General features: G+C 40.6%; 1 protein-coding gene across 1 annotated transcript; it reads right to left on the bottom strand.

Moving 5' to 3' along the window:
• Positions 1 to 24,177: 24,177 nt before the first annotated feature.
• RBP1 (retinol binding protein 1) lies at positions 24,178 to 69,295 on the bottom strand. Its single transcript, XM_036745392.1, has 4 exons — positions 68,924 to 69,295; positions 68,125 to 68,303; positions 25,104 to 25,205; positions 24,178 to 24,451 (listed from the first exon to the last, which is right to left on the bottom strand). Exons 1-4 carry the CDS (start codon positions 68,994 to 68,996, stop codon positions 24,398 to 24,400), a joined length of 408 nt encoding a protein of 135 aa, XP_036601287.1. The 5' UTR covers positions 68,997 to 69,295; the 3' UTR covers positions 24,178 to 24,397.
• Positions 69,296 to 72,089: the final 2,794 nt, after the last annotated feature.

Below are 72,089 nucleotides of genomic sequence, written 5' to 3'. Positions count from 1 at the left end.
TTTAAACAAGCTGTTTAACAAACAAACAAGGGAGATTGCCTACTCTAGTAAAATTCCCAGCCCTCTTTGCAAATAAACCTTATGGACAAATCACTAAGACATAATAATGGTTGCACCTGTAAACACACATGAACTGGCTAAGGAAGAAGGCCAGGTTTTTCTGCATCCTAGCTCCCAGCTACTTTGACAACAACCATCTAATGAAGGAGTAGAATGGTATTTTTGAATTGAAAGGGCCTTTATAGATCATTTAATCTAATGCCCTTTCATCTTACAGATCAGGAAATTGAAGCTCATAGAGAGAGAAAAAGTGATTTACTTAAAGGCGCATAATTAAGTGGCAGAGGCAGGATAGGACCCCAGGAATCCTGGGTCTGAGGCCAGTCTTTCCACCTCACCAGTCTAGCACTCAGCAAGGTTGGGAAGTTTATCTTCAGTGCCTTCCAACCTTCCTTTCTGCACCCCTCTCCCATCTTGGGTTACCTCCATACCACCTCCCTCTGGATATCTAGTGCCTTCATCATTGCCTCTGTCTCTGCCAAACCAAGGACTCTCATCCTCTAGGAAATTCTCCTTTGCTCTGGAACTCTCACTTCCTTCTTAAAATTTGCTTTGTGAGAGAAAGGAAGATGCAAATGAATCACATCAAGGTACTGATGGGGGCAGGTAGGTGGTGCAGTGTATAGAGTGCAAGGTCTTGGACTGGGTTCAAATTTGACCTCAGACACTTACTAGCTGTGTGACCCTGGGCAAGTCACTTAACCCTGTTTGCCTCAGTTTTCTCACCTGGAAAATGAGCTGGAGAAGGAAATGGCAAGTGTCTTTGCCAAGAATACTCCAAAAAAGGTGGGGTGGTGAGTCCCAAAGAGTTGGCCACAACTGAAAACAATGAAACAACAGCCTCCATCCCAAAGGGTTGTTATGAGGATCAAACAAGATAATGTATGTAAGTCACTTTGCAAAACTGTAGAACATTATATGTGTTGAGCTATTATTCTCCCGATTTCCCAATTTTTGTCACTAGCAGCATCACCAAGAGATGAATGAAAGGGGCTATGGAATAGCAGCGACCTCCACCCAAGGTCAAACTTTCTGTCACCTTTGATTCATCCCTCTCCTTCATCTCTTACTTTCATTTGCCAGGTCCCCAGCCTGGTCAGCGATCCCTCAACTGTTCTTCCTTTCCATGCCCACTGCTACCATCCGGTGTCAGATTCTTATCTCCTCTCCTGTGCCCCCCATGGAACCTAGCACAGGGTTGAGGCTACGGTAGTCACTTAGCAGATACTAGTTGACTTGCATGAAGAGGCTGAGGAAAAAAGATCAAAGATCTTTTTTAAAAGATCAAAGAAAGAATTGGATGACAACCAGGAAGATGCTAGTGCCTTTCTTCTGAGGTGATCTCCAATTTATCCTGTATATATCTTGTTTATATATAGTGGTTTGCATATTGTCTCCCCCATTAGACTGTGAGTTCCTTAAGAGCAGAGACTGGCTTTGATGTATTCCCAATGCTTGATATGATAGGTCCTTAATTTATGCATGGTGACTTGACTTGAATTTGAGATAATAGGAAATGGTATCAGATGTCCTATAATTTTTTTTTTCATGATACATGAGTATAGACTGGTCCTTAGATCAGGTGTGTGCAGGGGCCAGCTTGGATGCTTAAAGCTAATTGTTAAATTTTCAGTGTGAGCCTTTACACCTTAGGATCTGACAAACACCACAAATCACAGCCTGATACATTATTTTGTCTATTGTCTAAACCAGTGGCATGGAAATTGCAGGCCACCAGACCATACATTAGGATTACTGTAGGCTGTGTGTTGACTTAGGAAGCCACACATTAATATTATTGTTTTATTATTTTAAAATTTATTTTGCTAAAAAATGAGTGTTTGCAGTGGCTTCATTGATGATTACATTTTAATCTTGTTTAGACTATGCTTGCAAGTATTGTAGACTGCATGCAGCCTTCTGTCTGGGTGTTTGGCATCTCAGGTCTAGACTTTAGAAAGAGATGCAGAAAAAGTTAATGATGCAGATTAAACTTAATAGTGTGTCAACTGTACCTCCCCACCCCCTTAGACAGCTGGTCATTAAACATTTGCCCAGCACACCTCTGGCTATATCCCAGACTGAAAGCTCCCTTATATTTTGTTCATTGTCCCACAAATTTAGCTGTTTCCAATCCAGAAAGTGCTTGCCTCAATGAGGAACTGTCCTTACTTGAATCTCTCTTATAAAATTAAGGAGTATGGGGCTAACTCCAGGACTCAAAGGGGCATAGACTCAGTTTTTGTGCCAATTTAGTCAATATGGGAAATATACCATTTGTACAAACTCAAACACATTTGGATACCCAGTTACTTGAACTCTTGCCACACCTTCTTAGACCGTGCTTGTCACTTTTGCCCCTTCGGACTCCAGTATTCAAACATTTCTGACCTACCCTTCTGGAACTCAGACACAGCTTCTGCTGCTGGCGCCCTGCGTGCTTTCGAGCTGGTAATAACTGACTGTGTGATATTGGCTCACATAGCATTATTTTGTCTGCAATCTGGCCATAACTAAGGTGAGTGGTTTCATTGCTTGTTTTACATATAGGAAGAATATGTCTATTTTTCTTGGGAGAAGGAACTCAAGCTGTCACCATCTTATTAGACATCAAGGGACCATACCCTCCATTGGACACAAGGGTAGCACATCCTTTACCTGTTTGGAGGATGAACCTCCCTGAAATATCTATTGGTTGAAAGATTATGGGGTCAGAAGACAGGGATTTTACTTAAGCTAGATTCCCAGAAGATTGACTTTGTCATAGGAAGGGGAAGAAGAAACAGGGAGCTTTTCAGTCTTGTCTATGGCTTTCTCAGTACTTTATCACAGTCTGTAGCTATTTCAGGCCACTCACTTTATATGGCCTTTGCTTTCCTCTGAGGCCCATTTTGGTCTATTTAGCTTACCTATGGCCCCAAAAGATTGTCAGGTCTGCTTCTTTCAAAGTGCTCAAATTTCCCTGGAACACAGTGCCCAGTCTCAGACTGTCTTTTCCTCTGGAGGAAGTTTGACATCCTCAGAACCAAACACAGTGCCCGGCACACATAGGAGATTAAGTACGGATTGACAGATTTTTACCTATCACTTTTCCATCTCTTTTCTGGGTCCCATCTATCAACTCAATTTCCTTTACAGGCACATTTCCAGTTGTCTCTCTGTCCTAGAAACCATAGGCCCATCTATATAATTTTCTCCATGGAAAAGAGCCTAGATGTGGCAGCACAGCCAATAGGGCAGAAAGAGAGTGGAGAAGAATTTTGGTAACCGAGTAACTGGCTTAAACCTACTTCAAAGTCCCCAGAGGCACGAATGCCCTGGGGATGAGTCAATGGGCAGTGTGCATTATCAAGTTCCAACCAAAATTTTGCAGGCTCCAAGTCCAAACAACACCATCCTCATTGGAGGTAGAAACAAAGCTTTGCTTTGCTCTGCTCCTATGGTTCTAAACCAAAAATAGCCTGGGTGATTATGCATGCCAGCTCTATTACAAATTCCAAAGGAAGCAATGGAGAGGTTCCATTTTCCACAGGTCTAATTGTAATTGCTTCAGGAAACAGTGGGCAGAAATTCTATTGATGGGTTATTTAGATGAGTTTAAGAAGTTTGCTACTTACTGTATTATTTCTGTTTTAGGACTGTGGTATAAAGCTGTAAGTAAGCATTCCTTCTCTCACCAATGAGAAGGATATTGTTTAGATATAGCAGTACCAAAGTCAAAGATTCTCGATCCCAGGGCCTACCTGTGAAGGCCTTCTAAAAATGCTTGCTGGATTTAGTTCGAATGTATCAGATGTATTCTAGAGCTGGAAGAGACTTCAGAAGCCATCCAGTCCCACCCCCTAATTTTACAGATGAGGGAACTGAGGCCCAGAGAAGTTAAGTGACTTGCTCAAGGTCACACAGGTAGTAACAGGATTTGAACTTGGTCCTTTTACTATAGGCCCAGGCTTATTTCCACTGCAGCAGACTGCCCTGCACCTATCAAGTCAGATATGCATCAGGTCACTTTCTCCCTCTCTTTCAATCAATCAATGTGGCAGTCAAGAGACCTAGGGTTTTATCTAGGCTCTCTCACCAATTAGCTGTGTAACTTGAAGGAATCACACAGCCTCTCTGGGCCTCTCTTTCTTCATTTATAAATGAAATGTTTGGTTAGATACATTTGAAGGTCCTCACCAGTGCTAAGAGCCTATGGTTTTATGTCCTTGGAGGGGAAAAGTCATTTTTGACACTACAAAGCCATTTTTCTCTTCCAACAGGAAATCCTATAATTTGGTTCACTGGTGGCTCCAGTTGGTTTCTAGCATACCTGCCACCTCTTACTGGACCCTATTGCCTTGTAGCGGAGGTGAGAAGTCTTTTCTCTTCCCTTATTCTCCAATGTTGTCCAGTGGTTGTTCAGTCATGTCCAACTCTTGGTGACCCCAGCTGAGGTTTTCTTGCAAAGATACTGGAATAGTTTGCCACTTCCTTCTCCAGCTCATTTGACAGATGAGGAAACTGAGGCAAACAGGGTTAAGTGACTTGCCCAGCATCACACAACTAGTAGGTGTCTGAGAACAGATTTGAACTCAGGAAGATGAGTCTTCCTGACTCTAGGCCTGATACTCTATCCATTGCACAACCGAGATGCCCTGATTCCCCAATAACACACAACTGTAAGGTTTTTAAAGGTTTTTACCACAAGTATTACCAAGAAGGTTTCGATTGGACTTAAAATAACAAATCAAAGGGGAAAGTTACAGTGGTACAAAGGTTATACGGGCAAATCCTGGTCCTTCGCCCATACAAGGACCTCAGCCTTGCTCTTAGTTCCTCTTCCTCCATATGGCTGATGCCTTCTTTTAGGTCTTATTCTTTCTTAGATCCTCATTTTCCCCTAGCTGCCCTGCTGCTTCTAGGATGATAAAGACCATGGATTTAGAGCTAAGAGGGAACTTGGAGTTCTTCTAGTCTCCCCCTATGATTTTATGGAGGGAGAATCTGAGGCCCACAGAAATTAAATGACTTGCTCGAGATTGCACCAGGATTTGAGCTAAAGTCTTTTGGTTCTGGAGTCAGTCCTCTGAAGAAGGTGCAGGTCAGTACCTGTGCATAATTTACAGTCTTAGAGAGTTGTCTGGGGGCACTGAGAGTTTGAGTAACTTGACCATGGTTATGTTGTGACTATAGTATTAGAGGCAGGACTGGAATCCTGTGCCTCCTGGTTCTAAGGCCAGCTCTCTAGCTGCTCTTCCATGCTGCCTCCCAGAAATTAAATTAATTCTCAAATTCTTGTTGTCGTCCAATTGTTTCAGTTATGCCCAACTCATTTCATTTCTTCTTTTTTTTTTTTTGGAGGGGGGACGACAGGGCAATTGGGGTTAAGTAACTTCCCCATGGTCACACAGCTAGTAAGCATGTCAAGTGTCTGGGGCTGGATTTGAACTCAGGTCTTCCTGACTCCAGGGTCAGTGCTCTGCTCTCTGCGCCACCTAGCTGCCCCATGCCATGTCTGACTCTTTATGACCCCATTTGGGGTTTTCCTGGCAAAGGCACTGGAGTATTTTGCCTTTTCCTTCTCCAGCCTATTTTGCAGATGAGGAAATTGAGGTAAACAGGGTTAAAGAACTTGGCCAGTGTCACACAGCTAGTAAGTGTCTAGGGCTAGATCTGAACTCAGGTCTGCCTGCCTCCAGGTGTGGCTCTAAATCCACCGTGCCACCTAGCTGCCACAAATTCTAGCCAATGAACTTAGGCTGGCAAAATCACATGTATCTCCATGCTTTTCAAACCCACTTTCTCACCCTTTCCTTTAGCCTGCAGTGGAAGCAGTCCTGGATTTGAGGAAATGGAAAAAAAAAGGAAAGCATTGGATTCCAATCCTGCCTCTAATCCAATTCTGACCCTGCCACTTGCCACTGCAGCCTTCAGCAGATCACTTCCCCTCTCTGGGCTTTAGTTTCTTTAAGCATTAATTCTGTAAAATGATAGAGTTGGACTAGACAACCTCTGAGGTCCCTTCCAATTCTCGATATATGTCCCTATAATCTTTGACATCTCAGCCTTGGAAGCTGACTCTTACCTCTGATTGTCCTGGTTGACTGAAGTAATTCCTTTAACTTCCTCCAGTGGTTAGCATCGTCCATGTTCGTAGTTGATTTCTCTATTCTATGGCCCTAGACTGGTATCCATTGTGGACCTAGAATGGTGTCCACTAGATGCCATGTGGGAGCCTAAGACAGGTATTAGCTACTATGATCCTCTCCCAGAAGCATCGCTCCTCCACTGTTTCTAATCCATTTCCCTCATGCACACTGGGCTTCTACGTCCTATTGGAAACCTATACCCTACCCACTAAATCCTATTTCAGGACCTTCTGTGCTTCTAGCTCATTAGTATGTTAAAGAAAACAGACACACCTTGGGCCTGGCAAAAACTGCGGGCATTTTTTCCTGGTTCTACCTCTTATTCTACTTACCTCTGAGCCTCTGGGAGATGAGTCATGACTCACATAACCTCCACCTCTCTCTGTCTCTCTCTTTCATACACACATACACACACACACACACACTCACATGCACACATGATTTAATAAATTGTAACCAATTTTCACCTACTAACAATCGGTGGTCACAGCCCTACACTATTCTTCTGGTTATAATAATAGTGAGTCTCTAAAACATGATTTATATTTAGCTCTCTGTTAATGTGTCCAGTGAACTTCAAGGTGAGAAAGAGCTACAGAGAAAAGTATAGGATTTTAGCCAGAAGCTAAAAGGAAAGAAGACAATTGGTGAATAAAGGGTTATGAACCACCAACCTCTGAAAAAGAAAAACAATTTGTTCCTTTTTCTTCTTCTTCAGTTAATGTCTGAGGGGATGTGAGACTTACAAGAATTATACAAAGTTTAATTGCAGTGCAAGTCCCGTCAACCATTTTGTGGCTTAGATTTGCATCTGAGAGGAATAACAACGGTGTCCTATTGACTTGAAATTTGGGTTATAAATAGAAGATTGGCCCTTTTGTTCATCATGCTATATTTCCTAGGGGAGAGATTTTGGAGACTTCAGTTATAAGATATCTAGTGACACTGGGCAAGAGGGAATAGGTCAGCAATATATCTACTATAGGGAACATCTGTCAAGAAAAAGAAATATAGGATTGTGGGATATTATGGCCCCACATCTCCCCAATCCCTCAGGCAAAGATAGAAAAAGAGGTATTTGGTAATTAGCAAGATCTGGGTTCAAATCTTAACTCTGACACAGTTATATGACCCTGAAAAAAGTAATTCATTTCTTTGGACCTCAGCTTCCTCATTTGTAAAATGGAGGTGGGAGAGTTGGACTCATTCATCTCTAATCTTCCTCTCATCACTAAATCTATGATCCTAGGATGGTATGATTTCATGAGCATGTTGTATCCTGCCTGGTTGTTTGTTCTATTGCCAAATACAGATGAGTCTTAAGAACACGTCTAGACACATTGCTATAGGCTAAGCTCAGATCATTTCTTATCTGCTTGATCAATTCCATATCCCCCTCCCACAGAATTACACATGTACAAGCATAGAATACTCCACTTGCCCTGGGACATAGGGAGAAGGGAGGGAAGGGAAGAATGTGTACATACATATATCTCATATATTATCTATATATTTATTATGTTGATTATATAATGTTCTATGCATTATATGGAGATATTATATTGATATAAGATGAGATATTTATAGAGTACTGTGTAGATGTATATATATAGTATGCATATGTATATATATATACACATACACATATCTATATCTATATCTATATCTATATCTATATCTATATCTATATCTATATCTAAATACATACATATACCTAACTTGCCTTCCCTGGGCCTGAATCTAAGGCACCAGCAAAGAAAGACTTAATCGCACACAAAATTGAGGGGTAAAGAGGAAAGACACTAGATGCTATAGAGTCAAATTCCATGGAAGAATCAATCTACACATGTACTACTGTTGACTTTTAGAATTTAGAAATTGCCTTCCAAAATAAGACCAGGTTCTTCATGAGGAAGACATGGGGCATCAAACTGGTTCTTATAAATGTAATTAGGATATTGTTTCTGGATGTGAAAGGCTATTTTCTTTTTGTATAGCTGAAGGTATGGAATGTAGACTGCTATTCCCAGATTTAGCAGTTGTTCTCAGTTAATGTAGTCTCCTTTTTTGCGATCTAGAGACTGTCCTCAAATGTTAAAGCTCCAACTGGTTGTCAATATTTTTACTAAGGGTAGACAGAGTAGGGTGAGTGAGATAACCTAGTAGAGAGAGTCCTGGATTAGGAGTCTTGGGGTCTACTTTTGTCTCTACTCCTAATCAGCTACGTGACCTTGAATAAGTCTCTACCTTTCCCTTACCTCCAGGGTCTTCATGTGTAAAAACAAGGGGTTGGACTAAATGATCTCATGATCCCTTGTAGCTCCAACATGCTATTTCACAGAATCTCCAATATAGAAAAGAGATTCCAGAATCTACTTAATCTAATCCACACCTGAACAAGAATTCCCTCTACAACTAATGGTCTTTGAGTCTTTGAAGGAAGACCTCCAGTAAAGGGGAACTACCCAAGGAAACTCATTCTACTTTTAGATGTCTCTATTTGAAATTTTTCCTCACTTCAAACTTAAATCTATCTCTTGCCATTTCCACCCACTGCTCCTATTGCTACCTTCTCAGACCTTCTCAGTAATAGAACAACTAATACCTCTTTCACATGGTAGGTCTTCAAATGCTTAAGAACACCTACCAAGTGCTTCTCCCAACCCTTACTTCAGTTTTCTCAAAAGTTCCCTAGTTCCTTCAACTTATCTTCACATGGCATAAACTTGAAGTTCTTCACCACAGAAAACCCCAGCCTGACCAGGACAGTTTTTAGAGTCTTACTCTCTCCTCCCAAGTACTTGCTTATCTTAAGACCCATGCTTTTATTGGTATAAGGAGCTCCGATCAGGGGACACTCCCTCTGTCACTGTAGATTGGCAGCTACTCTGCAATTTTTAATCTTAGGGAATTGCCTGGAGCGTTGAGGGATTAAGGGACTTGCCCAAGATGACGTGGATAGAATTGTGTAAGAGGCAGGATTTGAAACTGAGTCTTGTTGGTTTGTATGCTAGCTTTATATTATGCCACACTGTCTGCCATATGTCTTTTAATATAGCCCAATAGTGGCCCCACACATATCATTAGCCTATACTGCGTTTGCAGCCCACTAAAATCACAAGGTGGTTTTCTAAGTAATTGCTCTCTAGCCATGCCTTCTCTGTATTCTCCTTGCAAAGGTGATTTTTTGAATCCACGTGTAAGAACTTACATTTGCCCCTACTAAATTTCATCTTATTATATTAGGGCTATTGTTCTAGCCAGCCAAGATATTTTTAGATTCTGACTTTGTCAACAAACATCTTAATGATGCCTCCTAGCTTGGTTTCATCTGGAAATTTGAGAAGGAAGCCATCTATGCTTTGATAAAAAGTCACTGATAACAACATTAAACTACCCAAGGCCAAGCTCTTTAGGACTCTTCATTAGAGACCAAAGTCCAAGTTTATATCAAGTCTTTAATGGCTATTTTGTCAGCCAGTTCCTAACCCACCTCCATCACTTAGCTTACACTTTTCATCTTTTCCATAAGAACCACATGAGAGACTTTGTCAGATGATCTAGCAACTCTGTCAAAAATGGAAATGAAGTGAGTCAGCAATAAGCATTTTAAAAATTGTTCCTATTTTGGCAGTCATTATACTAAGTGCAACGATTCAAAGTCTTTCTGAAGGAACTCACTGTCCAATGGGAGAGATAACATGTAAATAGGAACGTACAAGATACAGGCAGAGAAGATAGAAAGTAACCTTAGAGAGGAAGACATTAGCTACTGGAGGTACTATGAAAGTCTTCCTATAGAAGAAGGTGGGATTGGAGTTGAGTCTGAAGATAAACCAGGGAAGCTAAGAAGTGGAGGCAAAGAGGAGGAGGGTATTCTAGGAATGGGGGACAGCCAGTATGAATAAACAGAGTTGGGAGATGGGGTGTCATGTTTGAGGAATAGCAAATAAGCCTGTGGAGGTAGATCATAGAGTATGTAGAATGGAGGAAAGTATAAGAAGACTAGAAGGTAGGAAAGGGCAAGATTGTCAATCAATCAGTGAAGGCCTTTTAAGTGCCAAACAGGAGTTTATATTTGACCCAGGAGATAATTGGAAGACACTGGAGTTTATTGAGGTGGGGAGTGGAAAATGACCTACACTTGAGAAAAATCGTTTTGGTAATTGAATAAAGAATGGATCGGAATGAGGATAGACTTGAGGCAGGGCAATCAATTAGAAGACTATTGTAATAATTCAGATGATAAGTGATAAGAGCCTGAACCAGTATGTGACTGTGTGAGAGGAGAGTAGGGGATAAATCTGAAAGATGTGAATCTAGAAACAACATGATTTAGCAACAGATTGTATACGTGGGATTAATGAGAATGAAGAGTTAAGGATGACACCAAGGTTGCAAGCCTGGGTGACTGGGAAGATGATGGTATCCTTAACAGTAATAGAAAGTTGGAAAGAAGGAAAACAAGTTCTCTTTCAGACATGCTGAGTTTGGATACCTGCATGACATGCTGGTGGACATGTCTAGAGTACAGTTCATAGCATGGTACTAAAGCTCAGGAGAAAGACTAGGGCAATATCTATCTATCTATCTATCTATCTATCTATCTATCTATCTATCTATCATCTCTCTGTCTGTCTGTCCATCTCTCTGTCTATTTAGGAATCATCTGCATAGAGATAATTGGGACCTGATGAGTTGACCAAATGGGATAGTATAGAGTCAAAAGAGATGAGGTACCAAGACAGAGTCTTGACAGATACCCACAGTAGTGAGCATGACATGGATAAAGAACCAGAAAAGGAAACTGAAAATTGTATGAAAAGAACAAGGAGAGACCAATCTCATGAAAATCCAGAGAGAGAAAATATCCAGGAGGAGAAAGTGGCCAGCAGTGGCAAATGATAGAGAGGTCAAGAAGGATAAGGACTGAGCAAAGGTCATCATTATTTGTTTCAAGGGTTTTCACATTGTAATGGAGATTGGAAGAAAATAGATTCTTGTTAATTGAGAAAATAATTTTTTAAAAAGAAAGAACAAGCCAACAGATTTGGCAATTAAGATATTATTGATAACTTTGGAAAGAGCTATTTCAGTTAAATAATGAAATCAGAAGACACATTCCAGAGAGTTTAAAATTGAACAAAAAGGAGAGGAAGTTGAGACAAGTGCATATGGCTTTCTCAAAGAATCTTGCCACAAAGGAGAGGAGAAATATAGGTCTATGGCAAGAGCAGATGGTAGAGTTGTTTTCAAGTATAGGAGAGACAACCACCCATGTTTCCAAAGGATTCATGATGAAACATACTATCCACCTCCAGATAGAGAGCTGATGGATTCAGAGTACAGATTGATGTATATTTACTTTCCTTTCTTTTTCTTTTGGACATAGCTAATGTGGGAATTTGTTTTGCATGACTATACATATTTGTAATGGGTGTTATTTTTTTTCTTACCTTCTCAAAGGGTGAAGAAAAGGGAAGAGGGAGGGAGAGAATTCAAATCTAAATAAATTCATTAAAATTGTTTGAATTATAAAAAATAAGATAAGATAAAATTGCTGAATATTTTCCCTCCCCACTTTTTCTCCCAAAAAAGGATGAGAGTGACACGGGCATGTTTGTAGGCACAGGGAAGGAGCCAGTAGTTAAGGAGAGATTAAAGATAAGAGAAAGGGTGGGGATGATAGTGGGGACAATCTGCTGGAGAAATGGAAGATGGAATCAAGAGCATGTGTAGACAGGTGTATTGCTTCTGTGACGACTAACTTTGATAGATGTGGCTCTTCTCAGCAATACTAGGTTCAAAGACAACTCCAAAGGACTCATGATGGAAAGAGCTATCTACATCCCAGAAAAAGAACTACAGAGTCTGAATGCAGATTGAGGCAAACTATTTGCTCTCTCTTTTTTTTCCTTCTTTTTTGGTTTTGTTTCTTCTTTCTCATGATTCATTCCATTGGTCATAATTCTTCTTTACAACTTGACTATTGTGTAAATAAGTTTAATGCGAAGGTATATGTAGAACATTTATTGGATCCCATACTGTCTTGGGTGGGGAGGCGGGGGGAGAAGGGGAGAGAGGGGAAGAAAATTTGGAACTCAAAAACTTGTGGAACTGAGTGTTGTAAACTAAAGATAAAAAATACTTGGAAAAAAATAAAAATAAAGAGCATGTGTAGAGGCATTTGCCTTGGCGAGAAGAGCTACCTCTTTATCTGAGACCAGATTGAGAGAGAAGATGGTGGGGTGAGATGTTTGAGTGATGTAAAATGAGAAAGTGGGAGCAGTAGTGAGCTCTAAGAGAATAGCCTTAATGTTTTTGGTGAAGTATCAGAAGAGACCCTGAGTGTTACAGGATTCTGTGGGAAGCCTGAGGAGAGACAAGATCTTCTGGAGTAACTGCTACAGAGTGTGTGATAGCAAACTGATTATGAAATTGATTGATTGCCTTGCAATAGTGAGGGCCCAGTTGAGACTAGGTAACATAAATTTGTAATCAGCACTATTTCCCTTGCACCAATCAAAACTCTAAAATTTCATGGTCCCTCTTGCCTGAGGTTTCCGTAATTTCTATTCCAGCAACAAGTTCTTCCATATTGGTAAAAATCAGATTCAGAATTTAAGGTCCTTTTCTTGGTTCCTCCATCTTTTTAAGATTGAAACTATTATTAAGGCAAGTAAAAAATAATTTAACTGCTTTGTTTGGGCAGAAAGAAGGATGGAATCTATGTCCAGATAACTGAAGTTATCACACATCAAGTTATAATATAAACACATCATGATTATGTTACACCGATGTTCCAAACCTATGATCTGTAGGCCACACTCTGCGTCCATATCCTCTCTCTTTCCAGGTTGTCTGTGATGTTTTGATGATAATGTTGCCTTTGTTTCTCCTTCTGTTGGTTTTCAACTAAATGCTTTCCACAATGCTTTCCTCCTTTGGTTCTTGAATTTCTTCATATTAGTATATATTCTTCATATGTAATGCTATTTGACTTCACATGTATAATTGATATCATACTGCTTGCATTCCCAAGGAGTAAGGGAGGGGCAGAAGGGAGGGAGAGAATTTGGAACTCAAATTTTAAAAAATTAATGCCAAAAATATTAACATGTAATATAAATAAAATGTATTTAAATATATTTAAAAAACAAATGATAGGGATACATGTATGTGTGGATAGATAGTCATATGTATATCTATAGTCATACGTATATGTATAGTCAGTCATATGTGTGTGTGTGGAAAGAGACAGGGGGATAAGGGGCGGGGGAGGGAGAGCCTTCTTTTACCTTTCTATCCTGGTTCTTTTGAATAAAGTATACCCTTCCAGAGGCCTATTCCAGTCATGGGGCTTATCCCACACCAACTCTCACTGGTACACATGAAGTAAAATTTGCCTTCTCATATTAGATTTTTAGTTCAACTTGCTTGTTACCTGTACTTTGTGCATTTTCATATGGACATTTACATATGCTCATGACTTTTATTGCTGAGTCCTTCCTTGGCCTGTGTCTCCTATGAATTTCTGGACATCTCAACTGTTCTCTGTGATAACTGGCATGATGGACATACAAAGGAAGCTTTCTCCCTCTTTCTTTTCATCTTAAAGTACTTCTGATGCATTTTTTCAAGATAACATGCAAGCGCATTCCTATTATTTCTTATTAGGTAAAATCCATCCCTGGGAAGGAGTCTGCCATTTCTCTTGCCTTCAAAGGCAAGATGAGGAAAACACCACCTGTGCCCCCAAGATCCTCGGTTTTTTATCCAAGTCTTCATAATCTTTAGAAATATTTTCTAGATTCCATCTGGTAGTATGATTTGGGTCCATGTTAATGACTAAAAGTGGTATTAGACATCTCATTTGACTCTCTATCACATCCTGGATATACCTCAAGAGGACAGCAAAATATTGTTATCAGGTCAAAAAATGGCAGCCTTACTAGCCTTAGCAGAAAGTCACCGATAAGCACTCCTCAATGCAATTCATTTCTCTAAGTATGTAGTAAGTACTAGGTATTAACTAGGCTCAGGGGATTCGGAAACATAAATTAGGCCTTTCCTTCAAGAACATTATTCTTGTCTTTTCCTTCTTATTCTTACCAGATGGTCTCTCATTTGACAGCACTTCTAATTACACAGCACCAATCCTTGGAAGACCCATATTTTTCTTCTCAGCAGGTTCAGTTCTCTCCTCTTCAGGAAAAGCCTCCTAATTGTTGCTTATTCCAAAGGTGTGCTGGTACTTGTTTTGTAATTAGCGCTCTGGGAAAAGAAATGCACTTTGGTGCACTTTTAAGTGTAATCTTCATTATTAACATTTTCTCCATCACTTCTTAAGTCTTATTATTGTTTAGTTGTTTTTCAGTCATGTCCAGTTCTTTGTGACCCCATTTGGGGTTTTCTTGGCAGAGATATTAGAGTGGTTTGCCATTTACTTTTCCAGCTCATTTTAAAGATGAGGAAACTGAGGTAAACAGGGTTAAGTGACTTACCCAGGGTCACACAGATAGTAAGTGTCCGAGCTCCAGAAGATGATGAGTCTTGCAACTCCATGCCTGGCTCAACTGCGCCACCTAGCTACTCTTCCCAAATCTAGGCAATCTATAAAACAATTAACCAAGCCCTGACATATCATTTGCCTATTTCTGAGCTATAAATGTTCACGCTGGAAACTTAACAATCAGTTCTAGTGAGTAGTCGGTGTCAGCTCTCATGTGACCGTTTATCTCTCAGTTCTTCTTTTCTTCTCTCTGTCAAATTCTTCAACATTCCATTCTCCTGGCACAGGTTTAGTTTCCACTCAGCCTCTTTATATCCTTTTTCTTCTTTGCTTTCACATAAAAACTCATCTTCCATTCCCTTAATAGCCTAGAGAGTGGAAAGGCTTTCTTTGAGCCCTTTAGCTTTCTCTTGTAGGAAGAAGACCTGCTTGTGCTTTGAGTGTAACCAGCAGTCACTGGGTTCACACATAGAGCCGACCCTCTTTTTCACACTTGCTGGAAGTGAGATTCTCAGTCACTTGAAGGATGTTTTCTTTTACATTTTTTGCAAGCCACTGAAATCCTTTGACAAGTGGCAAGCAGCCACTGTAAGTAAGTGTAAGGCTGTAAGTGGCTTGGATGCAGATTGTGCAGGCCCTATTCTAGCAGCTTCAGGGGGAAAATTGCTCTGAAAAAATGCTTCAGCTCTGAGGCCGTTTATTCTCTTTATCATTGCAGCTACACCCCACTTCCTTTTATTTATCTTACCAGCTTCTTACTCTGTCTCATCAACTGGTTTTCTTACTTTGTTATTTTTTGCAAACTCCCTTCTCATTCCTTCTGCTTGAGCCCTGCTCAGGCTTAGATCTATGATTTTATGATCCTGTTTCAGTTTGCGCCCTTCTCTTCCTCCTCCCCTTCATTCCTTCCGTTTGAGTCCCATTTCTCAAACCCTTCTCTTTGTCCTTCAGCATGATTCTTATGCCTTCAATCCTAGTCCCTTGTCTCCTTGAAAATGAGTCTCATTCCACACTCCCTGTTCTAGTTAATCACATGACTCGTCTCCAATACAACCCCATTCTACCACTTCCCCCTTTGTGGGGCAGGGAATCCTTCCCATGCTCCTCCTTAAGAGTCATAGAACATCGTAGATTTAGAGCTGGAGACCTTACAGATCATTTACTTTGCCCTCATTTGATTGTTGTTGTTGAATCCTTTTCAGTCGTATCCTACTCTTCGTGACCCCATTTGGAGTTTTCTTGGCTAAGATACTGGAGTCCTTGGCCACGTCCTTCTCCAGTTCATTTTACAGATGAGGAAACTGAGGAAAACAGGGTTAAGTGACTTGCCCAGGATCACATAACCACCTAAGTATCTGAGGCCAATTTAACACAGGTCTTCCTGACTCCAGGCCTTCTATCCTCTGTGCCCCCTAGTTGTCGGTCACGTCTGACTCTCTATGACCCCATTTGGGATTTTCTTGACAAAACACTGGAGAGGTTTGCCATTTCCTTCTCCAGCTCATTTTGCAGATGAGGAACTGAGGCAAACAGGGTTAAGTGACTTGGCCAGGGTCACACAGCTAATAAGTATCTGAGGCTGGATTTGAACTCAGAAAGAAGAGTCTTACTGACTCCAGGCCCAGTGCTCTCTCTACTTTGCCACCTGGCTGCCCCTGTCCTCATTTTACAGCTAAGAAAATTGAGGCCTAGAGAGTATATAATTATGTAATTTTACCAAGAATTTAGAATTTACTCTTACCACAACTACTTAGAAGTGGGTTTTTTTTTTAATTCTTGCAAATATTACAGCTCTTTTGAGTGATTCATGTTATTATCCTTTTCAAAGAACTATAAAAATTTCTAAAAGAAAATTGTGTTGGAAATTTCTTTAGTAGCATCATAGTTCAAGGTCACAAAGTGGCAGAGTCTTCATATGAACTAGGGTCCTCTGACTCGGTGTCCAGCATTCTTTGCAACGTCATGCAAGTCTTTCCAAATTTGTCCTTCTTTAAATCACTCCCCGGCTTTCACAATTCCCAAATCTTCCTTCTTTCACAATCCCTTTTCCTTCTCCTCCTCTGCTTTGTCCTTCAGCCTGTTTTTCATCTGTCCCTTTCTCCACTTACCCAGAAAGTAGATCAAGTATTTAAGATTACAGAAATAAGTTGGCTTCATTTTAGAGCAGCAGATGGAAGTTAGATCCAAGGAAGAATTTCATGAGGAAGTGTTCTTGAACTACACCTTCACCTGGAGATACCTCACCCATTTGGTCTCCACCCTAATAACTTCCCACCTGAATGCCTTTCAACCTACTTTTCCCCCAAAGCTTCCTGCACTCAGAAACAATGATCCATTGTCTTCCTCAAACACTATTTTGATTTTTGTTGATTACTGTTTCAGAAAGCTATTTTGACTGACTCCATGAGATATAAAATCCCCATGAGAGAAGGGATTGAATCTTCTTCCAGGCATTTATTGCTCAATCATGGGAGTGAGAAGGGGGGAAGTGCATTGGATTTAAAATCAGATAATGTGGGTTCAAATCCCAAATAAGCAAGTCACTTTTTTACCTTGGGAAAGTCACTCAACCTCTCTGAGCCTCAGTTTACTCATGTGTAAAATAATGAATTTGAACTAGATAACTTTTAAACTCCCCTCAAGGTCTAAATCTATGGTTCTATGGATTGTACCACTTTGTGGTTTCTTTTGAATTAATTAACTTTCCATGTGTTTATACCAAACCTCTTTCTACTCCTATCGGATCCAATCATTCTATGGAGTTAGGCTACGATTCTGTCTCCTCTCTAGTGAGAAGAATGTCCTGTTAATTTTTTTTCTTAACAAATCTGTTATTTCAATATTTTGAGAACTCCTGGTGAGGAGATTCCTACCAACATATTGGTGCCTTAGAGTCTTAGCCTGGCCGCCAAGGATCATACAGCTATTATATGTTAGAAAGGGACTTGAACCCAGGCCATCTTACTTCAAGGAGTGTTCTCTATTGACTACCTCCTGCTGTCTCTCTGTTGTTTTGATTTTCTATATACTTAAGGGGGTGTGTGTGTGCGTGAATGCATGCATGCATGTGTGTGTGTGTGTGTGTGTGTGTGTGTGTGTATGGGACAGAATTTTTAAAATAATAGGAGAGACATCTTTAAGAGAAACAAAGTAAATTTATTATACAAACCTTGCAAGACTTGGGCACACCTCCATAAGGGAGGAGGCAAGGTAAAAGGCAACCTGCCTTAATTTATACTCTTAATGAAGAAGATTCCCACCCACCTCTATCCCTTCTCACCGTTGGCTGAGAGGCGGGCTTACAATCTAGGCGGGAAAACAACACAGAGGACAAAGATTGATCCGGTTCGTTCAGGTTTTTCCCTATCAGAACTCAACTGCCAAGGTGGCGTCTGAAAGTCTAGGAGGAGAAATGGGATGGGGGAAGGAGAGACCCTTCCTGGAGCAGAGAACAAATAGCTCACAGGAAGTTCATTATCTTCTAATATCCGAGAGAGAAAGGGGGGGAAGGGCATGCCTTCCCAAAATTACAGGGCCAAATCCCAAAACCTCTCCATTAGACATACCCTGTGAAGTCTTCACAATTAACCCACACATGTGTGTGTGTGTGTGTTTACCATACCCTGGATTTTGGACAGTGGCTTCCAAAGTGGGGACCCAGTCCTCCTGGGGGTCTACGGGATGACCTCAAGAGGGTAGCTATCTGTCACTTGTAGGACAGGAAAATGAGTCATTCCATGCTCCCTGTTATAGTTAACCACAGGACTTGTGTCCAATATACCCCCACTCTTCCACCTCACCCCTTGGGGTGGAAGTGGGGGACAAGATCCCAAACTCTCCCTTTCTATCCTAGAATTAACTTTCCCCCAGTCACCAATAGTTGTGTAGGTGTTTTAGGAAGATACTTCCTCTACCTGATCTTCAAGAGTTCCAGCATCCTGCTCCCAGGATGGAGCAGGCACTTCTTAACTGTTCTCCAGAGCAATGGCTGATAAGACCATTTCTCCTCCCCCCTCCCTCCCTCTCCCCTGCCCCTCCACTCCCACATGCACACTTTTTTGTTTCTTGGTCAGAGAGAGTGAGTCACATACGATAAGCAGGCATGGATAGGTTGCAATCTTCATCTCAGATTTTACTCCAGTGCCTCCCTATTGATTTTAAGATAAATTTTATTACTTCATCTCTCTTTAAAAATAATTTCCATTTTTCTTGTAAGTTTTGTGATGTACATAATCATTAGTATAGAAGTATCTGGGTATAATTTAGAAATAAGTAGATATACGTATATTGAAGTATATGATGAAAATTTCTTTACCAATACAAGTGCACTATAAAAATGGTTTTGAGACTAGTGTTTTAAGAAACTAATCCAATAGATAGGAGATGGAAAAATAATTCAAGCACATGAGAGCAGGAAGGTGGTAAGCAGCTCAGCCAAGGAAGGCTGTCTATTGTTTGTGGGCTCATTTATGTGCCTATTATCTCAGTCTTACCAATGGACTGAAAACCAGAGAAGTCCCACAAGAGATAGAGGTTTAGAACAGGAGAAGGAAAGTTGGACCCTTGAAATTTAGGGCATAGAATCATATATTTAGGGCTGGAATGGATCTTAAAGATAATCTAACTCAAAATCCAACCTGAACTCAATTTTACAGATTGAGGAAACTGAGGCCTGTATAGGGGAAGCGATTTGCTCCAGGTCATGTGGGTAGCAAGTGCAAAGTGGATATTTAAACCTAAATCCAATGCTCTTTTCACTGTCCAACATTGTCTGGCCAAATGGCTTCCTGGAAGGAAGAGGTCCATATGGTTAAATGATATAAACAGGAATTTTACAAATGAAGGGAGAATCAATCCTTACATCTGACTAGTGAATTTACCTCAGACAAACCAACTAGGTCAGAGAAAATTGGTATACAGGTTCTCTTGGAGGTATTCCCTCCAACCTGGAAGAGAACCTTTTCCCGTCCCAACCTGTGGTGCTCTCCTGACTTAGTTTATGCTCTCTGCTCACGGGCAAAGCTCAGATGAGATATGCTTTGAGGCCAATGAATAACCAACATGTTTTCCTGGACCTGCTGCCTATTGTACCAGAATTGAGAAGAATAGTAAAGATGCATATAGCCAGGGGGAGTAATTCCCAAAAATTCAGGTTCATGATAGAATAAAAAAATCACAGAATCATTTGATGCTATAGTTAGAAGGAACCTTAGAGATCATCTAATTGATCAGTCTCGAAGTGTGACAGGGTCCTCTGGGAAGTACTTGATACCCTTCCAGGGTCAAGAGTCCTAACTATTTTCATAATAATGCTGACATTTAAATTTCTAATGCTGAAAATATGGATAGATGTAACCCATATCTTGGGGGTCCTCAATAACTTTTTCAGAGTGTAAAGGTGTCCTGAGACCAAAAAGTTTGAGGGCCACTGATCTAATCTTTCCACTACCCCAAGCCTGTTTTAAAGATAAGAAAACTGAGGCCCTATCTCTCATCTCTGGCTTCCACGTCTTTCTCCAGGTTGTCCCCCATGTCTGGATACGACTCCTTAAGCATCTCTTCCTATTATCTTTTCCTTCCTTGAAGATGCTTCCTTCAGCCTAAGTGCCAGGTGCCCACCTTCCCCATGAAGTCTACCTTGATCCACTCAGATGAAAAACTTCTCAACTTTTCCTAGAGCATTTTAGATCTCCCACAGGATCTAGAACTGGAAGGGATCTAAAAAGCCATCCAACCCAATCCTTCTCATTTTATACATGAGGAAACTGAGGCTCAGAAAGCTGATAAGTAGAAGAGCCAGGTCCCCTGGCTCCATTTACAATATTCTTCCCAACCTCACTTCACTTTGTTATATATTTATTTGTATGCACTTCAACTCCACCCACTCTGTTCCTTAGGGGGCTGATGTTGTTTGTCCTTTGTTTTTTTAGAAGAGGACCAATGACATCATGGGATGATGTCTTGACTTGCCCATGAATTGGATTTAAGTAAGGCAGAGTTGCACCAAGTTGTCAGCTTCACTTTCTCTTCAAGGGTCACTGGAACCCAGTTTCAACACAGCAGTCAGGATGAGTGTCAACAGCCCAGGATGCAGCGGATGACCTCGACTTCTTCAATGTCTGACCAAGCTCTAAGTGCTCCACAGCACCTACTTCAGCCTCCTTCATGGCTGTTGGCACAAATGGTTCTCATCTGCCCATTCTGCTGGGGGAAGTCTTCACATGCATCTTTGGTAATTTGAGGAGTGTAAGCCAAAACCTCAAAGTTTTCAACAAAAACATTTCAACAGCTTTCAACAGTACCTTCCTAACGTTTCTTCCAACTAAACCACAAATAGTGCTTCCTTATCATGATGCCTGAAATTATTTTAACGAGGTCTCATAGCCCTAACTCGATGATGAGTTTGAGACACATCAAACACATTAAACCCTCAACCTGGTTTAGTCCATCTGCTGAAATGGTTTACTGGGGTGTGACCACTGCACATGCTATAGCTTCTTGTTGCTATGGGTGAGAGTTGGGGGAATCAAGTCTCTATGACCCCATTAAGGAGAGAAACTTTCTTAGGATAAACATCATGTGTACTTCATCATACCCTGTTCTTTCATTTCCCTATCTAGAGTCTTGAATCCTATTGGTGAGGTAAGGAGCCTTTTTCAGAAGGGCCAGTGTGCATTGCTCAAGAAGCTTTCAGTAACAATGAATGAGATGAAGCAATTCATCCCAGAGCACCTAGAAGGTGAGGGATAGGGGTCCCTAGGGTCTCTTTGCTTTCATTTCTTATATGGAAATTCCAGAAACAGAGGCCTGGGCTACAAAGCAAGGGGACTACACAGATGCTATGTGCTATATGCTATAGACTTACCTATGCTACTGTGGCACAAGTGTTAAAAAGTTGACACAGAATTTGTGGCCATTTCAATTTCCTCCATTTAGCCCATGTGAATTGTGATAGCTGTCACCCAACTCCTGCCCCAGCCCTGTGACAGCCATACTCTCCATGACTTCTTGTCACCTTGAACCCCCTCTTTCTGTGCCTGCTCTTCCCTTCATGGTTTACTGCTTCCTCCTCTTCACAATGCAAGTGTATTGTAGCCTCTTCCCTCTTCCAGTCCCTCCATCAAAACCTGGTCTCAGAGAGGGATCATAGATCTAAGACCTTTAGGACTAGGGATCTCAGAAGCCATCTAATCTAACCCTCATCTTCCCCCTTCCCACTTTATAGTTGAAGAAACTGAGGCCCAGGAAGGTTAAGTACTTTGCCCAAAGTCACCCAGAGGTATGATTTGAACCCAGGTTCTCTGTCTTCTCAGATTGCTGTCATTCGTTGACAAATTTAAATCACTTTAGTACCTCTCCCACAGGGTATTAATACTTTAAGCAGAATCCAGGGCTACAAGACCTCATTAAAATAATTTGAGGCATCATGATAAGGAAGCACTATTTTTGGTTTAGTTGGAGGAAAGGTTAGGAAGGTGCTGTTGAAAGCTGTTGAAATGGTTTTTTTTGAAAACTTTGAGGTTTTACCTCATACCCCTCAAATTGTCAAAGATGATGAACAGAAATAGCCCGTGTTGGAGGAAACAGAGAAGTCAGGCACACTGATACACTGTTGGTGGAGTTGTAAATTGGTGCAGTGGTTCTGAAAAACAATTTAGAATCATGTAACAAAAATCACTAAACTGTTTGTACCTGTTGATGCAGTTATATACCCCAAGGAGATCATGACAGAAAACTCTTCTATATAACAAAATAGTCATAGTAACATCCACTAGAACATGGGTGCCCATGGTTTGGGGAATGACTAAGTAAATCGTTGAAAATGAATTAAATAGAATATAACTATAGCTTAAGAAAAGACAGCATATAAGGAATTCAAAGCATGTGAAGACCTGTATGAGGTGATAAAGAATGACAAAAGCTGAGCCAAAGGACAATGTCTGTCTGCCATAACATGTCTGGAAAACAACCGAAAATGATAGCTAGATTCTGATTAATTGCAATAAACCATGTTGATTGGAGAGAAGAGAGGATGAAACACCCCTACTTTTAGTAGAGGCATGAAATATTGTGAGACTCAGTAGATTTTCAATTTTGCTTCTCTTTTTCTTTGTTACAAGGCCAGTGTGGGGTGGGATGTGAGGAAGAGACTATAACATAATAAACAACAACATTATGCAGCAATAGGGGGGAAAATGGATCGTGTAGGCAACTGCCTATTTCCCCTTTGTCTTGTCTGAAATTTGTTCAGGGCTGTTTTACAATGAAATTCTTTCCTATCTATGAAACCTTCCCAGCCCACCTTAATCTAAATTCCGGAAGTACTTACTGTCTCCTCTGCAACAGAAACTTGTAAAGTGAGGGAGCAAGTCTCTGTTCAGGCAAAAATATTCCTCGAAGAACAGTGTGATAAGAATAGTAGATTTAGAGGTAAGGGGTCTGACTTCAAATCACAACACTCTTAGTCCCTTTATGATCTTGAAAAAGTATCTTAACTTATCTGGGCCTCAGTCTCCCCCCTCTATGAAGTAAGACTTCATTTAAGGTCCTTTCTATCTCTAGAGAGACATGTAAACCACATCTCCAGTTGGGTAACTCACTTTCTTGAACTCTTCTCTCTACTAGACTTCCCCATTACTTTTTCCCAGTCACCAAGGCTTGCAAACTCAGTGATGTCCGTGACTTCTCACTCACACCTGCCATCTGCAATCTATCACCAAATCCTGTCATTCCTACTTCCCCTATTAGGAGTGCCCTTCTCTCCACTCACACAGCCTGAGGCAGGCCCTCCTCACCTCATTCCTGGACTGTTACTGGTGGTCTGCTTGTCCCCAGACTCTCTCCCATTCTTCCCTCAGTCAATGCAATCTTCCTAAATCAGAGGTCTGACCACTTCACCCTATCACCATCAAGAACAAATACAAAACCTCCAGATTTTAAAGCCTTTCATGACCTTGCCCCTTCTTTCCTTCCTTCCCAAGTTACTTATACTTTGAGCTCTTCTACATCCACTATGATTTACCAACACTGGCCTTTACGATGTTTCTTGAATACAACACTCCATCACCAAATTCTGCCTTTGTGCGGGCTTTCCCTGGAACACATGCCTGGAACACATTCTCTCTTCACCTCTACCACCTGGCTTCCCTGGCTTCTCTCGAGACTCAGCTCAAATCCCCCCTTCTGCAGCAGACCTTTCCCAGATCTCTTCACTGCTGAAATTATATCCAGTTTGCCATATTTACATATATGTATATGTACATATATGTATGCATATATATACATGTGTGTATTTTTATGTAGGTAGCTGTTTACGTGCTGACGCCCTCATTTCATTGTGAGCTCCTCATGTGCAGGGATTGGTTTTGCCTTGGTTTGCATCCCTACAATGGTGCATAATAGACAATTAATACAACATTCACTGACCGAGAAAGACAGAGAAAGACAAAAGAAAAAGCTGTATACACACAAGTGTTCACTTTTTCATGTAAATGTCAGATAGTGACGATGTTTATTTGTAACGATTTCTTTTTTAATAAAGAGAATATGAAAAAAGCAAGGGATGGACTCTGATGACCAGTGCACTGGAAGGGTTAAGCTTTCTATGTGGTCAGGCATCCCTGGCCCTCTAACGGCAGGAAGTGACAGGGGTCAGACGGACATTTCAGTTCTGCCCTTCTGCTTGATGCCAAGTTCACTGTACCTTCTTGAAGACTTGCTTGCATATGATACCTTGAACCCTCATTTCCTGGAAAGCAAATATGATGCATTAATACCAGTTATTATTTTTATTATTCTCATTTCACATACAAGGAAGCTGAAGCTTAGGAAAGTGAAGTGGTTTACTCAGAGTCTCATGACTAGGAAGTAATTAAGCTGAGACTTCTGACTCCAAGTCCAGTGCTCTTTCAAAAAAAAAAAAAATTCACAGCTTTGTGGGCCTTGTGTTGTATGCCGAATGGAGCAATCCTTAGAAGACCAGGAGAAAGAAGCCTTTTTCTCCACCTCATGAGATCTCAGCTCTTTGACCTCCAAAGCTCAAGCTGGTGCTAATTTTAGTCTGCACTACTCAGTAATCACTAATATTTCAGCGAGGGAGACGTATAACCTGGCCTCTGACACTGAACACTCCTGGATTAATGAAAATTCCATCCCAGAGCAAAACTTTATGTATTGCAGAATACATAAAGTGAACATAATGAAGTTGAAAGCAGAGTTAACGTAATTTATCTGCCGCCTTCCTGGGTTCCCTACTTTAGAAGCAAAATGAATGCAGCCGCAATGCTTGGTTTCTCCCCATTCCATCCTGGCCACATACCATGTGACAACTGCTACTGTGGGGAAAAAAAAAACCAAGAAAAACAAAGGGAAGGTACTTGGCCTGTGCTTCAGGAACATACCAGATGCAGCTCATTGCCTTCGATCCAATGTGTCCAGCCTCGGCCTTCCTTCTCCCCTTTCTGCACACACTGGAGCTTGTCACCGTCCCAGCTCACCGTGGTCTGCCAAACAAACACAATGAGTAAGTGGGGGGTTGAATGGAGGACAAAGTCATGCTGGGTCTTCAAGTGCCCCTCTCTCTACTGCACTAAAGTCAGTTTCATTAAAGGGATTCTATAGCAACAACACAGTGGCCATTCTAATCACCCTTTCTAATTAAAAAGCCTAAATCATTAAAAAAAAAGTTATGAAGCGCTCCAGAAATTTCATTTAAAAGGAACAATTAGCAATAGAAAAAAAAAGTCCCTGCTGCAGGAGGCTGACCACCTGATGACATGCAAAAGCTGAGGAGATGAGAGTACCACGGGGGTGAAGGAAGAATTTCGATCTCATGTATTAGCATTAGCAGGTGGTGGTGGTTGAATAAACAGCCAATTAGTGTTAAGGTTATTTGCGTTTTTCCTGCATAGTTGCCCAGGGTTGAATTTCTCAGAAGTAGCCAGTGTCCATCTTCAGTCTCTTTGTTCAGCATTCATTTAGTACCTAAGTGTAAGAAGCTGTGCTGGGCACCAAATTGAGATGGGGAAATACTGGGCAAATACTCAAGTTACCTCCAGTCAAAGTAAGGAAACAGGACATGTGCACAAATACCTTTAAGGAAAGAAGGACAAACAATAAGAAGGAAGCTGCACATTTTATAAATGGCCTAAGGGGAAGTAATAACAAACGCCATGAGAATTCGGAGGAAAAGAAGGTCACTTCTAGTTCAAGGAATAGGAAAGATGTCCTGGAGAAAGTGGCCTTGGAGCTGGGTCCTGAAGGAGAAATAGGATTTCAGTAAGTGGAAGGGAGAGGTTTGGGCATTTCAATGACAACTGAAGTGGCAACAAAGTAGAAGGCACGTTCTGGGAATGGTGAGAAATCCAATTTGATTAGAGGGGTGAAATGGAAGTAAGGGGCAGCTAGGTGGTGCAGTGGCTAGAGAGAGCACTGCGCCTGGAGTCAGGAATCACTCATCTTCCTGAGTTCAATTCTGGTTTCAGCCAGTTACCACCTGTGTGATCTTAGGCAAGCCATTTAACCCTGTTTGCCTCAGTTTCTTCACCTGTAAAATGAGCAGGAGAAGGCAATGGCAAACCGTTCCAGTATCTTTGCCAAGAAAACCCCATAAAGGTTCATGAAGAGTTGTACATGACTCAACAACAAGAGATGAATCTGAAAGATGGTTGAGCAGCTGAGAATTTTCACATTTTCCCCTGGGTCTTATTTACCTCCTCCCCCCTTTTTTAACAAGGCTCCTAATGTGGTAAGTCAGGGAAGTGCTGCAAATATAGTTTGTTTAGATTTTAGCAAAGCATTTAATAAAGTATCTTATACTATTCTTGTGGAATCGATGGATTGTCATGGGTTAGACAATAATGAAATAGCACAGTTAGATGGATTTAGAGCTGTTTGAATGGCTGGACTCAGAGTAGTTAATGGTTTGGTGTCAAACTGAATGACTGAACCAACATTTATGAATCACTTACTATGTGCCAAGTACTTTGGAGAATGAGATACAAATAGAAAAAGCCAGATAGTTTCTGCTATGTTCTCAAGGAACTCACACTCTAATTGAGGAAGACAACACATAAAAGAAAGTTCACTGGAAGGGCAGGTGGAAAGGTCTGGAACTCTGAAGGGCATCAGTAGATTGGACTTATCAGATCTCTGGAGAGTGACACTGGGATGTGGGAGTGGTCTGGTCCCATATTGTTTATCATTTGTAACATTGGCTCAGAAAGAAGCACAAGATGGCATACTCAACAAATTCACATGACAAAAAATGGTAAGGAATAACTAATGCACTGAATGATAGATGAATCATTCAATAAGCACTTATTAAGCACCTACTATGTGCCAGGCACTGTGCTAAGTGCTGGAAACACATAAAGAGGGAAAAAACACCCTCAAGGAGCTCACAGTCTAATGGATCAGTGCCAATATTCAAAATGATCTTGATGGACCAGAGCATTGGACTGAATCTGAGATGAAATTCAGAAGGAGAAAATATAAAGTTTTATACTTGAGCCCTGGAAATCAACTTTGCAACTCTAGGACAGGAGGAGGCATACTCAGAGAACACTTTGGGAAAGATCTGAGAGTTTTAGTGGACTCCAAGGTGAATATGAGTTAGTAGTGTGATGTGGCACTCAACAAAGCTAATGTGATCTTGGCTTGCATTAAGAGAGAAATTTTGTTGTTGTTCAGTCATTTCAAACTCTTTGTGACCCCATATGGGGCTTTCTTGGCAAAGATATTGAAGTGGTTTGACATTTCCTTCTCCAGCTCATTTTATAGATGAAGATACTAAAACACACTGGGTTAAGTGATTTGCCCAGGCTTACGCAGCCAGTAAGTGTATGAAGCCAGATTTGAACCCAGGAAGATGAATCTTCCTGACTCTAGGCAGGGCATTCTATTCACTGAGCCACCTAGCTGCCCTAAGAGAAAAATAGTTTCCAGGGGTAGAAGGTGATAGTTCATATATAGTTTGTCCTGGTCAAACCACTTCTGGAGTATTGTGCTCAGTTCTACAGACTGAAGTTTAGGAAGGAAGACATTGCTAAAATGAAGAGCATGTAGAGGATGGCAAAGGGCCTTGAGCCTATGCCTGAAGGCCTGATGGAGAAGATAGGAACATTTAGCCTGGAGCAGAGAAGATGCATGGGGGCCACAATAGCTTTCTTCAAGAATTTGAAGGGCTTTCATATGGAAGAGGGATAAGATTTGTTCCAGTTGGCCCCAGAAAGAAGAAATAGGAGAAATTCCTAGAAGTTGCCAAGAAATAAATGTAGACTTGGTTTCAGGAAAAACTTCCTAAGAATTAGAGCTACTCCACCTTCAAAAAAAAAAAAAAGGAAGAAAGAAGGAAGGTAGGAAGGAAAGAAGAGAAGGAAAGAAAAGAAAGGAAGAAAGAAAGAAAGAGAAGAAAAGAAGGAAGAAAGGAGGGAGGGAAGGAAGAAAGAAAGAAGAAGAAAGAAAGAAAGAAAAGGAAGGAAGAAAGAGAAGGTAATTGTCATGGAAAGAGGTAGGTTTCTCTTCAAGTAAGGAAGGATGGCTGCTTGTCAACTACATGATAGAAAAGAATCCTTTTGAGAATATATTGAACTAAATGACTGAAGAACTTCTTTCCATTTCTAAAAGACTGTGATTTTATTTTTGGACATGGCCAATGTGAGACTTTCTTTTGCTTGACTACACATATTAAATTCGAGGGTATTCTCTTGCCTTTTTCTGCTGGGGTAGGGTGGAGATAGGGACAGGAAGAAAATTAAACTCTCTTCTACACCCCCCCCACCCCCCGCCAAAAAAAAAAAACAAAACAAACCAGGGTTTATTGAAGCAGTTTTAAATGCACAGAACAGAACAAAAGGAAGTTTAAAGGGAATCACAGACAAGGACAGCTTGAGAAGATAAATATTGAATTTATTATGTACTTTTTTTTTTAAAAGTTGTACATAATAGAAAGTCACAGTTTCATGTGTTCTGCTGTATATATGGAATTGTTAATCTTTTATGGTATCTAAATTCAAAATAAGAATATACAATTTTTTTTAATTCTGTTTTTCTGCTTCCTGGTTTTTAACTTTGGACAAAACTGCAAAGGTAGTAAAAATACTACCCAGTTTTCTCTAATTTTTGTTGTGTTGTTTTTCAATCATATCCAATGCTTTGTGACCCCATTTGGGGTTTTTTTTTGGCAAAGATACTAGAGTGGTTTGCCATTTCCTTCTCGAGCTCATTTTTCAGAAGAGGAAACTGAGATAAACAGGATTAAGTGATTTGCCCAGGGTCACACAGCTAAGAAATGTCTGAGACTGGATTTGAACTTATGAGGATGTCTTTCTGATTCCAAGCCCAGTGCTCTATCCACTGAGCAATCTAGCATGAACTAATGTAAGCCAACTTCTAAGGGGTCTAAGTGGCCCTAGTAGGGGGAAGGGAAAAAGAAATCTATGATCTAAGTCGGACATACAAGCATTAAGCCATTCAGGGGGCTTTGAAAATCCTACAACAGAGCATAAATGAAACAAGTCATATTCCCCAAATCAGTCTGGTTTCCATTCTCTAACTTTGAAAATAATCATCGTATAGCCCACTATTCTCAGGTCCGCAGTCTCTGAGGTGAGCTTTGGCCACTGTGCCTGGCTCTGGGTCTCCACACCTCCTCGTCCGTTCCAGATCCATTCCGTGCCTTCTTTGCTCAGACCATCACCTCTGCCTCCTCCCTGCTGCACACTTGGACCCTGACCCTGGGTCTCCCAACTCAGAGAAGTCAGCTTTTGCCTTATCTTGCCAGGCCTCCATATCAGTACTGCTCCTGATCCTGATCTAATCATGCCATTTATTCTCCCCTTCCCTCCCAGTCCTCCTTTGCAGCTACCCTTTATGTGTTGTTTCTCCTATTAAAATGTAAGCTCCTTGTAGGTAGGAATTACCTTGCTCATTTATACTTGTATCCTGTACACATATAGTAAGCAGGGGATACAAGCAATAAATAAGCAACTAGGTGGCACAGTGGATAGAACACTTGGGCCTGGGCTCAGGAAGACCTGAGTTCAACTCCAGCCTTATACATTTATTAGCTGTGAAACATTGGGGAAATCAATTAGCATCAGTTTCCTCAACTGTAAGATAGGGATAATAAAATACTACCTTCTTCTGTGAGGATTAAATGAGATAATATTTGTAAAGTACTTAGCATTGTGCCCGGCACATTGTAAACATGATATAAATGCTAGTTATTATTATTAAGTGATGAATAAATCCTTTACACTAATCAGATTACTCGATTCATCAATATTCTAACTTTTAAAAAGTTGTTAAGAAACAGCCATGCTACTGTAATGTTAATGGAATAGGAAGATCTTTCGCATCCATTAATAGGCCTATGTGACCACATGTGTTCAATTACAGCTATGATACATCTTGAATCACATAGAGCCCATTGGGGGAGGAACTTGCTTAAAGGGGAAGCTTGCTTAGCTGGAGACATGCTTGTAGGAAGGCTCTCACATCTTTTGGCACAAAGCTAATTAGGCACTGAGTCATGAGGGTTGTGATGCCTTCTGGCTCTAAGCCTATTAGCCCAAAGTGTATATATACTCTGAGGTGAGATTTTGCTTTGGGGTTTCACTTATGAGAAGGACCCTTTGATATCCTGGATAGGACTCTGAGTAGCCATTTGTTCAGAGCCTGCCTCTCCTCCCCCACTACTCAGAGGTACCTGTGCTCCCCCATCTGGTGGTATATGAAGGTGGTTGTATTACTTGTTCAGGCAGTTGGAGCCCTGTCTGTTGGTCTTTGTGCTAATTTCTCTGCTTGTATTTTCTCCACTTCAGGGTACTGACTTTTCCCCTGAACTAGTGAATGTAATTAAAGTAAGATTGTTAACCCTTTAAAGGCTATCTTTCCTTCAAAAGCAAATAAAAAAACCTATGCTAGCAGGCCATCCTGGGTGTGCCAGGGTGCTTGCTGCTACAGTTACATAGGAACAGACTGGTTGAGTAAGCAGATACAGATGGAACTCAGTGTTAGAATCAAGTAAAATTTACAAAGGAGTTAATCTGACAACATTTTAGTAATATGCATGATCCTTATGTATAAACACCGGATAATTCCAGATAAGTATTGAGCAGCAGAAATGGTCTTAACTCATATGACTTGTGTACCCTCACTCCAAGCAGGTCAGAGGGTCATGGATTTAGAGGTGTAAGGGACCTTTGAGGTCATGAGTCCAGCCCTTCCATTTTACAGGTGAGGAAACTGAAGCAAAGAGAAGTTAACTGACTCTCCCAGGCTCACACAGATAATAAGTATGTGATGTGGGATCTGAACCCAGTCTTCCTGACTCCAAGTCCAGTGTCCTATTTTCAACATCAAGTAATTCTGGGTTTATCCGAGGGAAGGATCAGGGAGGAGAAAACTGGGTAGAACAGGAAAGATGTTCTGAGTGTCTAGGAAGGTTCCTAGATCCCCCAAGCTGGCAGAAACTCAAGCCCTTTGATTTTTCAGCAGTTTGGGTGTTCCTACAATCCTTCTCTATGTTGGACTCCTGACTTTCCTGACTTTCTCTCCCATGCTCCATGCCCAGGTACCTTCCTCTTCCCTTCCTCAGATTCCTTTTATGTACATAGTTGCATTAGAATATAAGCTCCTCAAGGGCAGGTACTGATGTACTTTTGGCTTGTATTTGTATTCCTAGTGCTTAGCACAGCACCTGGCACATGTTAATTGTTTAATAAATGCTTGTTGACTTGACTGGTTAGCAGGGACACCCTCACCTAGGTGTTAGGAGTCAGGATAGTCAGGATAGGAAAGATATTGGAGTCCCAAGACACTGAGCTGTAGACCATTCCTGTGGGGTAGGTAGGAGTTGAAAATCAGATCGTGGAGGTCAGAAGGGGCAGCACAGGCCTTCCTCAGACTCTAGAGAAGGAACTGGTTATGCGGGGTGGGGGGGGGCAGAGGGGGAGGGTGGCAGGGAGGCAGGGTACAAAAAGTTGAAGAGTAGCCAATGTCTTTCCTTGAAAAAGTGGTAAGTTTGATGACAGAGAGTTCTTTTCTTTCTCTTGTTCATCCTTTCTCCCTAGTCACAAAGAAGATCTTTTCTTTGCAGGAATTAGCCTTACATAGAATACAGTGATTCACATACATGATTTAAAGGAAGGCTCCTTGCCCCAGTGTGGAACCTCATTCCACATTGACTAAAATTATTCTATTTCTAAATTAATCTGAACTAATAAACAAATACCCCAACAGGGTTAAGGGAGAGACTATTAGTCATTCCCACCTTAAGGTTATGTTGTCCAAGTTCCTTAGATCTGGCAGTGGCTATAAGGCAGGACTATGGTAATAGCTTTGGGCCTTTGACACAGCAGAAAAGAAAAGAAGTGAATGTGGGAGGTGAGACTGAGGCCTGGAGCAGCCCCCAGTCATTAACTCCTCAATAGGCAATAGTGGGATGGGGCAGAGTAAAGAGATCGCCAGATTGGGAATCAGGAAATCAGAGTCTAATCAGTGGCCCTGTCAATGAAGAACTAACTTCATGATGTTTCAAAAATCACATCTCATTTGTAAAATGAGGGCTGAGCTTGACAATCTCTAAGGCTCTTTTCAACTCTGATATGTGATTATTATACCCCCTCATTCCATACTCCCCAATGTCCTCTATAACCAGCATCTTCTTCCTCCTCCTCCTCACCTGCCAGTCCTGGATCTGTACCGGTGCTTAGTGCCTATGGATTGAAAGGAGTTGAAGTTTGAGTCAACTCAGCAATAGCATTTCTTGGAAAGGAGTTCTTAAATTTTTTGTGTTTGTGAAATTGGCCCCTTGGGCAGTCTGGTGAAACCTATGGACTCCTCATTTTTAATGCATAAAATAAAGTTCATAAAAGATTATACAGGAAACCAATTATATGGAAATACAGTTATCAAAACATATGTGTATGTATATGTATACATTTATTACATGTAGGGGAATAATGTTCATGTAGTTCACACATATTGTTGTTGTTCAGTTCAGTCATATCCAACTCCCCATTGATGGTCCCCATTTGGGGGTTTTCCTTGGCAAAAATACTGGAGTGGTTTGCCTTTTCCTTCTCCAGCTCATTTTACAGATGAGGAAACTGAGGCAAACAGGGTTAAGTGACTTGCCCAGGGTCACACAGCTGGTGAAAGTCTGAGGGCAGATTTGAACTCAGAAAGATGAGTCTTCCTGATTCCAAGCCCAATGCTCAACCATCTGCACCACTTGCCTGTTTATATGTATCTTAAACATACACATGTGTGTGTGTATATGTATGTATGCATGCACACACACACACACACACACACACACACACACACACACACAAACAAGGTCATGGACCAAAGATCAAGAACCCATTTTCTAGAGGATCATAAGATTGAACTCAGGAAGGAGCCACAGCAGACATCTGGGACAGTCCCTTTATTTTATAGATGCAGAAGGTAAAACCCAGGCAAGAGAAGTGACTTTCTAAGTGGGAGAGACGAGATTTGAACCCATGCCCTTTGACATCAAAGCCAGCATTCTTTCCACTATGCCATGCTATCTTTTATTTGAGAGAAAGAGAAATTTTGAGAAATAGACATCTGGAGTTCATTCAGTATCTGGAACACTTCTTACATTTAGGACCGTCTGGTATGATGAAAAGAGCAGTGGGTTTGAAATCAAAGCACCTGGCTAATAGTCCCAACTCTGCCACTCTATCCCTACACAACCTCTCCCATGCTCTGTCACAGATCAGACCCTCACCATTTCTTGCCTGGATGAAAGCCTCTTAATTACTATCCCTGCCTCCAGCTTCTCTCTTCTCCAATAATTCCTTCATGCAGCTGCCAAAATTATATCTTCCAAAATACAGATATGACATTAATCTTAACTTCAAAATCTTTAGTAATTTTCTTTTGCTTCTAGGATAAAACATAAACTCCCCAGCCTGGCATTTAAAGCCCTCCTCAAAGTGGTTCAATCCTAGCTTTTCTGACTTATTTGACATTACTTTCCTTCATGCATTATATGTTTCAGCCAAAGCAACTTACCATAGCCATTCTCCAAACTTTCATTCCCTCTCTCATATGCTCCATGTCTGTGCCTTTTCTCAAAATGTCTCTAACTCTGAAAATTCCCTCCTTATCTCACCTCTTAAAGTCCTAGCTTTCCTCAAAGTTCAGCTCAGGTGGTAAATCCTCTGAAAATTCTCCCTTCCTCCCTCCTTCCTTCTCTCCTCTTTTTACTCCCTTCAATAATTCTTTCTTCCCTCTCTCCCTCCCTTTCCTTTTTTTTTCTCCTTCTTTCTTTCTCTCTTGCCTCTGTACTTCCTTCTCTTTCTCCTTTCGTTCTTGTCCTCCTTCCTTCTCTCCTTCTTTCTGCTTCTTTTCTTCTTTCCTTCACCCTCTTTTTTTTCCCCTTTGATCCTTCCTTCTTCCTTCCTTCCTTCCTTCCCTGAATGATCTTGGCAAAGTAATTTTCATTCTCTGAGCTTTAATTTCTTCATTTGTAAAATGAGAGGGTTAGACTTGGTGGTCTCTAGTTTTATCTAATTCTGCCATTTTATGATGAACATATGAGTCTATTCAGTATTCCATCAATCTAGTATTCTCTCTACTATCTTTTTTTTAATGACTTATCCATGTTTTATAACTTAGATCCAAAACACTCATGTATTGGCTCTTTGGATCAACTACTGCCCTCTACTGACTGGATTAAAGCATGTAGAAAGATAGACCACAGAATGAGCAGATTTTTCACTGGCTAGTATATGTTAAGGAGGATTTTGTTTTGGTCTACAAACTGTCTGGTTTGTCTTCCTACTAAGATTCTCAATCATGGGCGAATTCTTTCAGGTTCATCCAGATGTCTTACAAATGTGCACCATTGACCAAAAGGAGAACTAGGCAAGAAAGGATTCTCTATCTCTTATTCTTCCACCACTAAAAAGACCAAACTAACTAACAACAACAACAACCCATATCTTAAATATTATGTGTTCCACAAAGCCTTTCTGGATGCCCTCGTTGGTAATGACCTTTCCATTTGGATTTTATGTAGCATTTTGTTTTGTATTTATCAAGTAATATTGTATATTATTGTTATCTAGCTTTGTATTTTCTGTACCAGACTAAGCTCCATGAGGTCAAGGATTATGTTCCCCGCCCCCCCCCCCAACACACACACACTTAACAGTATTTTATTTTTTCAAATTACACGTAAAAATAGTTTTCAACACTCACTTTTATAAGATTTTGAGTTCCAAATTTTGTACTCTCTCTCCTCCCCGCTCCAAGATGGCAAGCAATCTGATATAGGCTATACACATATGATCATATTAAACATATTTCCACACTAGGCATGTTGTGAAAAAAGAATCAGAACAAAAAGGGAAAATCACGAGGAAGAAAAAAAAAGAAAATAGTCTGCTTCAATTGGCCTTCAGACTTCATAGTTCTTTCTCTGGATATGGATAGCATTTTTCATCATAAGTCTTTTGGAATCGTCTTAGATCCTTACATTGCTGAGAAGAGCTAAGTCTATCAAAGTTGGTCATTGCACCATATTGCTGTTACTGTGTACATGTTCTACTGGTTCTTCTCACTTCACTCAGCATCAGTCCACATTAAGTCTTTTCAGGTTTTTCTGAAATCCGCCTGTTTATCATTTCTTATGGAACAATAGTATTCCATTACATTCATATACCACAACTTGTTCAGCCATTCCCTAATTGATGGGCATCCAATCAATTTTCAATCTTTTGTCACCACAAAAAAAAGAGCTGCTATAAATATTTTTGTACCTGTGTGTCCTTTTCCCTTTTTATGATCTCTCTGGGATACAGACCTAGAAGTGGTATTGCTAGATCAAAGGGTATGCAGTTTTATAGCTCAGGGGCTACGTCTTAACAAATGTACTTTTTCTAGTGCCTAGTCCAGTGATTGGTAAGTGATCTGCATATAGTAGATGTTTAACCAATGTTTGTTGAGTTAAATTGAATTGAAAAAAAGTATTGATAGAATTGACAGTGGGTGAGCTGAACCACTTTGTAAGGAGGATGACACATTAAATTTGGAATGGGCAAAGAATGACAAATGACTATAAGACAGAAGAACAATTAGCTAATTTGTGAACTGATATTATACCTTTATTCTATGGACTAATTTTTAAATTAAGTTATCTTGCCTTGATTAGCACTATCAACATACGCATATTTATTGAAGTGTATGAATCTGGCTCATAAGAATACAAATACTTTCATTTATCAATGGCCGGAATGAATTTTTGTATGAATACTTAGTTTGGGGAATCAAAGTATTAGCAGTATGAATTTGCTAATTGCTTACCTTTACTTCAACCAAGATTACATATACACACACACATACATTTTCCCAGATTATTAGAGCTCTAGACCACCTTTCTTCTTATAGATGATGAAGCTTGGGCCCACTGAAGTTAAGTGATTTTCCCAGGTTAAATAGCTAGCTAGTGGCGGAGTTTAGGCCCTTGAGGCCACATGTGGCCCTCTAGGTCCTCAAGAGCAGCCCTTTGACTGAATCCAAACCTCACAGAGCAAAATCCCTTAATAAAAGGATTTGTTCTGTAAAACTTGGCCTCAGTCAAAAGGCTGCACCCAAGGACCTAGAAAGCCATATGATACCTTGAGACCACAGGTTCTCCACCCCTGGTTTAGGCCCTAACCCAAAACTCCTGACTCAGCTCAGTGCTCTTTCTACTAATAAAGATAGAAACAAGAGAATCATAGGTGTTGAAAGAAACTTAAGTATTTACTTAATTTTAATCCATCCTACTGCTTTCAATCAGGAACATACCTACTACGAATTATGTTAACACTTGGACAAATTGCTTCACATCTTTGGATCTGAGTTTATTCACTGATAAAATGAGGGGTGTGGACTATACAATCTCTAAGATCCTATGAGGACATGGGCCCTGTAAGATTATGAGGGAAGGAGAATATGTGATGATACATGCTACATGCATTTTAAAAAATAATTATTATAAACACATGTAGTGTGAAGGATCTGGTTCTATGGGGAGAAATCAAAACACAAGCACACTGCAGCATCCCCAGACAAGGAAGTGATTAGAGACCATAAATGAGATCAAGGTCAAGTGATCAATATCCACTGACTTAAAAATCTATGGGTCAGCTTAGCTCAGAGGAGAGCTAGAAATGGGCCACCAGAACATGAGATTGGGAGTGAGGGACAGTCCATTATGGCAACCATGTTAGGAGGTCAAGCTTGAGGAGAAGCATCATTAAGGCCTACACTAATGTCACTGAGGTCACATCCTCTAACATCAGTGTAGAACAATGAATAGGAGAGATCATTTTACCACCTAGGGCAGAGTTAACTACTGTAATTCAACTACAGGAATTTTCTTTAGGTGGACCAACCAAGAATAAATAGAGAGGATAGGAGAGCAGGATAAAGAACATCCAAAGCATTATTAATACAGCCACAGGAGAAAGAGGAAAGGCTAAAATCCAAGATGGGGATAGTCTTGTCTGGGTGTCACAGGAAGGGAGGAAAGGAAAAGGAATCTCATCCAGATCCAAGGGTAAGGGAGCATTTCCACACAGTGCATTCCTAAAGCCAGTGAGAACAAGTTCAATTGTCAAACATGTAGGAAAAAAAGTTCCTGCTCAAAGTCCTGGCTTCCCAATCACAGAACTAAAGTTCAGGCAAGAAAAGAGACTAACATTCTAAGTACCTACTATGTGTGTAAGGGCAAGCAAAGTGGGAATTTTTGTTGTCTTTTGTTTTGGAGTGCTTCTCAGCACTAAGGTAATTGAATGCCTTTGATTGAGTCTTGCCTTTGTTTATAGAAAGGCCCACCTTTTGTTAATTAGGTCACAAGAGGTATGAAACCCTTGAGAGGGGTGAAACCCTCACTTCTTGAGAAGTGTGAAGTGCTCTGACCTTGAATAAGTATACTCTGGGGTTAACATTTTGTTTGGGGCTCACTCATTGGAAGAGTGTTGGTGTGGAGACTCTGGGTATCCATTAAAGAGCCCCGCAGCTTTGAAAACCCAGATGTTGATGCTTCTCTCTCTCTGGTAACTATGTATGTATAGCTTTAGCTAGACAGCTAGAAGCCTGTCTGTTGATTTGTGTTATTTGCTCTGTTTATATTTTCTCTGCTTATAATTTCTGTTTGTATTTGCTCTGAAGTTCAGGGTGCTGACTTTTTCCCCTTAACTAAGTAAATGATACATGTATATTTGATTTAAGTGAGATTGTAAACCTCTTTAAGTTGCTTTCCTTAGAAAAGCAGATCAAAGAACCTGTGCTAGCAGTCCTCCTGTGTGCTGGTATTATTGGCCTTACACAGCCACAGTAGCAACAAGTAGCATTGTTGTTACAATGTGCTAGGCAATGGGCTAAACAGTTTATAAATATTATTGCATTTGATCCTCACAACAACCCTGGGGGGTGGGTGCTGGTTTTGTTTCTATTTTACAGTTGAGGGAACTGAGGGAGATGGAAGATAAGTGACTTGCACAGGATTACACAGCTAGTTTGTGTCTGAAGCCAAATTTGAACTCATGTCTTCCTGACTGTAGGCCCAGACCTCTATCCACTGCATCATCTAATTGCCTCTAGCAAGATTTTAAAAGGCTAAGTCAACCCCTTTTGCAAATCAAATCCACTAGACTAGAGCTCTAAGAATAAAAACACACAGGCTAATTGGGATGCAACAAGTTGCTCAGAAAGAGCAAGGACTGGTTCTGTGTAGTTGTCTGCAGTACTGGATTACCTGTAAGAACTGCATAGCTTGTAGAATTTACCCTGTGATACTTTGTGATCCCTTTTAAAATGCCAAGGAGAGTGATACCACTGCCTTTGAGGAGGGCATAAGGGAGAACAGGGAGAAAATGCTCCCCACCTTCTTTATAGAGAGGGCAGAGATTATGAATGAGAATATTATACATACTGGCAGGTACATTTGCTCTGTTAGCTATTTTTGCTTAACTGTGTTTTTTTCCTAATTACAAAGGAAGAAGATATGTGATTACGATATTTAAAAAAACAAACAGTAACCAATGCCTTAGTAAAAATCATTTTTATAAAGGAAAAGGAAAAAAAAAAACTTAAAATGGAACTGGAAGCTAGAGAAACTGAGGGGAAATGGTAGCAAAAAGAAATGACTAGAGGGTCCTTCTTTCTAATGCAAATGTGCAAAGAAATAGAAGTGGCTTCCATTTCTTTAGTCCCAGGGGGTGCTATATATAAGGATGAGGTCAGTGAGAAGGATAAGGCTAGTTGCTAAATGTCCCTGGAGGGAGGCAAATTTGTGCAGTCAGCCAAAGAGCTCTCCCACTTTCCCTTTCAGGTCCTTCCTCCTCCCCTTCTGTGACCTCCACTCCCATCATTCAATCAACAACCCTGAATGAGTAGAAGCCCCCACCCTGTGGTACTCTACCCACTGCAATCCCCTCCTCTCCAATCTCCACCATCAGTTTTCCTCTCCTCCACCCCTCAGTGCAATCTAATTGCCTCATATTCCATTCTCTCAGGGCTTTATTCTCTGTTAACAGGTGTAGAACACATATAAACATATGCCACAAGAACAAAATGGATATGTGATTGAAATATACAAGATCACACCATTAAAAAAAAAAAAGCTTGGAAGACAGCAAAATTAGGTACCTTTCACAGCAATGACCAGAGAGAAGGGATCCTAATCCCTCCCAGGTACTGTTCCTCCGGGGAGTCTTTTGGAGACACAATGTCTTAGCACCATATTCAGTATGGTTTAACTGAACAAATACTTATTAAGTTGCTTTACTTTCTGCAAGGTAGAGTACTAGGGTTTAGAGATACAAAAATGAAAGAAATAGTCCCTGCCCTCAAGGGGACTTAGTATACAACTGAAAATAAAAGGTACTTGGGAGAATGGGTCAGGAAGGTTTCCCAGGAGGTGCCAATAGAGTTAAGCCTTGAAGGTAAGGATTGTGAGAAGCAGAGAAAGAGATGGAGAAGGTTCTAGATATGGTGGAAAACATGTAAATGCATGGAGGCAGGAATGAGAATGGTGGGTCGGGGAAGCAGTTAGTAGCCCGATTTGGTTGCAACACAGAATATGTAAAGGGACTTACATAATGTGAAATAAGGCTGCGAAAGCAGATTGCTGATGGATTGTTGAGAACCCTGAATGCCACGGAAGGAATCTGTCTTTTGTTCTAGAAGCAATAAGGAGCTATAGAAGGCTTTTGAGCAGAGGAGTGAAGAGGTCGAATGTATGCCTTAGAAAGATCATTATGGCAGTTGTGTGGATGATGAATGGAGAGGAGAAACTGGAAGCGAGAAGACCAATTAGGAGTCTAATGCAATACTCCAGGAGAGGGGTAATGAGGGCCTGAACTAGAGTAGTGGCAATGTAAGTGGAGGGAAATGGGGTGTTATATGCTTCAGGAATAGTAACCAGGTCTAGACAGATCATAGAGCCTGAGTAGGAAGGGAACCTTTAGACTTCTGAGGCCAATAGAGCAGACTTAATCTGCTTAAGGTCACAAAGATAGTAAGTAGCAGAGACAAGATCTGAACCTTGGTCCCCTCTCTACATTTCCGGTGCTCTTCCCATACCATATGGCATTTCAGTGAACTAAGGAGGTCTTGCCCATAGACAATATTTCAGAAATATTTATTGAGTTGAATATGTTGCACTTTGGTCCTGTGGGGATTGAAAGTTAAAATGAAATAAAACTCACATGTAGTTTCACTAGGACAATCTCCTCTAGGAGTGTGAGGTAACTTCTGGACTCTCTCTCTTTTTTTTATGTTTCTGATTGAACTCGCTCATCAAGGCTGGGGAAAAAAACCCCACATATAGCCATTGACCTTTCTTTTATTAAAATTTAGAGATTCAGAGAGGGACCCTGCGTGGAGTCTACCAAGCCTTGAGACAGAGATCACTGAGACTTTGCCTTCCTTGAGAAACTTAATTAGTCTTTGTTTAACTGGAATATTTGTTTAGTGGCTCCCAACAGATAGCTACTATTAATCTCAGAATGTAATTTAGCTTAGCTGGCTTACCACCTCCAGGCATTGTTCCACGTTTGATTTTAGTAGAGGCAGAAATTTTTTTTAAGTCTTTTATTCTCTTGGGAGAGCGGGGCTATGTTTAAAGGAACATCACATTTCATCTTGAACCACAAAAGAAGGGGTTGTTTGTGTTCAGATAAGAAAAACTATTGCTCTGATATTTAGGAAGAAGACTGTAACAACCAGAAATAAGATTCTTCCCTCCTCCCACTGCCAAGATCACCATACAGTCTCCAAGTGATCCTTCAAACCTTGGGGAAGTAGAACACATTTAGCATACAAATTGTCACCTCTGCTAAATACAGGAAACCAAGAGAAGAACAAGGAGCCTTTTTGGAATTTTAGAGCTGTTTAGTGATTAATTAACTTTATAGCCTCCTAGAGCTAGAAGGATTTTTAAGAAGTCATTGGGTCTAATCCCTTATCTCCATATGGGTGAAACATCTCCAAAGCAGCAAGGCTGTCCACTCTCTTCTTAAAGAAATAGAGTTGACACATTTTCTCTCCATCATTCATCTCAAATCTCCTGGCCTCCTCTTATTGGGGAACAATATTCTTTGGTGGGCCCACTTGGGGGGCAAAGTTGTAATTAGGAATCCAAATGCCTGGGGCAAATTTAGTTGAAGTGTGTGGGGGAGAGGAAAAAGATAGAAAACTCTATGTCGCTTACTAAGAAAGTCAATGTATACTGGGGCTGGATCCTGGACATCCTATGTATCACAGCTCCTCTAGGTCTGGAGGAATCAGGGCAGGTAGAGTTATGCCAGCCTGGTGATAATAGGATCCTAGAGGGGTGGGGGGAGCTTGGCTCAGTTTCTGTGGAAGACTGCCATTTACTGGAAGGAAATGTGCCTCCACCCCAGATGTTGGTGCTCTGGATTAAAGCCTCAGTCACTCCATGCTAGTTACAGTTTGTCTCAGGCAGATAAACAGGCCCAAACTAACACATGGCAGATTGCTTGGATGGAAAGCCTTACATTGTTCTTTGAGGCATGAATGTATGACCCTCCAAATTTGCGTTACATGCATCCTCTGGCTCTATCCCAAAATTAGAGATAACTCACACTTGGTATGAATTTTAAGCTAGAAGGGATATTAAGGTTCATTTGGTCAAATCCCTTCAGAATCCAGAGTTTCTGACTCCAAGTCCAGTCTTCTTTACCATGTTTCCTACCCCAGATAAGAACTAGAACCTAGACCAGAAATAGAAAATCTGGGTCCTTGAGGCCACGTGTGGCCCTCTAGGTCCTTGGTTGCTGCCTTTTGACTGAGTCTAAGTTTTACAGAACAAATCCTTTTATTAAGGGGATTTGTTCTATGAGTTTGGATTCAGTCAAGAGGCCACACTTGAGGACCTAGAGGGCCACATGTGGCCTCAAGTTACCCACCGCTGACCTAGGCCTTCTGACTACTTCCTCAGTGAAGAGGAAGACTAAACACAAGATGTTTCTAATTAAGAAGGTGCTAAAATTGCCCAATGGTGAGTGATGCTATATTTTCAAACACTCAATCCATAAGCATTTATTAAATGCTACTAGGTACCAGGCACTGTATTAAGTTCTGGGGCTACAAAGACCAAAGAGAAAAACAGTTCTTTCTCTCAAAAAAGCCTACATCCTAACAATGGATATGAAATGTAGAAATATAAATACACATATGTACACATATATATGTGTATGTGTGTACATATACATATGTATATGTGCATATATATCTATATAATACATGCAAAATAAAATTACTATAAGGATGTTTGGGGAAGGAATCCACTGGCAACTGGGGGTGGTAATGTAAGAAATCAGGAAATGTTTCATGGGGAAGGTGACATGTGACCTGAGTCTTAAAGGAAAATAAGGATTTTCGTAGGTGGGCGTGAGGAGGGAGGGAATGCATCCCACATGCAGCAGGGCAATATCACAGAGAAAGGAAATGGAGTGATTTCTATGTTAACAGCAATAGGCCAATATGAGGGGAAATCCCAGAGTGGGTAGATGGGAGTAATATGTAAAATGACTAGAAAGACAGAAATCTCCAGGTTGTAGGGAGCTTTAAATGCCAGAAATAAAGGTTTATATTTGATCCTAGAGGTAATAGGGAAGCACTGGGATTTATCTAATATGGCAATGATGTGGTTAGATCTATACTTTAGGAAGATCACTTTGGCAACTCTTGGGAGGGTTGATTTGAGGGGTGAAAGGCTGGAAGTAGAGAGATGTATAAAAATATTTATGGCTTTTTTTTTGAGGTGATCAAGAATGAGAGTCTGAGAGGGTACCTATCAGTTGGGAAATGGCTGAACTAATTATAGTATATAAAATGTGATAGAATACTATTGTGCTGTAAGAAATGATAAAGATTTCAGAGAAGGTCAAGAAGACTTTTTGAACTGATGCAGCATAAAGTGAATATAACTAGGAGAACAATTTATACAATGACAGCACTACAAAAACAAACAACTTTGAAAGACTTAAGAATTCTTATCAGTGTAATGATCAATCAAGCTGAGATTAAATAATGAATCTGTAGTGACCCTAAGTCAGCATATTTGTGTGATTTCCTATAGCTCTGTTTAGCTCCACATGAGGAAGAGGAGAGAAAGCAAACGGTAAGAGTCCCCTACCAATCAAAACTGGGGGCTTGGAAAGTTTGAGAAGTATAAGGACAAGGAAGCAAGCAATTCAAGAGTAGAGTGGTTTGTCGAGTTTAACTGGTTCTCTAAGAGTTCTTGCTTGGTAAGGGAACAGAGCATGACCAGAGCAGGGGGTGATCATCTTGCAAAGTACTGGGGGTAGAGGCATTGCAGATCATGATGAGGATAAAAAAGTTTCAGAGGAGTAAGGCATAAAAAGAATGATAGGAGATTGTGATTGGAGGAATTTCAGGATTCTTTGATGGGTATGCAGCTTCAATGATAGAGGTATTCTCCCTACTTGTGCATATTGCAAGCCTTCTCACCCTGTATGATTCCTGCCCATTTTTCCCATAAATTCTCAAAGTCCTAGAGAACTCTGTCTAGGTTCTTTTAATATTTTGTTGATTCCAGTGCCAAACTTGAATGATCCCACATTTATCATTCATGATGGTATGCTGGAATTAAATTTGCGGTAGGTCCCATTCTATAGCTATGGATTTCAGTTGGTTTCTTCGCTTTACAATTTTATTTTCTTCCTTCCAACTATGATCAACAACTTCCATTTCTCCTAATGCTCATGGCTTTATATGATGGAAATACTCAAAGAGGGCTTTGTGTCTGTACACCAGTTGATCTGTCATTTATTTATCACTACTATACAATGATCAATCACAATAACCTTCACCCGAGTGGAGCCCTGGAAGGGACCTTAGAGGTCCTGGCTCTTGGAAGGAATAAACAAAAACAAACAAAACAGAAACAAACCAGGGTCCTGAGACTCACTCCTTGACTTAGCCAGGGGTGAAGGATATTCCCAAGATTAGTGAATCACAGGATTTTCATCCTTATCCACTATAGAGTTTTTATTTTATTTTATTTTATTTTATTTTATTTTATTTTATTTTATTTTACTCGCTAATTCTAGGTCCTAGAAACCCAAAAGCAAGTTTGCCCAGATGGTGTGGGAAAATGAGGAAGTTGGGAGAAAGGGAGCTGGCTGATCCTTGGCAAAATCATGAAGTTGGCAAAATCATGAAGTTGGCAAAATCATGAAGTTGACAAAATGTTGTCTTGGGTCCATCCCCACCCTAGTCTCCACAGTCTGTTCCCTTTTACCTCTACTTGGTGTTCCTCCTCCCATGCACTTTACATCATCTCTAGGGAGGACAGTGTTGTATTTTTAAGAAGAGTTTGGAGGGGGAAAAGACAACCCAAAAGGTAGACTTTCTAATAATACTATTTCAGATGTATAATGGGAGGGGGAGGGGTTTGGAGGGAGAGAATTTGGAACTCAAAATTTTAAAAACTGAAGTTAAAATTTTTTTAAAAATTAACAATAATATTTCAAGTGTTGTATTATGCCAAAAGAGGAGATAATTTTGGGCAAGACCTTCCTAGGGCTCTACATACCATGTAATTGTCCTTAACTCATTTGTCTGGAGGTACTTCCAGCCCTAGAAGTGGCTGAGAATAGTGTAAATAGCCACTTAGCAGTAAAGAAAAGGGCAGCTAGTGCCTCCAGTGTAAGCTGGAAGCATTGGAATTGCATTGGAAATCCAGGACCCAGAAGCATCAATATCAACACAAGAATGAGAAGACAACCCGAGCCTGTGATGCCTAGATATCAAGCTGGAGTGCCTCCTTCTTTCTCTTCTTCTTGTCCCTTACCTTCCCTAGCAAATGAAGTGTTAGAAGCCCAAGACACAGAGCAATCCATCTCTCTGTGGTCCCCCAGGTCACTAAGAGAAGGACAAGTGAGAAAGGAGGAAAAAGCAAAGCTGATCTAACTTGTCTGTTAAAACTACTAACAGAAGCCCAACTATACCCATGCACTTTTGCTTCCCTAGCAACTTTTCCAGGAAGAAAGGCAATGACAGCCCAGGGAAGACAGATTTGCTTTGGTTGGATGGATGACGTATCACCTTAAAAGCCATCATGCTGTCCTCTTGATCACTTTAAAGCAGCAGGAACCCAATGACACAGAAAATCTGGCCTGGGATCAGTGACACAGAAAATCTGGCCCTCTGTAGCCCAGATGCAGGAAGTCCATCTCTGGGGATCCTTTATTCAGACAATACAACTGTCTGAGAAGTGACAGTCAATTATGAGAAGTGACAGACAATTCCCTCAAACTGTAATTTCTCATGCTGCCTTTGGTTTCAACCCCATGAAATGACTGGGCCTCGGGTCTGATATAAAAGCCTACAAATTCTGCTCTGGAACACAAACTTCAAAAATCCTAATTTCTAATAGTTCAAAAAGATTCATCATTTCACTGGTGTTAGTACTCTCTCAATAAAGGTGGTCACAGCCCCTCCACGCCCTAGGAAATGATTTTCAGGAATTGCTTGTACAAAAAAAAAAGTTGGCGGCAAACCGTTTACGAATTTGCTATGTCAAAATACCAAAAACAAACCAACACCTGATGGCCAACCTCTGGCTGGCAATATGCCTTAGCTAAGGTACTCCTCAGAGGACAGTTATTCTGTAAGTATACACCATACAATAATGATGACCCTGGACAAACCTTCACCTCTCTGGGTCTCAGTTTCCTCCTCTGCAAAATGAGGTAGTTGGACTATATGACTTCAAAGGTCTGTTCCAGATCTAAATCTGATCCTATGACCTCTAAATGTTGCCTGGAATTCTCAGATGACCAATCTCACCAGACCTGTATCTGAAGCATTTCCAGTTTGACAGGAGCTGGCAGAACTTGGCCTAACCTTCAGGAACCCGGGGTCATTTGCATGTCATGATGAGGCAAGGAGAAGGACTTAATGGAAGAAATATAGGCATATATGCACATGTGTGTATGTGTATATATGTGTGAAAATGTGAATATACACACATACATATACACACATTTATATATAAACACATATATACATACACATACATATATACATGCATTTAGATACCTAATACATATATACTATACACACACACACACACACCAAAGATAATTCCACTCTCCTCTACTTAGCAACTAAAACAATCTTGATTTAATAAAGTTCTGTATTGTCCCTGGCAACAAGTTACTGTGATGGAAAAAGTTTTAGTTCTCCTACCTAAAGGGCATTTGAGATGTGAATGAGTTGCCCTTCCTTTGATCCTGATCCATCCAAAGCATTCCATATCTATTAATGGTCACAGTTCCCACCCCCAAAGACTTACCATCTAGTCAGCAGGAAGGGAAGATGGCGTAAAATATGTACAAAAATAAATATGTTACAGTAAGTGGCATGAAAAACACATAGAAGAGATGGGGGAAGGAGAGATGATTTCTGGCTGTGGCCTCTGCATGCTTGTCTCCCCAGGTGTTCTTTATTGGACATAATGGTCTTACAGCCCAACAGCCCATCAGGGAAGTGTGTGTTATGGCATCAATCTCCTCAAAGCGGTCTCTCCAGGTATGCTCAGTGGAGTGACATCCTCCTACTATATTACTCCTACCATCATGACCACCACCACCACTGTAACTCCTTCCTGGCAGCCAAATGCTTTGTGAAATTCCAATGATAGAGGCTGATCCTCTTGGCCGAGGGCTTTGAACTCTGTCAAAATGGAAATTCTCCAAGGAGGGTTCATACTTTAAGAGATAAAGGACATAACGTTAGTAAAGTTCTTAGCACAGTGCCTGGCACGTGGTAGGTTCTTAATAAATGCTTGCTCCCTTCCCTCCCCTCTTTCTCAGTCACTTAACTTCTCCCTGACTCAGCTTCCTCATCTGTAAAGTGGTAATAACACCTACCTCCCATTGTTGTTGTGAGGCTAAAATAATATCTGCAAAACACATTATAAACCTTGAAGTATTATATAAATTATACTCTATTTTATATTATACTATATATATTTTATATTATATTATATAAATTATATAAATGCTAGCTATTATTGGTAGTTTAGTAGTAGTAGTAGTAGTAGTATTCATGATCATAGAGTTGTTACTGGATCTCATATCACAAGTAGGCTTCTAAAGGGGCTTGGTCAAATGCTCTTTCTGGGGGGAAGGGGAGACTCATTAGCAAGTTTGCCAGCTACAAGCAAAGCTCCAATGATTCAAAGTCAGCAACCATTCTTTTCCAGTGCTCTCAGCTTCAGCTTAGTTGGTTCACTTGATATGGGCTGTAAAAGGCAGGGGACTTATTCCCCACCTAGTATAAGGCTTTGCTACTTCCACAGTGGTCATCAGGCCTCTTGCCAGCCAAGCATTTTGTGACAGAAAATCCAAACCTGGGTGCTAGAGGTGAGCCGCTACCATGCAGGGTCAATCTTCAACATTTGAAATCAATTACTTCTGAAATCTGTGCTCAAAGGGTGAAGAAAAAGATAGGAGTGATCAATGCACAGGGATCAATGATTGAGAGTGCAGGAAAACACCCTGAAATGGGTGGAAGTGGAACATGGCAAGGCCACACTGAGTTAGGAGTATGAGAGGGTGACTGAGCACCCGAGGGAAGCCCAGGGCAGCCAAAAGCTGAGGGAGAGGAAGTAAACCTCAGAAAACTGTACCTTTAATGGGCTGTTTCCTCAGAAGAAGTTTTCTTCCACCGAAGTCTTAGAATGTTTGTTTTTTCCCTTTTGCCAAGTGGAAAAAAAAGCAGTAAATAGCTTCCTCTGGAGAAGCTGAGCTGGCTCAGTGATTCAGAAGGGGAAAAAAGTACCGAGGCTCAGTACTACTCACCTCTGCTGCCAGACAGGGATTCCATCCAGAGGCCATTATTACTTCCTGCATACAATAAATGGCATCCTCTGGGTATGCTAGGGGGCTGAGTATGCCATACAATTAAGGATGTTATTAAATGCCCATTAAAATGTTTGACAGATGGATAGGTCTGGGCACTGGACCTGAGACTGGTGCATACATTCCCAAGCATGTTTAGTTGAGGTAGGATGGTTACAAACAATGAAGGTATTTGTTCTAAAACAGATGGTTGACACTAAAATGAATTAAAGAGATTTGGAACTATGCACCCAAAGTAACTAAATTGTGCCTCTACCCAAAGAATCAAAGAAGGTGAAATGCACCCACACATTCAAAAATATTTATAGCTGTTCTTTCTGTAGTGGCAAAGACCTGGAACTAAGGGTGTATCCATCAAACGGGGGAATATCTGAACAAAATATAGCATATGAATGTAATGTAGTAATATTGTGTTGATAAGAAATGATGAAAGGAAAGTTTTAGAGAAACCAAGGAGGAGTTGTATGAACTGATGTAGAGTGTAGTGAACAGACTCAGGAGAACAATTTACATAGTGACAATAACACAATAAAAATAATGACTTTGAAAGACTTCAAAACTCTGATCACAATGTAATGATCAACCATGATTCCAGAAGACTGATAATGAGGCACATTACTTAGCTCTTGACAGGGAGTAAATGTACTCAGGAAGCAGAATGAGAGACATTTTTGGACATGGCCAATAAAGAATTTGTTTTGCTTAACTATACATATTTGTTAGAAGGCTTCCCCCCAACACACACACACACACACACACAAAACATGTAGGGGAAGGTGGGAGGGAGAGAAAATAAGTGCTTGTTAATTTTTTAAATTTAAATTTAAAATGAATTCTAGGCTGAGGTGCTTGATGTCTGTAAAAGCATCTGGCATAGACTCAGTCTATCCAGCCAACAAAGAGCATAATGTCTAACACAAACCAGAGGTTCACCTCACCTGGTAGGGATGCTCAGGGGTGTTCCTGACTGGAGATGGTGGTAGTAGGGAAGGGGAAAAGCATTTTGTAGTATCTACTATGCGCCAGGTGGGGCAGTTAGGTGGCATAGCAGACAGAGTGCTGGGCCTGGAGTCAGGAAAACTCATCTTCTGAGCTTAAATCTGGCCTCAGACACTTACTAGCTGTGTGACTTTGGGCAAGCCACTTGACCCTGTTTGCCTTAGTACCTCATCTGTAAAATGAGATGGAGAAGGAAACAGCAAACCCCTCCAGTATCTTTGAAACCCCAAGAAAACTCCAAATGGAGTCACAGAAGAGTTGGACATGACTGAAGCGACCGTGTGTGCCAGGCACTATGGTAAGCACTTGATCTCAAAAATGTGAGCCAGGGGCCACTATTATTGCCACTTTACAGTTTAGTAAACTGAGGTAGATAGAGGTTAAGTGACTTGCCCAAGGGTTATACAACTAGTATGTGTCTGAGGCTGTATTTGAGCTCCTTGGTGACTCCAGATCTAACACTCTATCCACTCTGCCCCCTGGCTGCCTGGTGGTAGTGGGAGAGACTCAATCAGTCAGTGACACAGGGCAGGGTGATGTCAGTGCATGGCTGATACAAGATGGACATGGAGATTTACTAGGTCTTGGAGGGCATAGAATTCATGTTGATAAGGGTATCAGGGTCTTTGTTGTTGTTCATCCTTTGTTTTCAAAAAGGATCAATGGCATCACGATGTCGGGGTCAGGGTACAGTGTGTTTGGCTGTGGCGGATCAGTCCAAGACATCTAACAATGAGGAGGACAATGAGGGTGGAAAAGGGGAGGAGGGCTAGGAGATAGACTACTAGGGGAAGACCTGGAGATGTAGATACAGTAGAAAGAGTTGGGGGTCAGAATAGACGCCCTCTGAAGTCCTTTGCTGCTATGGATTTTATGATTCGAAGAACTCCTGGAGTTCTTCTGAGCCATTCAGCTCCTTGTGCCTTTCATTAACTTTCTTAGGCCAACACTAACTGAACTGCCTCTTCCCTGACACTAAGTGAGAGAAGCACAGCTGCCCAGTCTGAGATGTGACTTCAACATGAAAAACAGCAGCTTATGTTAAGTGCTTTAAAGTTTATTATGGCTAGCCCCAAATTTATGTAACACTTTGAGATTTGCAGAATCTTTCTTGATTTGACTTGCCTGAGTGCTTTCAAAAGTCCCTTCTCCACAGCAACCCTGCGAAATAAGCAATGTAACTAATGTATTATCCCCATCTTATAAATGAGGAAAATGAGGCAGAGAGGTTAAAGTGACTTCTTGAAACACTAGGGTCTCAGAATTAGTAAGTGATGAGGTCAGGACTGGAAAAAGAATACTTGTGTTATCTATCTCATATCAAGAGGAAAACAATGTTCTGTAAACCATGAAATCACTAAAGAAATCTGAGCTGCTATATTCTACCTCCAAGTCTGGTCATCTTTTTACTTCACCAAATGGGCTGCTCTAGATAGTTCTAGACTCTCAAACTCAAACTTTCCCCTCCACATCTCCTTACTTTATTAAATACAAAAGCTTTCAAGGTCTCAAAGCCCCTTCCTTGACTCTATGATCCTGTGATTTTCTCAAGGCAATGATATCTTCAAGGAACACCATCCTACCACTGGCTTCGCCAAGAGTAGTGGGAAACTATCAGGACAGCTATACCACAAGGGGAAGGGAGGCCTTTCACACAATAGCAAATTACTTCTGCTTCTAAGGAAGCAAGAGTGTGTGTTAAATCTCTCAGTCTCTAGTTACTGGGAAATCACAATTGGCACAGCAGAGAGACCTTGAGTAAATATTCTTTTCCGTCAGTGACTTTGGCAAAATTGTTAAGGTAGGCTAACATGTGTACAGTCTTCAAATCCTTCTCAGCTAGTTCTCTTACTCTTTTCATACCAGCTCTCTCATTTAGTAACATCTTGCTATCTCAAATTAGTCTCCTTGAAGGAAATGAGGGAGCTAAGAAGTATGGGTGAGGGGCATGTATATTCCAAGTATGAGGAAAATCCTGTGAAAATAATGGAGTTGACAGATGGCATGCTGTATGTGATGAAGAGAAAGACTAGCAGGTTGTACTAGTGTGTAAGGATAGTAGTTTGAAAAATAGGTTAGGAACAGATTGTGAAGGACTTTACATATAAAACAGTCATTAGCCACCATCCTAAGTCAGGTCCTCATCACCTAGACTACTTCAACAACCTCCTAATTGGTCCCCCTTTCTCCAGTTTCTCCTGTCTCTAGCCTGTCCTTGACAAAGCTGCCAAGGTGATATTCCCAAAGCCCAGTGACTTCTCTTCTCCGCTGAGTCCGGTGGTTTCTATTTCTTTTAGGATCAGATACAAATTTCTCCTTTCTTACTATTTAAAGTCCTTCACAACCTGGTCTTAGCCCATCTTTCTAGGTTTATTGTAATTACTCCACCTTATGAATTCCTCATTGCAACCAAACTGGTTCTCTTTCCACTCCTCAGACACAGCCGTCTGTTTTCTGTTTCCATGCTTTTGCACAGGTTGTCCCCTTATACCTGAACATACCTACTCCTCACTACAGTCTCTTACATCTTTGGTTGCAGTCAAAGCTCAGCTCAAATACCACCTTCTAAAGGAAATCTTTCCTGAGTCACTCACTACTACTGCCTAGCCTAAAAAATTACCTTGTATTTATTTTATGCACATGTATCCTCCTATAGAATGTATTCTCCTTAAGGGCAGAAACCTTCATTTTTTGTCTGTGTATTTCCAATGACTAGCACATAATATGAATTAATAAATTTTTGTTAATAGATATTCATGCCACCTCCCTTCCTCCCCTTCCCCCCAACAAAAGCTTCTTCTGAGGGAAGATCTGATAAATTCCTTCACAATGAATTACAAATAAATGTGAGGCTTAATGTGTTATCTCTTCCAGGGATATTTGTGGGTTTTTTTTTTAATCTTCTCGAGTCATTGAATCTCCTATGGTAGAATTTTCAACATAAATAAATTGATCTTGGGGGAGGGAGGAGAGGGCTTTTCCTGAGTCCAAACCTTGTAGGTGAGCCTGGCTTCCAGTTCTAGATTTGGTTAAAAGATGGAAGGTCATCATAAGCACTAGATACTCTAGCTAAATCATTTACTTCCTCCTCAGTAAGAGGCCAGACTAGGTACATGAATCTCTCTCTAAGGCATATTTTATTTTACTTTTGGTGTCCATAGAGACAGGGTCTCCGGCCTCTAAATGACCACAAACAGTGCCCAATACAGTAGCAGGCCACTAAGATTGCAGTAGTAGAGAGATGCTCAATGAATTTCTTAAATATTTCAAGGTGTGAGTGAATCTTCATCTACTAACACTAGGTTTATAATTCTAGACCGTAGAGAAAAAAATAGCAATTCCCCACAGTCCCCAAATCTGAAATTTTACTCGACCTTTCACCTGCCCTGCCCATAACAACATCAAGGAGCTTATTCACTCTGGACATTCCCATTTTGCCATAACAAGAGAGGATGATTTTTTGACACTAAAGAAGCCCATTCTGAAAATTGAATAAAGGGGGACAGGATAGGATGGAGGGAAATATAGTTAGTCTTTCACAACATGAGTATGGTGGAAGTGTTTTACATAATGATATATGTGTGGTCTATGTTGAATTGCTTGCCTTCTTAGGGAAGGTGGGTGGGGAGGGAAGAGGGGAGAGAATTTGGAACTCAAAGTTTTAAAAGCAGATGCTCAAAAAAAAAAAAAGGTTTTTGCATGCAACGGGAAAATAAGATATACAGGACACAGAAATCTATCCTGCCCTACAAGAAAGTAAGGGGAAAGGGAATGGCAGGGGGGAGTGAGGTGACAGAAGGGAGGACTGACTGGGGAATGGGGCAATCAGAATATGTGCCATCTTGGAATGGGGGGAGGGTAGAAATGGGGAGAATATTTGTAGCTCAAAATCTTGTGGAAATCAATGTTGAAAACTAAAATATTAAATAAGAATGATAAAAAGAAAAAAAAAGAATCCCATTCTCCATGAGTTATGTGTCTTTGCAGCCTCTCTCAACCTTCAGGCAACTATCCAAGAGTCTGGATAGCAATAACAACAATCCTCTGAGTCAAGTATGCCCATCTTACTGGTGAGGAAACCAAGGTTCTGGGCAGTTAGGTGACTTCCTTGGGATCACAAAGCAAATATAAGCTCAGCAGTCTATGCAGCCAGCTCTGCATGTGTTGATTCATTTTAAGTTTCTACTCATTTACCAGATCTCACAGACTGATTCATGCCAAGGGGATTTCTGCTTTGTGGACCAACAATGAGAATCCATTGTGTCGAGTATATCAGAAATGAAAACTACTAAATCTTAACCATGTTTCAGGACTAGCTAAAATTGTTCCAAGCAGTTTCAACCCACTATGCTCCCTGACTTCCTCCTCTTGATTTCTATAGGCTTTGCTGGCTAGATCACTCATTTTGACACTTGATCACATGCCACCTCATATTGCAGGTTTAGTTTCCATCCTCACCCAGGGAAATTTAGTTCTAGCTAGTAGGGCAGATATCAGTATTGCCTGGATGCCAATGCTTGGCCTTGCCTGAACAGTGACGCATCTATGTTGCCCTATCACTACAAACTGCGGTTCTTAATCCTTTTCAGAAATAAGGATGCTTTTTTAATATTCAAAAAAAATTCTCAGACCCTCACAAGATGGCACTGAGAAAATGGAAAATGACATGGATACTACGATGTCATTATTGTTTTTTAATTAATTTCCATTTTGTGTCAATATCAATTACATATATTTGAAAAAAGAAATCTATCATGCCTCTTTTGCTAGTGCTAAAGGTCAAAATTACAAAGTGCGATACACATTTGGATCTGGGCACTCCTTGCGAAAACTTTCTCCCCCTCCATATATCCCCTGGGGAATGAGGGCCTCCAGGTTAGGAACTGGCTATTCTAGATTCCTCTTATGTTTCCCCAGGGACTGGAAACCGAGGTCATCTCCCTTTTTCCTCTGAATCTTCATTCAGATTCTCATTTTACTCTGTGAGAAGTTTCCTCTCATCTTCCCTATAGAGGGAGCTAGCTACCAATATAGATAGAGCACTGGGCTGGAGTCAAGAAGATCTAAGTTCAAATCTAGCCTCAGATACTTTCTAGCTACGTGACCCTGAGTAAGTCACTTAACCTCTGTTTCCCTCAGTTTTCCCGATTATAAAATGGGGGTGATAATAGCACCTCCCTCCTAGAGTTGTTGTGATGATCAAACGAAATAATATTTGTAAAGCCTGTCACATAGTAAGTGCTATATAAATGCTTATTCCCTTCCAAATAAAATAATGTTCGGCATTTAATGAATGCTTATTTTCTCCCTTCCCCTATGTTTAATCTGAGATGGGAAGGATGAGAAGAATGGGAAGGGCAAAGGTTTTCCCTTTTTTAGGCAGGCTTGAATGGGTCATTTAATAAATCATCCTAGTTCCTTGTGGTGGTTGGTGGTGGTGGTAAGGATGTTTTTGGGGGGTTTTTTGGCAATACTTCAAATGCTGTTCTTATCTCTTTGTTCACTCATTTCTGTGTAACTCATTCACTATACAAATGGCCAAATGCTAAGTGTGATGCACTGCAAAGAACAATGGAATGGGTGGGACTAAAGTCATCTGGTTCCTGTTTCAATTGTCACTCACAAGCTGTATGACTTTGGCTCAGTCATTTCTCCTCTCTCATGCTCGTTCCAGTTCTACCATTCTATAATTCTATGCTTCATCTCTACTCCACACACAATCACATTTCCACCAGCTTTCATCATGCATATGGTCTAGTAAAAGAAACACAGGCCTGAGAACCAAGAAAAAGGTTTTTGAGCAGCTATGCCACTAACTAGCTACATAAACTTGGCAAAGACAGAGACAAACCTAGGTCTCTTTCCTCATCTTAAAAATGGAGATGACAACGTCGGTCTCCTTTTCCTTTAGGGATGATAGTTGTGAGGCTGAAATGAGGTTAAGTGTGAAAATATTGTGCAGGGGGCAGCTAGGTGGCGCAGTGAGTACAGAACCAGCCCTGGAGTCAGGAGGACCTGAGTTCAAATCCGCCCTCAGACACACATGTACTAGCTGTGTGACTTTGGGTAAGTCACTCAACCCCAATTGCCCTGCCAAAAAGCAAAAAAAAAAAAAAATATTGTGCAAAACTAAAAGCACTCAAGTATTCCTTCAATGTTGAAAGTACATGACACCACTAGATTTGGAATGAAATACTTGAATTTGAAACCCCAATCTGATGCTTAATAATTATCAATAAAATCAGGTGAAACAACTTTAATGTGCGGTATATAAATGCTATTAAAATGTTATACGACATCATTATCATTACTATTATGTCCCTGTGGCATCAACAAGTCACCTCCCTGGTTTGAGCTGCCCACACCTTATCTGAAAGATGGCTATGCCTGAAGTACTTTACTTCACAGGATTGCTGCAAATAAGATGATGTATAGGAAGTGCTTTGCTAACCTTAAAGCACTATCTAAATGCAAGGTGTTATTGTCATTGTCATCATCATCATCATCATCATCTGTAAAAAGAAAAAGTTGGACTAGGTGACTTTTGAATGTCCCTTCCACCTGTCAATTTTATGATCCTGTGGCTGTTAAACATCGTCTCATCCAACTCTTTTACTTTTAGTGGTAAGAAAGCTGAGTCCCTGAGGTGAGATGCCTTGCCTCAAAACACTCGGAGCTGTTGACAATCTTAGGTTAAAACTCAGATCCCATGAATTCCCGTCTCCTCTTCTACTCCTACTATACATCCCCATGGAAAGCAGAGTCCAGGTGTATATTTTTATTATCTCATCGTGAATTTTATTTCCATCACTTTCATCATTCTTTATGTAATTGTTTTTAATGTTACCGAACCAACATCATAGAGATTCATTCTGCGTTAGGGAATTATCTAGTTATTCAGAGAACTGCTTTAAAAGCTATTAATTCTACAATTAGTTTTTGTTGATTTTAAGAGAACAAAAATGAAAAATTTAAATGAATGTTTGCATCTGAAGACAATGGTGTGAACAGGATTTTAAATCAAATGAAATACCATAGAAGAGTCAGTATGAAGACAGGGCTGGAGGAGGCGAGGTCACATAGAAGAAACATTAAATGAAATTGTAACAGTCTGCTAGAGGAAAAGCTCAATGCAGGAAGCCACATGTGTAGATTGATAAACCTAAGTCAATATTATTATTGAAATGAAAAATGTATTTGGGTACTGCCACAAGACACAACCTCTTGTTTTCATTCCTGCAATTTCTGGCTTGGGTTCATTCTCCTCCTACAAAAAAAGCACTCAGCAATAAGCTGAAAAATATGGGGAGCTTAGGGAAGAGAAGTGATTAATAAATTCCAAAAGAATTTCTTCCTAGCATGAAAAAAAGATTGTGTTTGTTAGCAGTTAAATGGAAACAGAATACTGAAATTAGATGGTAATTTAAAACAATGCTGCATCTTAATTTTTTAAATTGCAAATCAGGAGAAGAAGATATTTATGACCAGAAAATGTTCCTGCATCTATTTAACACAAACATGGCCTTTCTCTATTTCCATGGAAATGAAGGTCACATCAACTCTCAGCCCATTCAATATCTGATTGGAGAAAAATCTAAACAGGAAAAGGAGTGACCAGAAGGCAGCATAATTTTCCTCTCTCCCTTTTGGACTTTGAACTTGTTCAACCCTACTGGTTTATGAAAAGTCAGCAAGAAGGGGCAAGTTTCACTATTCTAGAATTACCATTTATGCTTTCACCTAAAAAAGAATGGGATATTGATATAAAATATCAAACACAATATTAGCAAAGAATCTGTAGCAACATATTGAAAATATTCTGCACTATAACCAGACTGGATTTATACCAGGGTTCATGTAATACAAGGAAAATTGTAACCTTAATAGGCCATCTTAGTAACAAAAAAAATTACATGATTTTATTAACAAATGTCAAGCATTCTTTTAGGAAGAAAGCACTAGGAAGTATAGGAATAAATGAACTCTTCCTTAATGTGGTGCTCTAAGACCAAGGCTCAGAACTACCTGTAAAGAAAAAAACATTAGAAGTCAATCTAATAATATCAGGAGTAAAGCAAGGATATCAATTGTATATATCATTATTATTTGACATAGTTCTAGAAATGCCAGCTATAGCAATAAGTCAAGGAAATGAAACTGAGGAATAAGCATAAAGAAGAAAAAAATTATCACTTTTTGCAGATAATTATGATGCTTATGATGCCCACCATGCTTCAGCTGCCTTCTCCTTCTGCCTCTATGGTCTCCCTTTCCCATTAGTGAGTTCTTCTCACAACCTCTATGTTCAGGAAAGGCTCAGAACATTCCTGCTTCATTCTCTAGACTTTGCCACAATGTATCTGAGTTGGGTACCTTTCCTTCCCCCTCGCTATTTGACAAAAACTGTTTGGAAAATTGGAAAGTGGTCTAGGAGAATGTAGGCATATAACCATATCACACTGTATACTAAAATAAGCTCCAAAAAGATACATGACCTAACTATAAATAGTCATATCATACACAAATTAAAGGAGCAGGGAAGGAGGTAACTTTCACAACTACAGATAGAAGAGTTCTTGACCAATGAAGGAATTCAGAGGATCACAAAAATAAAAATAGACTCTTTTAATTACAATAGAATTAAAAAGCCTTTGCACAAATAAGATCGATATCCAAGATATGTAGGCAATTTATACAAATGTAATACTAAAAGCCATTCCACAATAGATTGAAGGTAAAAGGATCTAACTAGGAGACTGAAAAGGCTCTCAAAAGGAGAAATGCAAGCTATTATGGATAATATGAAAAACTGCTCCAAATCATTAATGATAAGAGAAATTAAAATTAAAACAACACTGAGGTTCTACTTCACACCTACCAAATTGGTTAAGATGACCAAAAAGGGAAATTACAATTGTTGGAAGTACAATACTGTAGTGCTTGTAGAATTGTAAAGTCATTCAACCATTAGTCTATAAAGCAATTTGGAATTGTACTCAAAACACCATTGAACTGACCCTATGATAGCAGCATGAGCCTTATCCTCCAAAGAGATTGAAAACACAAGGAAAAGACTCACAAATATAAAAAATAATTATAGTGGCACTTTGTGCTAAAAGCAAGAATGGGTAACTGTAACAACAATGTTGCCAGAAGCTGTTCTAGGGGTGAAAGACCAACAACAAAAGCACACAGGAGGGCTGCTAGCACAGGTTCTTTGATCTGCTTTACTAAGGAAAGCAACTTTAAGGAGTTAAGAATCTCGCTTTAATTAAACATACCTATATCATTCACTTAGTTCAGGGTAAAAAGCCAGCACCCTGAACTTCAGAGAAAATACAAACAGAAATTACAAGCATACATTATATAAACAGAGAAAACACACGTAGAAATCAACAGACAGGCTTCTGGCTGTCTGACAAGGGAATTATATAGTTATCAGAGAGAGAGGCACCAACATCTGGGTTTTCAGAGTGGGAGGGGGCGGGGAGGACTCCAATGGCTACCCAGAGTTAAGCCTGGCCAAATCACCAACACTTTTCCAATGAGTATGCCCCCAAAAGTGAAAGGCTAACCTCTGAGTATATATACACACTTCTTCAGGGTCAAAGGGCGTCACAACCATTAGACTCAAACCCATGTGAACTAGACTTTCCCTTGATGTAAGCAGGTCATCAAAGACTCCTGATGCAATCAAAGATTCCTTTGGGCTGAGAAGCACTCCAAAACAAAGACAACAAAAAGTCCACTTTGCTTGCCATTACATTTGAAAGGCAAGACTCACCAAAGGTACTTGATTACCTCAGTGCTGAGAAGCACTCCAAAACAAAAGACAAAAGGGTCCCACCTTACCTGCCCCATTCAAACAAAAGCAAGACTCATTAAAGGTACTTGATGGCCTTAGCATTCCAAAAAAGAAGAACAGCAAAATGTTCCCACCCTAATTACCATAACAGTAACAAAGTAGGTAGTCATCATTTGGGAAATGGCTAAAAATGCATATGAATATGATGGAATATTATTTCCCCATAAGAAATGGTGAAAGGGACTGATTCAGAGGAATGTAGGAAGAGTGATGGACAATGAAGTGAACAGATCCAGGAGAATTATTTTTTCCTTGAGTATATCAGGGTAAAAGGCAACTCTGAGTGACTTAAGAACTCTGATCAATGTAGTAACTAATTGTGACTTGAAAACTCATGATGAAACATCCCACCCAGTTAGTGCCGGAAAGGTGACAGATTGAACATGCATCATGACATAAATTTTCAGATGCAACCAATAAAACAATTTTGTTTTAGTTGACTGTACTTGTTACAAGGGAGGGCTTTTATTTGGGGAAAGGAACTCAGCATGCAGTGGTGCAAAGAAACAAAGGAAAAATGAAACATTTTTCTAAGGTCAGAGAAGAAATAACTTCAGAATGGAACACAGGTAAGGTATTCTTAGTACCACCATGTTAAACTTGGCATATAATTGAAAACAAGCTCTATGTAACAGTCATGGTTTCATATACAACTGTCTTTTCCTCCAGTATTTGTATATGGGCATGTCTATGTTTGCTGATAATTGTTAAGTTCACAATAAAAATAAATAAATAGAGAAATAAATGTGTGTATGCGTGCATATAATGAAGCAAAAGCTTCTGCAACCCAAAGAAGTTAGTGTCAGGGCCAGACACCCCAAACCTCTTGATCCTATTGGAAGGATATTTGCATCATCCCTAGGCAACAGCTGTCTTCTGTATTTGGATAAGCCAATCAATGGTCACTTTTGTCCACCACCCTAACGACATTGCTCCTGATATAGTACACTAAAAGAAAGGGAGAGGGAAACAGAAGGGGGGAGCTAATATTGGAGATATTGAGGACTCCTGCCCATGACCTCCAATTTCCTATTGCCAAATCAAATCCCAAACTCCCTTTAATGCCTTCTAAAATTTCACCATACCCTTATGCCAATAATTCCCAAACTAAGTCCTACAATTCCTGTAGGTGAATCCTCTCACTCTTGACCTCATGTGCTATGCTCATTCTTTCTTCTGAATATGCATCCCTCAAAAGAGCAGCCCTCCTTAAAGAGAGAAGATTAGCACAGAAAAGGCACACACAAAACTATGCTCAGTGATTTTACTCTTCATGCTCCTGATTCTTCAGTCTACCTAGAATATAGAACTACAATCCTCCTTCACCAACATTCATAGGGTTTCCTGACCTTTTCCAGGTTGAGAAACATCTGAAATATAGAACAAGGAAAAAGAATCCTCATATAGCTATCTATCACATACACACACACACACACACACACACACACACACACGCACACACACACACACGCACACGCGCACGCACGCACGCACGCACGCGCGCGCGCGCGCGCGCACACACACGCACTCACACACACACACACCTCATACCTTTTAATGCCTCTGACACATTTCTTCTGTCCTTTGGCCAGCAAATCCATGATCACTACTGGTATGGACACCTCATTTAGTAGGGGGCATCATGCAAACCTTATATGCCTTAATAGGTGGTCATAGGGAGTTCTGTGACCCCCCCAAAATTGTCACTTGCTGGCCAACCTCTGGTGATATGCCTTCCTGAAGTTAGCTAGATTAGTTCTCTGTTGACAGGTACACACTGTCCACTCCTGAGCCTATACCTGGAGTCTTTCCAGCTTAATAGAAGCTGTCAAGTTGGCATTGTCTCAATGAATAAACAAGGATTTCTTAAGGACCTAGCATGTGCCAGGCACCATGCTAGGTGCCAAAGACACAAATACAATGAATTAAACAGTCCTTTCTCACCAAGAGCTTAGAAGCTTAAATTCTAATAGGAGAGACAACAAATACATATTAAGGATATACAGAATAAATATGAAGAGAATAAATGCAAATAAATACAAAGTAGTTGAATAGAAGGTCTCATGAGGGGGAGGGATCAGGGAAGGCTTCATGTAATGTGGTTTTTGAGCTGAATCTTGAAGGAAAAGAGGGGTGGGTTGGCAGGGATTCAATAGACAACATTTATGTACAGATTTCTTATAAAGGCTATGACCCCCACCCACTAATTCAATCCCCTTGAGTTGTCTTCTCCATTTCAAAACCATATGAAGGTTTCAATTACTCATGAAAGCTTAAACTGTTCCTCAGAATGATAATTCTCTAATGTGAGATTCAAAGCCTTAAGAAAGAATTTAGTTCTATGATTTTAGCATCAGAAGGGACCTTAGAGTGGTAATGCCAAACTCAAATAGAAATGGGGGCTTCTGAACTGTATATAAGGATCCCTGTGGACTATCTATTGACTTAGAAAGCCACTTATTAGTATTAGCTGTGTTTTATTGTATTTTTATTTACTTTGTTAAGTATTTACTAATTCCATTTTAATCTCACAAGGCACTGCAGAGTACTGTGTGCTGCACGTTGTATGTGTTGGATGTCTCTGCTTTTGAGATTTGGTCCAAAAAGGAAGTCAAACATGACAGTTTTTTATACACATATTTCCATGAATAAGAACCAATTAATAGGCCCTTACCTCTTTCTTTCCTACTTCATGTATCACAATGAGGACTCCCAGGACATTAAGAGGATTGATGCCAGACTAGTAAAGTGATCCATATCATCACAAGGAAAAACAGTTCTCCTCTTCTAGGGCCTTAAGGGAGTTGCAGAACCAGTAATTAAGGAAGAATAAAAGAACCCACTAGGTGACAATGGCTAGAGCACCAGGCCTGGAATCAGGAAGATTCATCTTCCCAAGTTCAAATCTGGCCTCAGACACTGACTAGCTGCGTGACCTTGGACAAGTCACTTAAACCCTGTTTGCCTCAATTTCCTCATCTGGAAAATGAGCTGGAGAAGGAAATGGCAAACCTCTCCAATATCTTTGCCAAGAAAATCCCAAATGGGGTCACAAAGCCTGAAACAACTGAACAACAAAGGAGCCCACTAGATCTTTCATGAGAACTGTCTTTGCCTAACATTTCAAAGACATTTTTGTTTGACGTAGGTCGTAAGATTGTAGATCTAGAGTTTTAGAGGCCTCTATGTTCACAGATAAGGAAACTGAGGCCCGAGAAATTTTAACAGCTTGCTCAAAGTCATATAGGTATCAACCAAAAATGTTAAATTTGAATACAGGTCCTTGGACACCAGAGCCAGTGTCTGTTCCACTGTGCCTTGTGCAAATTGAAGCTCAGAAATTAAGTGACTTGCCCAGGGTCATACAGCTGATAAAGAGTCAGAAGTGAGATGCAAACCCAAATCTTCTTTGATTCCAAGTGTACAGCTCTACCTTGAAAGGAGGGAAACATCTTTTGGACATACTGTTTCCCCAGCTAAAGAGACATGCACCCAATGATATGCTGGTAAATACTTAAACAATAAGGAGGGGTGAGGGGGTGTGCACAAGATACAACTTTAAATTTAATCTGCATTATTAGTATTTTCTTCCTTTCCTTAAGTAAGACTAATGGCGTCAAACTCAAAAAGAAATTAGACCATTAAACTGCAGTAGCACATTGACTGAGAAAATCACATATTAACATATTCAGTGTTCTATTCTATTTATTTCACTAAGTACTTCCCAATTATATTTTAATCTGGTTCAGGCCTCACTCTGGACACTCACTCTAGAGTGTTGCTAGCTGCCTGTTTGACATTTCTGGTCTAGACAACCAACAAGAAGATAAATCAGGTCCTAGTTTGTAGTGTTTGCTGATTTTCAAGGTGTAAATGCTCACACTAAAAATTTAACTATGGCAATTTAATTTAACTAGCTGGCTCTAATACACCCCTGTATGGACACCTTCCTTCCAGTATTTTACATATAGCCAAGAGGCATTAATTGAGAAAAGCCCACCTTCTAGTTGGTAAAAAATATTGCTAAAGGAAATCACTGGATGTACAGCCAGAAGGGACCCATGAAACCAAGCCAAGAAAAGTCAGTTATCAGAAAATATACAGGTAATAAGGATTACCACCAAGATTTGGACCCAGATTCCAAATTCACTACTCCTTCTACCACACCATGCTGCCTCTCCACTCAAACCTAAGGCAATCTAAGCAGGTGGACATGAAATTATATTCCAAGGGGTAGTTATTAACCACCTGCGAAGTGCTCATCGATTATTCTGTTAATATCACCACATCTAAGTTAAGGATAGGATAGAATTCCAAAACTCATGTTCCTGGGTTGACATTAGCCCCAAGATAGGCACTACGGCCTCAGTGCTCCTTCCCCAGCACCACAGTTCCAGGGTTCAGTGGATGAGTAGGTGCAATTGGCTCCTTTCTCCTACAGATTTATCTTCTTAACAGAAATCATTAATCACCAAAGTGATATAAATTAGTCCCCTAAGCTGTGTGGCTCTAACTTTGGCTCTTTTAGGTCCACCCCATTCACAGACATGTGAAAAGAGTGAATCAGGTTCAGAGCTAAAATCTATAACGGAGGCATGCCCAGCTCATTCAGGGCAATTGGTGATCCAGACCGCCTATAGTCTCAAGCCCAAGAGCTTCACCTTCTAGACTCTATTCATCTTTCATTTAAATTCCTCCTTTCAGAGGCTTTCAGGATCAACTTATTTGTAAAGCCTGAATATAAGCTCTCAGTCTGTTTCTCCTCACCTCCCTCCCTTTGTATCCATTGAAATTTTTACCTAGAAAAGCCCTGGACAAAAAGCAGCCAGGTTGATCTTTTCCTATTTATCAAATTCTGGGCAAACCAGAGTTCTTTGAGGCCACAATGAATATAACATCATAAAATTTTTCCCAGCATCCTTTATTTTAACTTCAAGCACTTATTGAGCACTTAATAGCTCTCCAGACCTAGGCAGATGATGATCTGGGACAGTATAGTCATAAGCTACCCTTCTCATGAGAAGTCATTGTTTTTTAAAATCTAATTAAAATTTTGCGAAGTATTTGTTATATGCTACCCCATCCTCAGATTTTCCTAAGGCATTTTGTCTGTATTGCTCCCCACCTGTATCATACTTAACCATGTCCATGTAGCTTCTCTTTTCCTTATCCCATCCCCAAGTAGTAGAAATAGTAGAAAATAAGCTCTTTGAAGGCCAGGACTATGTTATGTCATTTTTATATTCAAATATCCAATACCTAGCAGTGTGCCTTGTGGATATGTTATAGATACTTAATGAATTAATGAAAAAAAATGGGAATGGTTCTTGGGTAATTTTCACTTTTTAAATTTATGTTAAGCAACATGTGTTCTAGAAGAATTTATAAATCTGGTTGGGAGATAAAAAATTAAAAATAAAAATAAAAAAGAAGCATGCTAATGGAATGAAATTCACCATCATGTATTTAAAGATAATAAAGTTCTATCTTCCCTCTTCCTCTCCATTCCCACTGTCCACCCACTCCTCAAGAAACTCTCTCATCTCTGCTTTATAGAAGGACAAAACTAGGAGGAGTTTCAAGAAGTCATCTGTGTAATCCAACCGATACCAGTACTGGCAGTTGCACCTACAGCATCCCTACTCAACGACCATGCAGTTTTTTACTTGAAGACCCCACTCCCACACTGCCCCGGTGATATCCTGGTCCCCTTTTTGGACAGCTCCGGTTGTTAGGAAGCTTTTCCTTACATGGTACTGAAATGAGCTTTGGGGCCAACAAGAAAAAGAATCAAATCTCTTTCTCATGGCCCATTGGATATTCCCATAGTCTTTTGCACAGAGCAGATGCTTAGAGTATTTGTTGAATTGAAGACAGCTACAATATCCTCATTAAATGTTTTCTCCTCCAAGCTAACTAAACACCCCTAGTTTCTTTAAGCAACCTTTCTTTCTATCAGATAATTTCATGGCTTCTCAAAATCCTGGTTGTTCTTCTCTGGTTGCTCTTTCAGCTTACTATCCTTCCTAAGATGGGGTGAACACATTAGACTACAATGGAGTAACCAGGGCAGGAATTGTGCCAAAACACCATGCCTATTTCAGCGTAAAGTCCACCTTGGCTTTTTTAGCTGCCATGCTGCCCTGATGATTCATGATGATTTTTTTTTTTGTTCACTGTAAGGTCTCCCCCTCTATCCCACCACCAGATTAAACATTCTAAAACTCTAAAATCTCTTTGAATCAAGGAAGGACTCTTTCCTCTGTTTAACTTTCCAAGAAATCTAGAACCGTCTTAATCTTATCTCTACTATGTTCCAATGCAGCTTTCCATTCTATTCCCTGATCACAATAGGCTAAATGTGCCTGGCCAGCCCTCAGACCCCTTCTTCTAAATCTTTCCAGGCCAGCTCAGATACCATATCCTCTATGAAGCCTTGCCTCAACTGTGCTAACACTAGTTGATAGTCCTCTCCTCTGAATTCCTAGAGTGCACAATTAAGCTCTTAAGTACTTAAATATATCTGGCATTATTTTCTTATTGTTTCAAATGAATAAAACATTTCCAATTAGTTTGGGAACTCCTTTAAGGCAGGATCATCTTCTGTATATCCTGTCACCTACCATATGTTAGAGACCTAATAAAATACTAGATAGTAATATCACTCCACATTTCAAAGCACTTCCACGTCCTTCTGGTTTCCTTCAAGTCTGAGTTAAAATCCCAGCATTTATCAGAAGCCTTTCCTAAACCCTCTTAGTTCTAGTGCCTTTCCTCTGCCCATTATTTCCATTTTTTCCTTATGTAGTTCATTTTGCACATAGTCATTTACAGGTTGTCTCATACATTAGATTGTGAACTCCTTGAGAGCAGAAATTGTCTTTTACATTTCTTTGTATCCCCAGCACTTAGCATAGAACCTGACAGATAACAGGCACTTAAATGTTTGACTTGTTTGACATTGTTTCCTTTTAAGGAAAAGCATTTCAAATCTTGTTTAGGGTTAACATTGTTCTCATTGTATCAGGTCCTGCAATACTAACAAGGTTTCATCTGAGATTCATAGCTATTCAAAAGAAATCTCCACAGCACAGCAGTCACCTAGGAGAAAACTAGTGGACAGAGAACACATGTATTGTCCGAATTACAGCATGCAATCAGATAGGCAGCCCATTGACTTAGTCTGCCAGGACATATATCTTAGACAGACACTGCACATGAACAATGAGCTGGGCCCAGAAGTGAAGGGACTTGGGAAACTGCACAGTTCTTGTAATGATCCCATGGGCTCCTTGATTGAAAGTCCCTATTTTCAACATCAATATTCTTCTGGTGATACATCATAGCTATGAATCATGGAACATCATGATCTTTTGAGAATCCATTTCAGTGACTCAATGGATGATGACGAAATATCCATTGGATGTCAGTAGGCCTGAGCACATTAGCCTGCATGAAGTAGATAAAAAGGCATCTAAGATATGCATGGCTAGTCAAGTAGGTGATCTGGGCAAAGGCTAACAGATGAACAGACTGAGTGTGTTGCACTGGTATTCATGAAATATTAAGAGATGTAGAAGAAGGCTTCTAGCACTGAGTGGATCTTTGTAAGATTCGTGGAAGGTCATAGGCAAGAATTACACAGGATGAGTCAGTAGAAAAATTGATGAGAGCATCAAAATAAAGTACAATATTGTTATAGCCTTAAGGGGAAAGGGAGGGAAGATGAGAAAGGAATAAAAATAGTACTAGTCCACTTTCTAATTAATATGGCAGATAGAACGTTAGTATAAAACAGTATAGTACTTATCCTTCCTAAGTCAGAGGGGCTAAGCCTCTCTTCCCTCCTAACCCTCTGCTTCTCTCCCCTTTCCCATTATTACTGTTTTCACAGGTGACCCAAAGAGCATTGAAGCTTTGCTTATTTTCAACAATAGTCTTCCTCCTCCATGTGTCCTAATTGAAGAGTACGCTTTAGGAAAGGACTATAGCTGAATTTCAAGCTTGAAGGAACCTTAGAAATCATCCCGTCCAATCACCTCATTTTGAAAATGAGGGAACTGAGGCTGGAGAAAGTTAATTCACTTTTTGAAGGTTATACAGGCAGTAAATGACAGAGCCAGGATTTGAACCCAACTTCAAATTCAGCACACTTTTTAGGGTACCTCAAAGTTATTTAAAGAAAAAGCTTCACAGTACTTAATATGTATTGATTTATACATAGCCAGAAGTGATCTTACACTTCCTGTTTATTCTAGAGGCCAACAGTGAAAAGATTTGGGCCTGGGACTCTTATCCTCCCTCTGGTCTATGAGTCACCCAGGCTGGGGTTCACAAGTATCACAGACTGGTTTCCAGAGGCTGTGGGAGTTAATGGGAGGAAAGCATTCTGACCTCTGAATGACCCCAGGAAACCACCAGCATCCAGCCTTGAACTCTGAATATGGCCTTCTGGTTTCCGGTACTGCCACTAATTGGTGTCCTAATGGTCACTGATTTCCCAGACAGCTAGAAGTGGGAGGGAGGAGTTTGTTTGGCACCAGTGACAGGAATGTTTGGTGGCTTTGTGGGTTTATAGGGAAGGGTGCCTCAGGGTAGGAGTTCACTGCCAGCAATTCTAAGGAAGCCCTCCACCCCCTCTCCTTCACTTGTAGGAGGGGGTATGGCAAGAAACCACAAAAGCAAGAGGGGCTAACTATTGTTGGGGGTTTTGATGGGAACCTTTAATCTATTGTGGCTTGTTTCTTAAAAACATTTTTGTCAATATCTTTTGTTTTTCCTTCACCTGAATTTCTACTGTGGTTTATTTTATGCTGAAAGCAAATTTAAATGGGTGACTTGGTTTTAACTGAGGTCTATTAAAAACAAAAACCTCTTCCGATTAGTTTGGTAGTAAAGGGGTAGATTTTCAAAGGCAATACAAGCAGGCGCATAAGAATGGGAGAGGAGGCCTGGGATGGTGCCCTCATCAAAGCAGAGCAGGAAGAGAGCATCTTAGTAAACACTCCCTCTCACCTACTCGCTAGCTCAAATCCTGGGCCCGGCAACCCCAAGCGATGAAAGGCAAACAATTGTTGGAATGCGGAGCTGAGTAACTCTCAATCTCACCAGGCATTTGCGGTCGTCCACGCCGGACAGATCCTCCTCAAATTCCTGCCCTATGTCAAATTCCATGATGTAGTTCCTGAAAGTGCTCAGGGTGCGGATGATCATATGGTCGCCATTCTGGACGATCTCTTTGTCCGGTTTGAGTAAGCAGGCGATTTTTCGGATAGCCACATTGACATCTACAGGGGGCAAGGGGAGAATGGGTGGGGAAAGGAAGAGTTTAAAGAAAACTTTCAACAAGCTTTCCTGGAAGCCCAGAGGCGTACTTCCATAAAGTGAAAGCGCACTGAGAGTTCTTCATGGGCATTGTGCAATCAAAGGTTTTTGGTTGTTTTTTTTTTAATGTTTAAACCACCTCCAAAAGTTGCAGCGGCAATGTTTCGCGGGGCATTAACGAAGTTAAAAAAAAAACCGGGCTCACTTTTCCTAATGAAATTACCAATCTCCTCGGCATGCATTCAGATATTTGTCATTAATTAACCCCAATAAAATTTAATTTCTCTTCAAATCTGCAGCACAAAAGACCTAACCCCAAGACCTTGCTGCAAATTCGGTTTCTGCTATCTTTGCAAATCTCAGATCCTGGACTCCCTTGTGTTCCAACCCCGGGAGAAGCAAACTTTAAAAGTGCTACTGTATCATCTCGAGCCTCAGACTTTTTTCAACCAGGCTATGTTCGATTCAACAAAGGATTGTGTTTCGGGCCAATACACTGTTGTGAGCTCGCCCGACAATTCTGCACAGATTCACCTTAAGTGGCGCTTTGATTATTAACAAAATAGCAGGCGAACTATCTTACCCAGGGCTTTCAGATACTCCTCGAAATTCTCATTGCTCAGCATTTTCCAGTAACCATTGAAATCGGCAGGCATTTCAGGTGTCAGCAAACTGCAGATGCCTCGGATCAGAAAGGGTCTGCTCCCCGCAGCTTGGTTTCTGTGGGATGTGGCAGGCGGGACGCGGCTCAGCCTTGCTTTTATCAGCTCTCCAAGGGCCTGCACTCGGGTTGCAAGTCCCTCTAATCCGATTACTGCTCAAGTGCTACCATTTAATCCCCTAACAAAGCGGTCTCCTTCGGCTTTATAATGAGACGACAGCTTGATTTAAACCTCCCACACAAAGACTAGAAGATCAATCACTGGTTAGCCACCATCCTTTTTAATGGAGTTGCTCCTCCCTCCTTAATAGGGGAAGGGGCGGGGAAGGGGATCGAAGTACCCGGCCCAGTTTGCCCAGGGGTGCTTTGGCAACCTAAGTGTGCCTTGCTTCAATTATGTTTTCCTGTAAAGAAAAAAAAGCGGGGGTGAGGGGTGGGGAGGGGGCCGGCCCGAGGGGGAAGCGAGACCCGGAAAAAAGTGAAAGGTAAAAAGATCTTTTATTGCTTCTAGCTGGGAATATCGAGGCCCAGTAAAAACTGGGGGTAGGGTTGCGGTTGAATCTTTAATATAATTTCCAGAGCTTTTTAGACTATTCTTGAATCAATCTAGGAGGTCTTCCAGAAGAAAAAAAAAACCCACCCATTGATTGGTTGAGGGGAAAGGGCGGCGGGGGGCGGGGGGGGGAGGTCTTTGTTGCTTCGGTTATTAGAGAAAGAGGCAATTTGCAGCCTTGTGAGGTTGCAATAGAGAGTCTGGCTGTAGGTAGGTAGTCAGATAAGAGGGGAAGCTTAAGGCTTTTCTTATCCTGAGCTGGTAGACAGTTCAGATCTTGCTGAGTGAGGCAGAGTAGACAGGTCACCCATGTGGTGTGATTTGAAGAAATCCAAGAAAGGGCCCACACCCTTGAAATCCCACCAAAACAGCCTCATTCCTGTGGATTAAGACATTGACTAGAGTCTGGGCAGAACAACCCATTATCGACAATTAGTAGAGGTCACGTCACATGACACTTTCATTTTAGCAATGAAGACTAGACTGGAGAGGTGGTTTGCACAGGGTGTCACAGATAAAACTGGGGTTTGAACCCAAGTGCTTTAAAATGCAAATTCAACATCTTTTCGCCTGAAGCAAACCTTGTTGCTTCCTCACACCTGACTGTGAGCTCTTATCCTCAACTTTCCAACTCCAAAGCAAGTAGGGGCAGTTCTTGCTAAGAGCACAGTGTGGGTGTAGGCACCCGGGCAGGCTTAGGTTAGAACCATTTAGAGGCTGAGCAGCTCCAGGCCAAAGCAAAGGGGAAGACTTAGAGGCAGAACATTAGCAACGGCCGACTTTGCTGACTTCACAGTTCATGTGGGCACACACACATATGCATTGGCCTCTCCATCCACTCTGGGGTTTATGGCTCTATTAACCCTGACTCTGGGATACTTTAAAATATCCGTCTGCTACCAGAGAAATAGCAATGTTGATATGGGTTGATTTTCTTTTTCATTAAAGGCCAACTATCTCATTTAAGTGGTTTTCAGCTCCAAAGCACAATTTAGTGGCACTTTTCTCTCTCCTCTTCCTCTGTCTTTTCAGATTATTCCCCTTCTTTCTTTTGTCTTTCTCCTCCAGTCTTAAAATCATAGACTGTCAGAGCTAGAAAGGAAATCAGAGATAATTTAGTCCAACTCCATTACTTGATAATGAGGAGGGTGAGTTTCAGGGAGGGAAATGGATGGAAAAGTATTCTAAAGGAAGGGTATTCTAAGAGGGAATAAAATTAACAAAAGGGTGGTGAGGATGAGTCAATTTTATAATGACTCAGAAAGATAGAGGCCAATTTTAAAAGCAAAATACTGAATACTCAAAAGTGAACTCATTATCTTTTCCATCTAAACTCACGGTCTCTCCTTCTATATTACTGTCAATGACAATACCATCCTCCCATTCTCCTTACCCAGGAAATCCCAGTGGCTCCCTATTGCCTCCAGGATTAAATATAAGATTCTCTGTTTGACTTTCAAAGCCCTTCATAACCTAGTCCCTTCTACCTTTCCGGTCTTCTTATACCATACTCCCCAATGTGTACTCTTTGATCTATCCAGTGGGGCTGGCCTCCTGGCTGTTCCATGAACAAAACATTCCATCTCTCAGCTACAGGCATTTTATCTGGCTGTCTCCCATGCCTGGAATACTCTCCCTCCCCTTATCTTTTCCTTGGCTTTCTTTAAGTCCTAACTAAAATCCCATCTTCTACAGGAAGCCTTTCCAACCCTTCTTAATTTTAGTGCCTTACCTCTGTTCATTATTCCCTATTTATTCTGTATATAACTTATCTGTATGTATTTGTTTGCTTGTTATCTCTCCCATTAGATGGTGGGATTCCCAAGGGCAGAGACTGTCTTTTGCGTCTGTCTGTCTGTCTGTCTGTCTGTCTCTCTCCCTCCCCCTCTCTCCCTCTCCCTCTCTGTCGCTCTCTCCTTCCTCTCCTCTTTCTCTGTCTCTCTCTGTCTCTGTCTCTTTCACTCTCTTCCTCTCTCTCTCTCTCCCTCTCCCCCTCCCCACCGTGCAGCTCTTAGTACAGTGTATGACATAGTAAGTGCTTAATAAATGTTTATTGGCTGAAATACCATAGCGTACTAGAAAGAACATAACTTGAAATCAAAGTCCTGGATTTGATTTCTATCTGCCCCCTCCCTAGCTGCATGCCCAGGTCAAGTGATTTACTATCTCTGAGCCAGTTTGCTCATTTGTGAAATGGCAATAATAACACTTGAGCTGATCAAATCAACAAGGAATTATTAAGTGCTTACTCTGTGTGAGGCACCCCCCCCCTCCCCAATTCATAGGATTGAATGGAGTCTATGCTACCATAGAAAGTGCTTTGCAAACTGCAAGGAGCTACGTAAATAGGAATTATCATCTTCAACATCATTGATAATAATACATTTTTCATTATGGTGCATAGGTGACCCTGGATTCTCAAAGGTAATGCCAGTAGATCACAAAACTCTGTTGGCATCAACCAAGCTGGAAAGGATTTGTTAACAGGCTGGTTATTGCATGTATATATGTTGTCCAAGGACTAGCCTAGCAAAG

The sequence above is a fragment of the Trichosurus vulpecula genome, chromosome 2, assembly GCF_011100635.1.
Source record: "Trichosurus vulpecula isolate mTriVul1 chromosome 2, mTriVul1.pri, whole genome shotgun sequence".
Taxonomy (NCBI): Eukaryota; Metazoa; Chordata; class Mammalia; order Diprotodontia; family Phalangeridae; genus Trichosurus; species Trichosurus vulpecula.
This window is presented reverse-complemented; position numbering and strand designations above follow the sequence as displayed.

Coding starts and splice junctions, on each gene's coding strand:
- RBP1 (XM_036745392.1), bottom strand. CDS start 68,996: ATGCCTGCCGATTTCAATGGTTACTGGAAAATGCTGAGCAATGAGAAT. Junction 68,304..68,923: donor GGAGTATCTGAAAGCCCTGG/GTAAGATAGTTC, acceptor TGCCCCCTGTAG/ATGTCAATGTGGCTATCCGA. Junction 25,206..68,124: donor TGGACGACCGCAAATGCCTG/GTGAGATTGAGA, acceptor TTTGTTTGGCAG/ACCACGGTGAGCTGGGACGG.